General features: G+C 42.5%; 3 protein-coding genes across 4 annotated transcripts; 2 read left to right on the top strand and 1 right to left on the bottom strand.

Annotated features, from left to right (window-relative positions):
• Positions 1–5,091: 5,091 nt before the first annotated feature.
• LOC112252118 (ubiquitin-60S ribosomal protein L40) lies at positions 5,092–6,685 on the bottom strand. Its single transcript, XM_024423081.2, has 5 exons — positions 6,566–6,685; positions 6,000–6,111; positions 5,775–5,861; positions 5,551–5,653; positions 5,092–5,249 (listed from the first exon to the last, which is right to left on the bottom strand). The coding sequence occupies exons 2-5, from the start codon at positions 6,100–6,102 to the stop codon at positions 5,156–5,158; spliced, it is 387 nt and encodes a 128-aa protein (XP_024278849.1). The 5' UTR covers positions 6,103–6,111; positions 6,566–6,685; the 3' UTR covers positions 5,092–5,155.
• Positions 6,686–7,668: 983 nt separating this feature from the next.
• LOC112253267 (testis-expressed protein 45) lies at positions 7,669–20,632 on the top strand. Its single transcript, XM_024425280.1, has 9 exons — positions 7,669–8,341; positions 8,679–8,785; positions 9,101–9,195; positions 9,359–9,459; positions 9,765–9,883; positions 10,092–10,281; positions 19,849–19,912; positions 20,092–20,358; positions 20,581–20,632. The coding sequence occupies exons 1-9, from the start codon at positions 7,816–7,818 to the stop codon at positions 20,630–20,632; spliced, it is 1,521 nt and encodes a 506-aa protein (XP_024281048.1). The 5' UTR covers positions 7,669–7,815.
• Positions 20,633–25,414: 4,782 nt separating this feature from the next.
• On the top strand, positions 25,415–35,342 carry LOC112252117 (arrestin domain-containing protein 2). Of its 2 annotated transcripts, XM_024423080.1 has the most exons (8): positions 25,415–25,575; positions 25,772–26,032; positions 32,214–32,283; positions 32,469–32,719; positions 32,827–33,083; positions 33,267–33,429; positions 33,550–33,704; positions 33,990–35,342. In XM_024423080.1, the coding sequence occupies exons 2-8, from the start codon at positions 25,774–25,776 to the stop codon at positions 34,041–34,043; spliced, it is 1,209 nt and encodes a 402-aa protein (XP_024278848.1). In that variant the 5' UTR covers positions 25,415–25,575; positions 25,772–25,773; the 3' UTR covers positions 34,044–35,342. The 2 variants fall into 2 exon arrangements, with proteins under 2 accessions (XP_024278848.1, XP_024278847.1); XM_024423079.2 differs by lacking the exons at positions 25,415–25,575; positions 25,772–26,032 and adding an exon at positions 30,449–30,981.
• Positions 35,343–61,713: the final 26,371 nt, after the last annotated feature.

Below are 61,713 nucleotides of genomic sequence, written 5' to 3'. Positions count from 1 at the left end.
TGATCTTTTGAGGCGGTAATGGTGTTGTGAGCCATGACCAGCCTTTCAAAAGCACTTCCTGGCTCCAGATGTGAGTGCTACAGGTCAGTAGTCATTTAGGCAGGTTACTCTTGGGCAGAGAGACTATGGTGGTTTTCTCGAAACATGTTGGTATTACAGACTCGTCAGGGACAGGTTGAAAATGTCAGTGAAGACACTTGCCAGTTGGTCAACGCATGCTCGTAGTACACGTCCTGGTAATCCGTCTGACCCTGCGGCCTTGTGAATGTTGACCTGTTTAAAGGTCTTACTCACATCGGCTACGGAGACAGTGATCACACAGTTGTCCAGAACAGCTGATGCTCTCATGCATGCTTCAGTGTTGCTTTCCTCGAGGCGAGCATAGAAGTAATTTAGCTCATCTGGTATGCTCGTGACACTGGGCAGCTCGTGGCAGTGCTTCCCTTTGTAGTCCGTAATAGTTTGCAAGCCCTGCCACATCCAACAAGGGTAGGAGCCGGTGTGGTACAATTCAATCTTAGTCCTGTATTGACGCTTTGCCTGTTTGATGGTTCGTCGGACAGCATAGCGGGATTTCTTATAAGCTTCCGGGTTAGAAAGCGGCAGCTCTACCCTTTAGCTCAGTGCAGATGTTGCCTGTACTCCATGGCTTTTGGTTTGGGTATGTATGTACTGTTGGGACGACGTCATCGATGCACTTATTGATGAAGCCATTGATTGATGTGGTGTACACCTCAATGCAATCAGAAGAATCCCGGAACATTTTCCAGTCTGTGCTAGCAAAACAGTCCTGTAGTTTAGCATCTGCGTCATCTGACCACCACCGTATTGAGCGAGTCACTGGTACTTCCTGCTTTAGTTTTTGCTTGTAAACAGGAATCAGGAATATAGAGTTATGGTCAGATTTGCCAATTGGAGGGTGAGGGAGATCTTTGTACACGTCTCTATGTGTGGAGTAAAGGTGGTCGAGAGATTTTTTCCCCCATCTGGTTGCACATGTAACAGGCTGGTAGAAATGGAGTAAAACGGATTTAAGTTTCCCTGCATTAAAGTCACCGGCCACTAGGAGTGCCTCTTCTGGAGCATTTTCTTGTTTGATTTGGCCTTATATAGCTCGTTGAGTGCCGTCTTAGTGCCAGCATTGGGTTTGTGGTGGTTAATAGACAGCTACGAAAAATATAGATTTAAACTCTCATGGTAAATAGTGTGCTCTTCAGCTAATCATGAGACACTCTACCTCAGGCGAGTAAAACCTTGAGACTTCACTTCCTTAATATTATATTTTGTGCACCAGCTGTTATTTGCAAATGGAGACAGACCGCCACCCCAGGCACCGAAAACCAAGCCAGCTGTATGTTATCCATGTCGTCCATCCACGACTCGTTGAATCCTAAGTTATTACAGTTTTTAATGTCCCGTTGGTAGGATAGTCTTGATTGTAGCCCATCCGTCTTATTATCCAATGATTGCACTTTGGCTAATAGGATTGACGGTAGAGGTGGATTATGCACTCGCCATCGGATCCTTACAAGGCATCCCGACCTACGAAGCGGCGTATACTTAGGCTACCGGATTTAAGACTTGCCTAAAGAAAGAAAAAATGGTGTGCACGAACAGCCAAAAACCCCTGCCAAAGTCCAAATAGTCAATTTCATCATAATATACCTGCGAACCGTATTGACTGACAATTTATGCTTGCTACGGAATGATTTCATGTGTTTTTGATGTCTTCACTATTATTCTACAATGTAGAAAATAGTACAAATAAAGAAAAACCCTTGAACGAGTAAGTGTTCAAACTTTTGACTGGTACTGTATAGCCATTGATTCTTGAAGAATATAACTTATAAATGCCTCATGAGCTTAGTTCAACAGTCACACTCCATGAGAACCCAAATTATAAACTTGTTTTCTCTGTTTGTAAACAAACACTGTATAGCCTCATAACATGGTTAAAACAATTTTGATATCATGGATGGTCAGTCCTTGTATCCATAGCTGTTTATTAATCTGAGAGTGGTTACATTTCTCCAGGCCCATCCCTCAGCTTTTTACCAAAACAGGCGAGGTGTCTGTTTTGTTATTGTTTCATCTGTAGATTTGCCCTTTAAACATCTGCATATTATCAAGATATCAAAGTGTCAACAACAAAAAGGTAAACAATAGGCCTATAGCAAATCCGGCATATGGTATTATTTTTCACATGTAAATAGCACTTCAGTAGTACTCAAAGCATGCCATTCCATAATCGCAGCATTTATTTCTCAACTCTAATCAATGGACCCCAATCAGTCGTCCATGACAACAAAATCATAAACAGCGGGCAATTTTTATTTATTTCACCTTTATTCAACCAGGTAGGCCAGTTGAGAACAAGTTCTCATTTACAACTGCAACCTGGCCAAGATGGAGCAAAGCAGTGCGACACAACACAGAGTTACACATGGGATAAACAAACGTACATTTGTCAACACAATAGAAAAGTCTATATTGCATGTGCAAATCTAATAATTTATGCTCAGGGTAGCCTAGTGGTTAGAGCGTTGGACTAGTAACGGGAAGGTTGCAAGTTCAAACCCCTGAGCTGACAAGGTACAAATCTGTCGTTCTGCCCCTGAACAGGCAGTTAACCCACTGTTCCTAGGCCGTCATTGAAAGTGAGAATTTGTTCTTAACTGACTTGCCTAGTTAAATAGAGGTGTAAAAAAAAACAATTTGGCTAATCTATATTTCCAAGTCCTATAACATATTGGAATGACTGAAATTCTGATAGACACATTTTTAATGTGTAGTAGAAAGCGATTCGTTAGAAGAAGTCTACATAACCAACCCATAAAATGTTACCTCCATATATGTCAACTTTAACATTGATTTATCCAGAAATAGATGCTCAATTGGTAACATACATGTGTCTAATGCCTATTAAGGGGTTAAGTAATCTAAAAGTAACAATGTAATCAGATTACGTTACTGAGTTTGGGTAATCCAAATGTTAAGTTACTGATTACAATTTTGGCCAGGTAACTAGGAACTAACAGATTACATTTAGAAAGTAACCTACCCAACCCTGCAGGTGTGGCATATTAAGAAGCTGATTAAACAGCATGATCATTACACAGGTGAACCCTGTGCTGGGGACATTAAAAGGCCACTCTAAAATGTGCAGTTTTGTCACATAACACAATGCCACAGATGTCTCAAGTTTGGAGGGAGCATGCAAAAGGCAGGCTGACTGCAGGAATGTCCACCAGAGCTGTTGCCAGAGAAGTGAATGTTAATTTCTCTACCATAAGCCACCTCCGTTGTTTTAGTGAATTTGGCAGTACGTCCAAACAGCCTCACAACTACAGACCACGTGTAACCACGCCAGCCCAGGACCTCCATAACAAGCTTGTTCACCAGTGGGATCGTTGGAGACCAGCCACCCGATAAAACTGTGGGTCTGCACAACCTGTCAGATACTGACTCAGGGAAGCTCATCTGCGTGCTTGTCGTCCTCACCAGGGTCTTGACTGGACTGCAGTTTGGCATTGTAACCGACATCAGTGGGCAAATGCTCACCTTCAATGGCCACTGTCACGCTGGAGAAGTGTGTGTCCTTCACGGATGAATCCCGGTTTCAACTGCTAGAAATTTGCTGATGTATGTCAACATTGTGAACAGAGTGACCGACCCATGGTGGCAGTGGGGTTCTGGTATGGGCAGCCATAAGCTACTGACAACAAACAAAATAGCATTTTATTGATGGCAATTTAAATGCACAGGGATACCGTGACTTGATCCTGAGGTCCATTGTTGTGCCATTCATCCGCAGCCATCACTTCATGTTTCCGCACGATAACGCATGGCCCCATGTCTCAAGGATCTGTACACAATTCCTGGAAGCTGAAAATGTCTGTTCTTCCACGGCCTGTCACTTATTGAGCATGTTTGGCATGCTCTGGACCGATTTGTACGACATCATGTTCCAGTTCCTGCCAAAGAGGAGTGGGACAACATTCCACTGGCCACAACAGCCTGATCAACTATGCAAAAGATGTCGCGCTCTATGAGGCAAATGGTGGTTACACCAGATACTGACTGGCTTTCTGATCCATGGCCTTTTCTTTTTAGTATCTGTATTCCCAGTCATGTGAAATCCATAGATTAGGGCCTAATGAGCATTTCAACTGACTGATTTCCTTATGAACTGTAACTCTTTAAAATGGTACTTTTGACTACTAGATTTCTGTATGCTACCAGTTTATACAAATGGGAGTTAACATTTAGCACTGTCTAAATCTGAAAAGGACAACTTCTAAATGGTTTGCAGTGATTTTAGTAACCAAATTCTGGGCCTGTTACATGACAAATATCAGATTTGTTGAATGTGCACCAATCCAGCAACCTATCCCACTGTGCTTTCCATCGATCTCTTTACCACATCTATCCCCATTACCTCCCCAGGAGTTCATTCATTTTAAGTGCCTACACAAAGACGTTTTTTTATGAACTTGTTCCGATAGCCTTTTGTCACGGAAGTGATGTACCGCCCCCACCTACCGTACCATTGTCAATGCTGAGCTATACGGAGGGCTCCATATTGTTACAAAATTGGGGAGGCGCACTGCGATGCAGAATGGAGCTCGATTTGGCCTCTGAGCTCTTCACACCCTCCCTCCGGACTGCATTGCTGGATCAAGTATAAAGTGGCTTTTACACCACGGAAATCCACAAGCTAGTGTTACCTTATTGCAGACACTGCCATTGGATGCAACAAAACCAGACCTGACTATATCCAGCAAAATCACATGCAGCTGCATTTCAAGTTCAAACACTCAAATTAGACTGATGCATGTTCATTTTGATCAAGGGATTTATGCCTATCAGTGTTCTGACATCGATAGAGCCTACACTATCTAGTGCCATTTAACGTCTTACGCAGTAAGGATAATAGGAGTAGTTTGACGCACAAGAGGAGCTGCTCAGTTACACCTCAAACATCTGCAATGTAGATGCTGGTTAATGCTCGATCTGATTGGATCCAGGCCCTAATCTTTAAATGGTTTTTAAAACAATTTGGATTATCAAGACAAATAAGGCCAGCCAAAGTACATTTTGGTATGTTTATTTAACAGTTGTGCTTATGTTCCACAAAAAGCACCGAGCCAACTGTTTACTTCAGCTTCTTCTTGGGGCGCAGGTTGTTTGTGTGTCCACACTTCTTCTTGCGGCAGTTGACAGCACGAGGATGGAGGCGAGCGTAGCACCTGCAACACAAGTTCAGAACTGTGCAAAATGTATGGCCAAGACTGGTCCAGTGGTCTAAGCCACTGCCCTAGCACACTTTCCTTCCTCGCTATCCGGTCTACTAAAAATAGTTTTCCAACTGCAGCAACATTACTGCAGTTGCTCTGAAAGATGTTGCATTTGTCACCTCAATCACAAATGTGGATTAATATTTTTTTACTGGAGAAGGGATACTTAAGTGTAAAGATAGGCTTTAACCTTAATTGTAAAAACAGTTCATTACCACCATTAATGCAACTGTACGTACTTAACTCTACTTACTTGCGGCAGATCATTTTGTCACAGTTGTACTTCTGGGCCAGCTGTCTCAAAGATGGCTCGATAATGCCTCCACGAAGACGCAGCACAAGATGAAGGGTGGACTCTGGATGGGAACATCATCATAGTGGATAGATGCAAAGTTCACAGGTATGTTTTCACACAGGGCTGATGCTTAACTAATGAGCAGCATTACATGCGCCCACTGTCAACTCGTAATCGCCTACCTTTCTGGATGTTGTAGTCTGACAAGGTGCGACCATCCTCAAGTTGTTTGCCAGCGAAGATCAGACGCTGTTGATCAGGAGGAATGCCTGAGAATAAAAAGCATATTGATTTAATGAAATCACTACAGCACAAACCTAGTATCAGTGCAAAAGCAACCTACCCTAAGTATTTAAAACAGCCCATTTTGTCATACTATATTACGGATCAAATTAAACTTAGAACACCTTCCTTATCCTGGATCTTGGCCTTGACATTTTCAATAGTATCGCTGGGCTCAACCTCAAGGGTGATTGTTTTCCCCGTCAACGTCTTCACGAAGATCTGCATGTTGGCAGGCTGTTGGGATAAAATATGGTGCGAGTTGATGGCAGTAGCTAGATACACATCTATTTTATCTACTTAGCATACTAGTTAGCTAGCCAAGTCAGCCAATCCCCGGCACAACTAAAAAAAAAAAAAAAGCTCATTAAGTATTAGAAGAATAGTTAGCTATCCCATTGGCATTTAGAATGAGCGGCCAACAATCTTGCTAACGTTAGCTGTGCCAAGCTAACTAACTAGCCAACAGCTGCGGTCAAGCGGGTGCTTCCAACAAGGCGTCTTTGCCACATGCTGGAGCTCGTTATATTTCAATACTCATATTTAGACTTTACATGTCTCACATATGATAACCAAATGGATATTTAGACAGCTTTTTTAGCGGAGGGACACTGGTGTATTTCTATTACGCAATAAATGCGTCTTGTAGTCAATTTCGCAAAAATTGTTACGGACAAATATATACACCCACCGGGCCGATAGCTGAGCCTTAACGAAAAGAGACTGTACAAGGCGGAAGTTATGATTCATCATATCCTGCATCATTTTTTTTCTTGCACAAATCTGTTTCATCAATCCTGACTCTACTAACAGTCGCAAAATGTGGGCAAAATTAAATGTAAGATTATAGAAAGTTGCAATATACTACTTACTGTATTTACTCAATTATATTCTCAAACGAACACAATCGATCACTAACTTGGACCAGGCGTTTAGATCATTTAATTTTACTGCCACCTGCTGGTGTGACTGAGTTAACTGTTCTGATGAGGTCATTTCTATTACCATACCTGTCTCAGGTGTGCACTATTTTAGAATGTATTTATAAGAACAATCTATCGTCAATGTCTGTTTTGTATCTTTTCTGCTAGAAATACTGCGAGTGATAGCCTATGGCTAAATGCATGAATGTATCAGTGGAGGTAGAAATGGGGAGGACAGGTTCACTGTAATGGCTGAAAATATGCCACAGTGAAACATTAACACCATTAAATGTTCTCCCCCAGCAAATATTTGCTTGTGATTTTGGCACCATGGTGATAAGTTTAAAAACAAAATCTTACTAATTGCATGCATTGCCATGCAAACAGTGTTTATACATGAACGTGAGACATGGCAAATTGATATTGTAAGATTATCCACCAAAATGCTAAATTATGCATAAAAGACACTTGATGCAGGGAAATGTGCAGCTACCACTATTCAGGTGATGCTCTTCACTTTGGAATGGGTAAGTCACTCTCATTGCCTAATTAAAGCTTCACTTTGCTATAGACAAATAAACACATAGTAGCAGGTAACGAACATTCTAATTCCTGTTCATTGTCATTTCTGTTCATTCAGATCTTAATTTCATTCTTAATTAACAGAAAATTTTACATTTGTCACTCAGGGCTGTCATAATGCATGCACAGTGATAGGTGAATAGGTGAATGTCAAGGTATGTATGTGATTGGCTACATAGGACAGATATTCATATTATCCACACAAAAAAAGTTTCTAGAATAGATAGAATGATAAAGAAAAGAATGGGGAATTTTGCTCTCAGTTCTCATTGTATTGTGACATCTTCATTACTTGTGCTATCTTGGTTTCCATGGTGAGACCACTGCATTTTCTTTCCACAGTTCTAAAAAAAGAGAGAGAATCATTTCAGGAAAGGCACATTGATGTAAGGAAAAAGACAACACAGGAAGAAGTAATAACAGTCCAAGAAGTGCTATGGCTGTAAGCACATTGATTCAAGCCACCTTGATGGGAAAGGACTTCCTTCAGTCCTCACACATTCCATTTTGGGGCGGTGACAGTTGCAATGGCCTTGACGAGGCATTTAAGACCACCTTCCAGACGGACTTCAACTCTCTTGCCACCCTTCCCAAGAGATTCGCCATCTCTCGCCCCATCCCTGCCCAGGTCGAGCACAAAGACCTGCGTCGGATCAAGGAGTATCTGACCGAAGCGGTCAAGTCATATCCCCATCACTCACAGATCCCCCTCTGCCGCACACCTGCTTGGGCTAAGCTGTGCACTAACTTCCAGATGCATAAAGACCCCAGGCAGGTCAACTTCCTCACCACTCAGGCAGAGGGCTTCCAGCACCTGGCCTCAACCCACACCAAACCCATCCGGCCAGTCATGGCCATTAAGAAGAAACAGCTGGAGGAGAAGCTTCCTGTGACCACTCATAAAGCTTCATTCACCCCATACAATGTGTCGCCCATTGTCAAGGCCAAGGTCAAACACCTAGGTCAGTGGCTCTTTCAAATCTAGGTTATTGTCTAAAAGTAGATGCATGTATACTATATCTGTGATGTCATTCTCTGTTTGGATTAGTGAAATAGGTAAGGCCTATGTATGCCTTTGTAGGCTATCTACAATATTTGTCATTCACTGCCTGGCATATGGAAGCCTGGCAAAAAGCTTTGCAGAACGGTGTCACACACTTGTTTTGGATGAACCTTTATGCCGGGTGTGGTGCTTCAGTAAACCATTACACTGACTGTATGTTTAAAAGAGTAGCTCTGTTTTTGTAAATGTGTAACCTTGAGTCAGATTGTGACATTGTCAATGCCTTTGTGATTCAGGGCGAGAACCCACCTTTAAATGGGACAGGGATGGCCAACATTTTGACTCCCACCACAACAATGTATTCCAGGGACAATGGCACAGCCCACCTCAACCTGTGGAGAAGGTATCGATTGCCATTGATATCCTGGAATAGTTAGGCTACTGGGAAATTCTGTGTTTTCTGTACAATAGCTGTATGTGAAAAATGGAATCATGTGAATATTTTCTATGAATGGTCATTAAATAGACTAGCTATGAGCGCTAAACTGGCCTTTGATAATTATCTTACTTACTATTCTTTGCTCCCTGCGGATTACAAAGCCACAACATACCCACACCATGTCTTTGAGAAGGCCTTTGATAAGATGTTAATGAAATTTAGTTGAGGGTGTACTTGACTTTTCTGAGGGTGTACTGTACTTTTCCTTCTCCGGTTCAGCAAATCCACTCATCAGTGGCAATGGGAGACCCACAGAAGATTCTGGAAACTAAAACCACCCAGGATGTGTCCTTTAGACACCCTGGCAATCCTAGGTATGTGATTTACTGGTATGCATGCCAAAATTCACATCACCTCCGTCATCTTGTAGTTAGAAAACGTGTCCCGTTTTCCTGTTATAAAAGCAAATGCCTGTCCAAATCCTAATAATCAAAGTTTTTAGGATTTGTCTAATATATCAACCTTTCACTGACCCAGTCCAGTCAATGTGAAGGAACGTTTGAAGGTCAATCTTGGCGATTTCTCTGAAAACAAATGGACATCTACAATGGCTGACGCGTTTCGCGAGGCCAAGTCAGGTGTGTAAGCCAAGGTTATTAATTAATACTCTGTTCATCAATGATATAACATACTGCACTGTTAACCCTATGGATTTGATTGATTATCTATTTTTACTTCTATAGCTAACTATTGCTGATATAATTTATTCATATATTCTATTGCAAAACAAATTGCGGGATTGGATTTTTTCTTTTAGATTGCAATTACTATTAAAAAAGCCCACAGACATAAAAATGTATTGCTTAGCTTATGAAATAGCTTATGAAATCAGTGTTCTGATTCTCCTGCTTAGCTAACTCCCAGTATTGGGTCTGTTTCCCAGCCCCTGTTCTACTGATGCAAATGAACAAGACTCTCAGCTCAGTCCCCAGAGGGGACACTGATCCTGGGCGCAACCGACTGAGGATGATGTCCACAACCAACAGCTTTTTCTTCTCTGAGGTGAAACCCAAATTCTCCAATTTACCCATCCACAGGCCGGATTTGAGCAAAGTGTGTATCACTGGCTTCCAGGCCTTTAAATGGATCGAGGACATTCGTGTAGCACCTTGCCATGCAGGAATGTTATGATGCAAAAGAGCACAGGTTTTACGAGAATCTGGCTACTGTCTTCCTAATCGGCCTGGTTGGATTTCCCTCCCCTCCGCAGCAGAACCACAGAGAGCGGCCGGTGCATTTCAGTGGAGCCAACGTGAGGACCAGGAGCAATGTGGAGTTCGGCAGACCCATTCTGGGAGGCCTGTTCTACAGCACCGCAGCCCAGGAAGACTACCCCAAGAGGGACATAAATCGAGCTAGGCCGCATACCCATCCCTCTGGCCATGTGCTGACTGGCCAAGGTGAGAGAGAAACCAAAACATTCTCAGATGTCCCAGTCAGTTGGGTTCCATTCCATATTAATTGAGTTTTTTTGTCAATGAGATTTATGGTATACTCCCCAGAGCCTGGAACAGCCTCGACTACTGTTCAAAGGGACTACCTCCCAGTAAACTCCAGGAGACAGGAACTTAGTCCAAAACAACTTCAACAGGTAGTTAAATAACTTAAGTAACAGTCAGCTGCCGAGTGGCACAACGGTCTAAGACACTGCATCTCAGTGCTAGAGGCGTCAGTACAGACCCTGGTTAATTTCCAGGCTGTATCACAACAGCTAAGTTTCTAGTCAATTAGGTTTGTACAAATGAACGCTAGATGGCAGTATTGTTAATTATGCACATGTACATTTAATTCATTTTTCCAACAAGTTTTGAGGGTCAAACTGACCTTACTTCAGGCTTATTATGTTCACATTTCACTTTATGTTCCCTAGACACACATGGCATAATGTCTAATGTGTCATCTTTTTTACAATCTGCCTGGAGATTTGTTGCCGCTATCAGTGCTCAAACAATACAAATATCTCAGAATACCTAATACGTCCTCAGAGAACCTGTTGTTGCCAAGAAACTGGTTCATGTACACACACAAGCTCTTTGCCCCTTTTGTGTGCACCAATCAGCAAGTTGTTCTATCCCAGTGTCTTTTAATCTTCTCTTTCCCTTTCTATCACTCTCTCTCTCTCTCACTGTCTGTAGATTAAATTCAGCCACATCACCGCTCCCTACAATGAGCAACACTTCACCACGACCCATAAGGAAGCTTTTGGGCCCAAGCCTCTCTCCAGGACCTGCCCGGACAACCCACCTAGACAACACATTAGCCACATGCCTTTCTAAAGAGACCAAAGAGCTGCCTTATCAAAACTTGCTTTCACAAATAAAGCATTTACTCTATATATTTAAGGGACATTTTGGGGATATGCAAGGGAAAAGCTCTGGTGCAAAACAATTGCTAACTTTTTTTTTTGAAGAGATAGGCCTACTCCTCTGAAATGTATGCTTTATTCAATGCTCTGTTTGTTTATTGAGCAAATGGCCAGGTGATATGGAGCAACTGCTTACCTCTATTGACTAAACATGTTCATTTGACTGCCTACACATGATCCAATAAATGTGGAAATAAAAGCCCATGGGTCACTTTTGGTAACTTGTTCCCAGATCTGTCATATCATACAAGTCTTAGGCATGACAGCAACAATAGGAGTTGGCTATACACAGTACTTATACCTGGGACCTACTCCTCTTGTATACCGGGACAGGGCTAATCTTTTGGTGTGTTGGCTGTGATGTCACCTAAAGTGACTTGCATGTCTCGAGAGGAAGTGTGCAAGAAGCCTGATCATTTCACTGACACAATAAGATAAAGACATTGACCCACTCAGGTCCAATGTGAAACATCAAAGCACAGGGCCTTACACAGTCCTTTCAGGGAAATCTGGTCTCAGAGCATTTCATATTATTCTTTATGTAAATCCGAGACACTCTATTCATTATGATATGTTACTTTTGGTATGGTTACATAAGGCAGTTGGTTACTTAAGGGGAAAATTAAAGGAGGGTGATTGGTCAGGGTGGATAGGTGGGTGTATAATGCGAACATCTAGCCATCCAAAGGGTGTGTGTTCAAATCCCATCATGGACAACTTTAGCATTTTAGCTAATTAGCAACTACTTACTACTTCTTCTTCAACCTCTTCTTGTTGATCACCTCCTCCTCCTCTGGAGTCAGCTTGGCTCCTATGTTGGTAAGCTAACCCTTCCCCTTCCCCTAACCATTTTAGCTAACCCTTCATCTAACCCTAACCTTAACCCTAACCCCTAGCCTAGCTATAATTAGACATATAGAAGGACCAGTTTCTTTGTTAACCGCTCAACACAGAATTGCTGCATGTGCGCACTTCCTTTCAAATCATTTGGAGTAAATATCCTTTCTATTTTATTAAGCTATGTTCAATTGATTTCTTCATACTATGAAATAAAGCCACACAATTCTAAGCAAATCTAAATGAACTAGTGTAGCCCACAACCATATGGCATAGCCATATCAGGCCAAAAATAACTCAGATTATGCTATTCTGTTCTTCTGAAATAGACTACATTTTCTTCATATCATGTTTCTTTAGACAATGTCTAAAATAGATCATGGATTTATTGTGATGGTGTAGGCAATATTAGATTGATTTATTAGACTTTTTCAAATGTTGATGTTCCAAAAGGTTTGCATCAGTGGCTTGTAGGCTATGCATGGAAGCCAGAAGATGCTTAACCTGTTTATGCTAATTACCGGGTCAACTACCATGAGACCAGCAGTAATTTGCTCGACATTCACCGGCTGACAAAATCTCATTACCACCACAGCCCAACACCAAACACATACTTAGTTTGAAGTGTTTGTAAAATGCACAATGTGAAAAAGCGATTACAACCATTTCTGTGTTTGATCCATAGTTTTATGTGTGTTTTACCTACATTTTATGGGTATTATGACCCACTGTGCCTGATTATACTACCGTTATAAGGGGGTCAGGACATGCTCAGTCTTACAATGTTTTATACATTTACCCTTACCAACAGCCACAGTTTCCAATGTAGACAAAGTAGAATTGTGAGTAACATTACATGGAATTAGAATAATTAGTGTGAGTAGTCCTATTAAGGTGAGTAGGCCTATTAAGGTGAGTAGGCCTATTAAGGTGAGTAGGCCTATTAGCGTGAGTAGGCCTATTAAGGTGAGTATGCCTATTAGCGTGAGTAGTCCTATTAAGGTGAGTAGGCCTATTAGCTTGAGTAGGCCTATTATGGTTGGAAAACCTATTAGAGTGAGTAGGCCTATTAAGGTGAGTAGGCCTATTAGAGTGAGTAGGCCTATTAGCGTGAGCAGGCCTATTATGGTTGGAAAACCTATTAGAGTGAGTAGGCCTATTAAGGTGAGTAGGCCTATTAGCGTGAGTAGGCCTATTATGGTGAGTAGGCCTATTAAGGTGAGTAGGCCTATTAAGGTGAGTAGGCCTATTATGGTGAGTAGGCCTATTATGGTGAGTAGGCCTATTATGGTGAGTAGGCCTATTATGGTGAGTAGGCCTATTAAGGTGAGTAGGCCTATTATGGTGAGTAGGCCTATTATGGTGAGTAGGCCTATTATGGTGAGTAGGCCTATTAAGGTGAGTAGGCCTATTAAGGTGAGTAGGCCTATTAGCGTGAGTAGGCCTATTAGCGTGAGTAGGCCTATTATGGTTGGAAAACCTATTAGAGTGAGTAGGCCTATTAAGGTGAGTAGGCCTATTAGCGTGAGTAGGCCTATTAGCGTGAGTAGGCCTATTATGGTTGGAAAACCTATTAGAGTGAGTAGGCCTATTAAGGTGAGTAGGCCTATTAGAGTGAGTAGGCCTATTAGCGTGAGCAGGCCTATGGCAAAAGCAAAACACATTCTTCCTTTACCAATCAAATTGAGAACCTCTGTTGAGGAATGTGATTGTTTTTCTTGAGGGTGCCTGTAATTTTCTATTATCTGGTATTTTATATTTATATTTTGTAAAATATGTGAAATTGTCAAATGCAGGGTTCCCTTGTGAAAGATACCTTGGTCACAATGGGACTCCCTGTGGAAATAAAGGTAACCATTTTTTGTATTTTTCTTTACTCGCAGCAATCTGTAGCTGGCTTACATTATCCAGATGCCTTATACAGGCCCTGGTTTGTGTTTAACCACCTATATGCGAAAGTTAGTCTGACATACTGCTTCGACAGACACGTGCACAGACAGGGATCTACCTGTGCAGAGCACATGCCCCTTTGCACTAACAGTCTCCAAAGTGCCCTTTTGGGTGGTGGTATAAATTCCCCCCAATTGAAATGTATACATTTTTTGTCATTGTTGTTCGGATCCCACTGGCCGCATGTCTTCGTCAACTTCACAAACTTCGCTACCCCACACCCCTTGCACTGGTTGTGCCTGTGATATTCCATGTACGGACCTTGCGAGACCGGTTGTGTCTTTTTTCCCAGTCTGCCCTATAGACCCCATGGTGGAGGTGTCGTAATACTCATAAAATCTAGCGGTCAAACAGGGAAATGGTTCCAATAGTTTTCCACCATTCATTTTTCCCATAGGGGATTTTAGAAACACTTAAAATAAGGGCTGTGTTTCGTGTAGATTTACCCTAGCACGACGTTTTGATAACCATGTAAATCTCATTCGAACATCGTGACCTATCAACACGGTATCCAATAATTTTGAGCACCTGCCCCCTAAACAACCTGGTATCTGAGGATTTTGTATTATTCTGTAGATCAATTCAAGACACCCTATTTAGTATGATATTGTAAGTTTCATATGGTATTGTAGCGACCTGCACAGACAGCTGTGTGTTATGTATTAGGCAGAGAGCAGGTTGATTGGCATGCCGGACCTCACTTCTGACACCAGTGTAATGAAACAGCAGGGAGCAGATCTCAAACCCTAGACCTTCGAGCCCAAGGCCAGGCACGCTATCGACTGTGCCGCAAAAGCATGCTCAAACGGCAGAGTCGATTTCTGTGCTTATAAACCCAGGGTCGTTACACTATGTATTAATTTGTGAATGTCCATCACCCATTTCTTATGATATGTTACGGATTAGAATTCGTATTTATGTTACGAATTTGAAAAACGCATGATATGTTACAAACTGTAGCTAGGTGGCTAACTTTAGTTAGCTCACTAACGTTAGTTATTTATGCAACTTTAGTTGTGATGCAAACGTCGTTGGGCTATATGTTTTGATGTTTAATACATTCTATGGCTACATGATGGGACTCGATGATTTGAAAAAGGTCACAAGCTGCACACACTTCATTGGTCTCTCATTCACAAATTTTACAAGCACTTGGTAATATTCTCACCAGGCATCAAATTTCCCGGTGGCATCGCCCTTGTGTGGCCGTAATGCCCCCTAAAAATCCATGCCTTTTGTGGCCAAAGTGGCCGTTGTGCTCTTGGGCTGAATATAACAAGGTGAATTATAATTCCCTTCTCCCGGCTGCAGCGCTCTGAAGCACTTCTGCCTTTCATGTGATCAGGTCCATCTCACAGGCATTTCCGCTAAGAAATAGGCTAATAAGTGAATGAGAACTGCATGCATCTCTCTTATCGAATTCAGAGGCGCATATTGAAGATGTTAGAACTGTCCACATTTAGCCAGTGGTGTAAAATACTTAAGTAAAAATGCTTTAAAGTGCAACTTAAGTAGTTTTTTGGGGTAACTGTACTTTACTATTCATATTTTTGACAACATTTACTTTTACTTCACTACATTCCTAAATAAAATGATGTATGTTTTACTCCATACATTTTCCCTGACACCCAAAGGTACTCTGAACATTTTGAATGCTTAGTAGGACAGGAAAATGGTCCAATTCACGCTGTCACACCCTGATCTGTTCACCTGTTCTTGTTATTTTCTCCACCCCCTCCAGATGTTGCTTGTTTTCCCCAGTGTATTTATCCCTGTGTTTCCTGTCTCTCTGTGCTAGTTCGTCTTGTATGTTCCCAAGTCAACCAGCAGTTTTTCCCATTTTCCTGCCTTTGCTATTCTCCTTTTTTAATCTTCCCGGTTTTGACCCTTGCCTGTTTCTGGACTCTGTACCTGCCTGCCTGACCATTCTGCCTGCCATGACCTCGAGCCTGTCTGCCACTCTGTACCTCCTGGACTCTGAACTGGTTTTGGCCTTTTGCCTGTCCACGACCATTCTCTTGCCTACTCCTTTTGCATTATTAAACATCTTAAACTCCAACCATCTGCTTCCTGTGTCTGCGTCTAGGTCTCGCCTTGTGTCATGATAGTACGAACTAGCCATGACAGACCCAGCAGACTTGGACCAGCTTCGCCATACTGTCTCCCTGCAGGGAGCCACCATTGGGAGACATGAGGAGCTGTTACAGGACCTTCTGGAAGTGCTTCGTTCTCTGACAGAGCGCCACGACCAATGGTTTAAGGCTACTATGGAGCTTATTAAGGAGTTAACTCATAGACTGTCTGCCATCCCTGAGAGACCCCAACCTCTCAGAATTTTTTTTCCTTTGTGGTGAGTTGGTACAGCCTAACCCGGTTCCCCGAGAACCCCGCTTACCACCTCCGGAGCGATATTCTGGAGATCCTGGTACCTGTCACGATTTTCTTTCTCAGTGCTCGCTTATTTTTGAGCTACAGCCATCTTCGTTCCCTTCAGACCGATCGAAGATGGCGTATATTATTACGCTAATGTCGGGAAGGGCGCTCTTCTGGGCCATTGCTGTTCGGGAGAAACAATCCACCCTTCGTTGTCATCTGGAGGAATTATTGGCGGAGGTGAGGAATGTATTTGAGTCTCTGGTATCCGGGAGAGAGGCGGCCAGTAAACTTCTTGATTTATGTCAAAACTGACTAGAACCAAAAAATGTGATCATATTACTCCAGTGCTAGCCTCTCTACACTGGCTTCCTGTCAAAGCAAGGGCTGATTTCAAGGTTTTACTGCTAACCTACAAAGCATTACATGGGCTTGCTCCTACCTATCTCTCTGATTTGGTCCTGCCGTACATACCTACACGTAAACTACGGTCACAAGACGCAGGCCTCCTAATTGTCCCTAGAATTTCTAAGCAAACAGCTGGAGGCAGGGCTTTCTCCTATAGAGCTCCATTTTTATGGAACAGTCTGCCTACCCATGTCAGAGACGCAAACTCGGTCTCAACCTTTAAGTCTTTACTGAAGACTCATCTCTTCAGTGGGTCATATGATTGAGTGTAGTCTGGCCCAGGAGTGGGAAGGTGAACGGAAAGGCTCTGGAGCAACGAACCGCCCTTGCTGTCTCTGCCTGGCCGGTTCCCCTCTTTCCACTGGGATTCTCTGCCTCTAACCCTATTACAGGGGCTGAGTCACTGGCTTACTGGGGCTCTCTCATGCCGTCCCTGGAAGGGGTGCGTCACCTGAGTGGGTTGATTCACTGATGTGGTCATCCTGTCTGGGTTGGCGCCCCCCTTGGGTTGTGCCGTGGCGGAGATCTTTGTGGGCTATACTCAGCCTTGTCTCAGGATGGTAAGTTGATGGTTGAAGATATCCCTCTAGTGGTGTGGGGGCTGTGCTTTGGCAAAGTGGGTGGGGTTATATCCTTCCTGTTTGGCCCTGTCCAGGGGTGTCCTCGGATGGGGCCACAGTGTCTCCTGACCCTTCCTGTCTCAGCCTCCAGTATTTATGCTGCAGTAGTTTATGTGTCGGGGGGCTAGGGTTAGTTTGTTATATCTGGAGTACCTCTCCTGTCCTATTCGGTGTCCTGTGTGAATCTAAGTGTGCATTCTCTAATTCTCTCTTTCTCTCTCTCTCTCTCACGGAGGACCTGAGCCCTAGGACCATGCCCCAGGACTACCTGACATGATGACTCCTTGCTGTCCCCAGTCCACCTGGCCGTGCTGCTGCTCCAGTTTCAACTGACCTGAGCCCTAGGACCATGCCCCAGGACTACCTGACATGATGACTCCTTGCTGTCCCCAGTCCACCTGACCGTGCTGCTGCTCCAGTTTCAACTGTTCTGCCTTATTATTATACGACCATGCTGGTCATTTATGAACATTAGAACATCTTGGCCATGTTCTGTTATAATCTCCACCCGGCACAGCCAGAAGAGGACTGGCCACCCCACATAGCCTGGTTCCTCTCTAGGTTTCTTCCTAGGTTTTGGCCTTTCTAGGGAGTTTTTCCTAGCCACCGTGCTTCTACACCTGCATTGCTTGCTGTTTGGGGTTTTAGGCTGGGTTTCTGTACAGCACTTTGAGATATCAGCTGATGTACGAAGGGCTATTTAAATAAATTTGATTTGATTAAAGAAAAAAAAAATGTTTTGATTTGAACTCCCTTAGTGCTGCAGACTATGCGGTTGATTTTTGCACATTGGCCGCCGAGAGTGCCTGGAATCCGGAGTCTCTCTTCGATACCTTCCTTCACGGATTATCCGAGGTGGTGAAGGATGAGCTAGCTGCTTGGGAATTGCCGGTGGATCTCGACTCCCTCATCACCTTACCATTAAAATTGATGGACGCTTAAGGGAACGCAGGAGTGAGAGGAGGTCTGGCTTTGGGCACACTCGTTCACCCTCTATGGCTCGCCCACCCTTGAAAGAATCCGGACGTTCCCGAAGGCAGTTTTCCCGAGAGGATCCAAAGCCACCCGAGCTCCCACGTGAATTATCTACGACTGGTGAATTGGATTCTCCTGAGCCTATGCAATTGGGAAGAGCTAGGTTATCAGTTGGGAAATGCTCACGTAGGCTGAATTCCAACTGTTGTCTGTACTGTGGAGGGGCAGGACATTACATATCTACCTGCCCTGTTAGGAAACCTTTGTCTCTGGTGGGTACAAGTACTTTAGTGAGACAGACTGGGAGTTCCCTAATTCCCATCACCCGCACACCTTTTGTGCTTGTGCTGTGGGGAGACCAATCAAGTCTCTCTGAGTGCTTATTGACTCTGGGACGGATTAAAGTTTTATGGATGCTACAATTGCTTCTGAGCTAGGTATTCCCATTCAACCTCTCTCGGTTGCCATGGATGCTAGAGCACTGGACGGCCACTCAATAGGTGTACTGTGCCCATTCAAATACAGATTTCCGGTAACCACAGTGAGACCATACAGTTCCTCCTCATTGCATCGCCCCATGTTCCTGTTGTCTTGGGGTTTTCTTTGTGGAGAAGAAGGACAAGACCCTGCGTCCGTGCATTGACTACCGGGGACTGAATGACATTACTGTAAAAAAATTGTTACCCACTACCACTCCTCTCTTCGGCTTTTGAACCTCTCCAGGGGGCCACCATTTTTTCCAAGTTGGACCTTCAGAATGCCTACCACCTGGTTCGGGTACATGAAGGGGATGAATGGAAGACAGCCTTCAACACAGCCAGCGGACATTATGAGTATCAGGTCATGCCATTTTGACTCACCAACGCCCCCACTGTCTTTCAGGACATGCTCAACTGTTTTGTGTTCGTCTACCTTGATGACATCCTGTTTTTCCCCCGTCTGCCCAAGAACATGTTCTTCACATCAGGCAGGTCCTTCAGCGCCTCCGGGAGAACCAACTGTTCGTGAAAGCCACAGCTCTACTATCGCTTTCCTGGGATATGTCATTGCTGAGGGTAATATCCAGATGGATCCTGGAAAGGTGAAAGCAGTGGTGGATTGGCCTCAACCTACGTCCAGAGTGCAGTTGCAACGTTTCCTAGGATTTGCAGACGTCTACCACCATTTCATTTGGGGTTACAGCACCCTGGCAGCCCCCCCCTCGGCACTCACTTCTCTCAAAGTACCATTCAAATGGTCTCCTGCTGTCAAAGCCTTTGTGGACCTAAAGCATTGGTTCACAACAGCACCCATCCTCATCCATTCGGACACATCGCGTCAATTTGTGGTTGAGGTGGAGGCATCTGATGTTGGAGTGGGGGCCATCCTGTCCCAGCGATCTGCCCAGGACCAAAAGCTTTATCCCTGTGCCTTCCTGTCCCATCGTCTCAATTCTGTAGAGAGGAACTACGACGTAAGCAACCAAGAACTCCTGGCGGTCAAGATAGCGTTGGAAGAGTGGAGGCACTGGCTGGAAGGAGCAGAACAGCCCTTCCTGGTCTGGACCGACCATAAAAATCTGGAATATCTCTGTACAGCCAGGCAGGCCCAGGGGGCTCTGCTTACCAGATTCCACTTCACCATTTCCTACCGCCCAGGGTCCAAAAACGTGAAGCCTGACTCTTTCTCTCTCGCCTATACAGTTCCTCTGCCACACCCTCGGTCACCGAGAACCTTTTCCCTACCTCATGCCTAGCAGCCACTGTGGATTGGGGTATTGAGACCCTGGTTCGCAAGGCACAACGCTCCCAGCCTGGACCTGAAGAGGGCCTGGCTAACTGGATGTTTGTCCCTAACTCAGTCCGGTGTACCCTCGGCCCAGATGTTTGTCCTCCATTGTCGACGTACCTGGAGAAGAGCCAGGGCGGCTATTCTCAAGAGCAACTCCAGGTATTGTCGACAGGTGGACCGTAACCGCTACCATATTGTGCAGAGGGTATGGCTTTCCACTTGGGATCTGCCCCTTCCGGTAGAGTCCCGAAAGCTGTCTCCCTGTTTCATTTCCCAACTCCAGAGTACTGAGTTCCACTGCTGTCCGTCTTGTGTTACCCTGTACCCTCCATATTCACCCTACCTTCCATGTGTCTAAGATTAAGCCCGTGTCTCACAGTCCTTTTGTCTTCTGTTTCCAGGCCCATCTCTTCCTCCCCCGGGTCATCGATGGCCAGACAGCATATACAGTGAGAAGCCTCCTGAGGGTTAGACCACGGGGCAGGGGTTTCCAGTACCTGGTTGATTGGGAGGGTTATGGCCCGGAGGAGAGGTGCTGGGTCCCTGCTAAAGACATCTTGGACATAGGCTAGTGCTTCAGCCTTTTTTTCCCCCACCGCCGACACACCGGTCAGCCAGGTAGGACGCCAGGTGGCGCCCCTAGGGGGAGGGGGGGCACTGTCACACCCTGATCTGTTTCATTTGTTATTGTCTCCACCCCTCCAGGTGTCCAGGTGTCGCTTGTTTTCCTCAGTGTATTTATCCCTATGTTCCCAAGTCAACCAGCGGCTTTTCCCGGTCGCCTGCCTTTGCTATTCTCCTTTTTCTAGTCCTCCCGGTTTTGACCCTCGCCTCTTTCTGGACTCTGTACCTGCCTGCCTTAACCTCAAGCCTGTCTGCCACTCTGTACCTCCTGGACTCTGAATTGGTTTTGACCTTTTGCCTGTCCACAACCATTCTCTTGCCTACTCCTTTTGGATTATTAAACATCTTAAACTCCAACCATCTGCCTCCTGTGTCTGCATCTGGGCCTCGCCTTGTGTCATGATACACATTTATCAAGAGAACATCCCTGGTCATCCCTACTGCCTCTGATCTGGCAGACTCACTAAACATAAAAGCTTTGCTTGTAAATTGTCTGCATGTTGTAGTGGGACCCTGGCTATCCTTACATAAAAAAAAATTGTGCAGTCTATTAAGCAAACCATAAGCAATTTGAAATTAATATTTTTTACTTTTGATACTTAAGTATATTTAAACCAAATACTTTTAGACTTACTCAAGTAGTATTTTACTGAGCGACTTTCACTTTTACTTGAGTCACCTTAATAAAAATTCTTTACTTTTACTCAAGTATGGCAATTGGGTACTTTTTCCACCACTGCATTTAGCCTACTTTGTCAGCCAACAAGATGAGTTAGTCAGCCCAAAAAATGAGTAGGCGTAGCGAATAGCAAAAGCACTAGCCTATGTCAAACAACTATCCCCATAGTATATCTATTTTTGACCTATTCTATTGGTCAATTTGTCCTTCTGTGCAATAAATAAATATTCCAAACATACTCTGGAACAGTTGTGGGATGCGATTAGATTCCAAATGAATACAACCCCTCACAACTTTTTTTAAAGCAATGAGGCTGATCGTTAAGCTTACATTTTTGATAAACTATTAGGCAATGCTTTCACTTTATAAGCGCAGCAATGCGCACACAGCAGTAGTCTGTAAGTGCGAATGTTCCAAAATGCAATCAATTAGCGGGAAAAAAAACTGTTCTTGAAAGTGACAGCAAATGTGATTATACATGTAATGCTTTATTTTGAAGATGCATTTTTTTTACGGTGAAAATTATCTTCCCCAAACTTGAAACTCACTTGCAGCCTATGTATGCCAGTTAGGCTCTACACCAGTTATATAGCGGATTAATGTTCTACATTTTAAGAAGTTGTTTGGCTATTTTAGTTGGGATACAAACCTTATCAAAACACATAGGCCTATGGGCTAGGCTACATGAGATGTGACTATTATTTGAAAAAGTATACGCTATTTCTTGCCTTAATGCACAAGCTGGGCATCATTCACACATGATAATACATCATTTACAAGTGAAAGGCTAATATTGTCATGAATCAGACTATTCTTAATTTAAATGTCTTTACATACACTAAATAATATTAGTTGATGTTAGTGATATTCGTTTTTATTTAGAATGGACCATTATCATGCACCTGTATCGGAACAGGGGCATGGGGAAAAAAATAGATTTCAATGCACTTAAATAAACCAATGGAGAACGCTTTTCCCATGGTTAATTTTCATGCCAGCCAGGTAGACTATACTCCTTTTGTAAAGCAAAGCAATGTGCTTAATATTAAGAAAGTTGATAAATAATTATAGTAGGTGTTACGAATCCCTTTTGGCCCGACAGTCTAGGGGGGATGGTAATGAGACCCGTAACATAACTCATGCAAATTATTATTGTGACAAAGTAAAAGTGTGAACGAAATAACCACGACAACAGAAATCTACCGTCAAACTCCAGGTTTATTTATAAACACACGGTAATGGGGGGGAGCAGGAAAAGGGGCTGAGCTGGACCCAAGGAAAGAAACAATAAATATACAAAAACACCCCTAAGCTAGACTAGCCTACTTTAACAACAGCAAACTAACTAACCAAAAATACAGTGGGTGGCCCGCCCAGTTCTAACTAGTGTATTTAACAAAGTTCACCTACGGGTAGTGTATGCCCATGGGCGACTTGTCTTGGTTTCCCCCTTTTCCCACCAGCAACAAACACCATAACCAAAAACAATACTTACAGGTGATGACAAAGTGCTATGGAGACGCTCAAACAAAAGAGAGGTTAAGACACAAAGCGAGAGTGAGACACAGAGACCTACAGCCATGGCATTTACAGATAGAATTGAGCTCTAGAGCAAACAAATTATGGGGTTTTTAAACCATGGGGAAGGAACTGTGATAGGGTAGGAAATAGGAGGAGGTGTGTCTTCTGATTGATGATTGATTGTTGACTGATTGGGGAGTGATGATTTTCACCTGTGAGGGGAGAAGGAGAGAAAAGAAACACACACACACACAGGATAACTGTATCCGTAACAGTAGGTCTAGCCTATAGAAAGCTGATCCTCCTCTTTTTAATAGAGGCCATCAACTTTATCACGCAATTGCATAGCCTATAGAAATGTTGCGCAACATGTTTGATTAGATTTGATACATTTTCATTGATGTCAGAGTGGTTTGGACAATAGAGTTGCTGAGTACCAGGCAGATAGCTATTTGGTAGGCTACTAATGACCATCAGCAGCATCAGAGCTGGGAGAACCCTAATTACCCTGACTAAATGGTCATATGGAATTTGACTGCCATCAAAACTGGTGACCGCCAGTGTATAAGTGTATAATAAGGTTACCTTAACAGCCCTAGTTTGGTGTATGCTTACCTTGTTGTGATGTTTTGATATAATTGTAATAATTATTTGAGAAACTTTTATTATCGACCAAATACTTATTTTCCACCATAATTTTAAATAAATTCATTAAAAATCCTACAATGTGATTTTCTGGATTTTTTTTGCTCATTTTCTCTGTCATAGTTGAAGTGTACCTATGATGAAAATTACAGGCCTCTCATCTTTTTAAGTGGGAGAACTTGCACAATTGGTGGCTGACTAAATACTTTTTTGCCCCACTGTAGTTCTAAAATCCCCTACAGAAAAATGTATGGTGGAAAAAAGGATTGGAACCATTTCCGAGTTTTACCGCGAGGTTTTATGGATATTATGAGACATGATGTGGTATTCAATAAGTGTGTTGCTAAGGTTAGTGTCTGTTTGGGCAATGACAGGTTTAGTTCTTGGATTTACTCCCTTTTTTTTTACACACCTGACTAAGTATGATATGTGTAAAAACAAATAGGAGAATGACGAAACAGCAACATAACCTTGAACCCAAGCTGCTGATTGCCATGTTTGGGAGCTGCTTTGTTGAGCAAAACCGTGAGTGGGTGGTTAGACTTAAATATGTCAAACCTGATTTCACACACCTGAAAGGACAATGACCCAGTTATCATGAAGGGAAACATAGCCAAGTTCATTAATTCATCAACACATATCAGATGTTATCAATTTAAATGTATTTTTTAAGGTGGACATTTATATAGCAAATGTTTTGCACTAGTCAGAAAAATCTACAAGTAACAGGTATATATATGGCCGATGTGAAATGGCTAGCTAGTTAGCGGTGGTGCGCGCTAATAGTGTTTCAGTGCTCTGAGACCTAGAAGTAGTTGTTCACCTTGCTCTGCTTCGTGAGTGACTGTGGTTGATGTGTGCAGAGGGTCCTTGGCTCGAGCCCAGATTGGGGTGAGGAGAGAGACGCTGCGGAAAAAGGAGCGGAAAAAGGAGGAGGTCAAAAGGGGTTGAGTGTGGCCGATGTGAAATATGGGAGAATATTCTTCCATTTTAATCTATATTTTCATAAATTGATACCTAAACCTATTACATATGAATATTTGATTTGATTTATTCCATGCATTGATATCTTATGCATCCAATGCATTCTCTATTTTCTTATACGGTTGATGCGTATTGCATATGTATGTAGACATGAGACATACATTTGTGCACTCATGTATGAGGGAGGGAAGGATTGGACAGCAATCTATGAGCGAATCATCTCGTAAACCAATTACATTTCAAGCACGTACTGAAAAAAGTAGTCAGATACTTTTAAGGAGATAGGAAACTCCATTTGAATGGTTGTACCTCTCATTGTGTACGTTGCCCGTGCTTTCGTGCGTTGTCAATGGGGCGTACGGTGCATTTGTGGGACAAGAAGAGCTCTCCTTCATGGATTGAATGGAAGTCAATTGGGCCCGAGCTCAAAAACAACAACATTAGCATGAATTTCGTAAACAAGAAGTACACCATTGCACATCCGAGATGTGAGATAATTAACTTGTTCTCTAATATCGTATAACATTGGAATCGTGATATTACGTACTTTTGACGAAAATAGGCATGTTTCTCGACTCATACCCTGACTTTGAGAAAGGGTTGCGTGACGATTAACTTATCAACTGCGTGACGCAACATGACAACGTGAACGCGATTGGTTGACTGTCTGCTGATGAGGAATTTTTCGTTGTTCCATCCATTGCCAATGGGATTCCTATCTCATCCTTTCTCTAATATCTCTGCAGTTGTCGCTTTCTGTCCACGCTCGTCTCCAAGAATGGGCGACGTGACTCAAATGTGCTTTATTCTAATTGGCGTGTAAACGGAACCTGCCCTATCTGTGCGTCGAAATTATGTGGTAGAAACATTGTACAATATTAATATAACAGTCAGCGAAGACAGCCTGACACCTCGAATTCACCATCTCCCATTTTTTTTGAAGGTAGGTTTGGTTTGCGTTCTTTGACAGACTTTTGATCAGCTGGTGTGAAAGATTTTATTTAAAAACAGCGTAATTTAATTTAGTGTATATATATTGAGTTTTAGAATCGTGTGATTGACGATTCTCAGCTCCTTCAGTTATTTATGTCTCAGGCTACATTTTCTTGTGGTAAAAAATCTTTATTTTCCCCTCCAAGGAATGACTTTCAATACTATCAAAAGTTTTAAGCTGGAGTTCGACGGACCGGGCGATGCTGTGTATGCCAGCAGCGAGATACTGTCCGGAAAGGTCGTTTTGGAGCTCAACAGGGATACGAAAGTGGACTCCATGAAGGTCCTTGGAAGAGGGGTTGCCACTGCCCACTGGCTTGAGAATCGCAGTGGAGGCATGAATGCCGTTTACAACGACTACACCTCCAAGATCAGTTACTTCAGGAAGAGGCAACATCTCATCCGAGGTAAGTAGTCTTCTCATGGGAAAAGCACTCTGGTCATTGTTCAACTGTTTTGTTATTTCTCAACAATGTTAAACTATTTCTAAGGTGTAGCATATATTGATTTCCTTTTCATTTTGAGCCAATGAATGGGACTAATTGTTTGCGTGTTTTAAAAAGCTATCTCTAAAAGTAGCCTAGTGCATCTTGGATTTCACCAAGCCTACTGTAGGACACAGTAAAGACACATGCCCTACTTATGGCCCTCGGGGGAAAAATGCACACCTATTAGAAAATTACATTCTTAGAGGCACAAAACTCTGGAGAATATTTTACAGCATGAACTTAATATTTTAAATTTGGTTGTGTGTGAATGAAGCTCACATGTAGCACCAACATGCTTATAGGAATTGGATTTACTCTTAGAAAAAATGGTTCCAAAAGGGTTCTTCGGCTGTCTCCATAGTGTTCTACCCTGAACCAAAAAGGGTACTTCAAAGGGTTATCCTATGGACAGCTGAAAAACCCTTGTAGGTTCTATATAGCACTTTTCCCCCCTTTTTTCTCTCTGAGTGTAGGACATCAGCCTGCAGGGTAAATACATAGAGCTGTCCTGTTACTGGGAAGTCATGGCAATTTACAGTCTTGATTTAGGGGTTTTATATGTTCTTTCATTATGACTGATAGACAACTGTGAATAGTGCTTTTGGAAAGAATAAACTTCTGTAAAAGGAAGTACGAGTGGAGACGCCCAATAAGAGGCAGAGGCAGTTGCTTGTCTGAAAAGGGCTGGGGGTTTAAAAAAAATAGTGCCTCTGTCTCTCAGGCAACAGGGAAAACAACACGTGGGAGCTTGAGGGACAGGACACCCCCCAACCCTTCATCTTCACTATACTGCACATTAATTACGTTTCTTTACATGCAAACTTGTCAAGCAAGGTTTTTGTTATTCCAGAGAACCTCCAAAAGTACTCAAGATTTAATTTGTAGGTAAGTTAAATTATTACTGACTTTGATTAGGCTTTGTTTGTTATTTCAAATCAAGAAGATCTCCATGAATAGAAAAACTATTAACTGATATATTGTATCAGGAGTCCTAGCTAGGTAAACAGCCTCTACAGAAATCTGTTGAAATACACCCCCTAAAAATCATTTACCTGACTAATACAGTGCATTTGGAATGTATTCAGACCCCTTCCCCTTTTCCACATTTTGTCAGCCTTATGCTAAAATGGATTAAATAAAAAATGCTTAAATCTACACACAATACCTCAATGACAAAGTGAAAACAGGTTTTTAGAAATGTATAAAAAAACCCAGATACCTTTATTTACATAGGTATTCAGACCCTTTGCTATGAGACTCGAAATTGAGCTGCGGTGCAGCCTGTTTCCATTGATCATCCTTGATGTTTCTACAACTGTGGTAAATTCAATTGATTGGATATGATTTGGAAAGGCACACACTTGTCTATATAAGGTCCCACAGTTGACAGTGCATGTTAGAACAAAAACCATGCCATGAGGTCCAGGACCTATATACTAGGCAGTGTCAGAGAAAAGCCCAAAAAATTGTCAGACTCCAGTCACCCAAGTCATAGACTGTTCTCTCGGGTACCGCACGACAAGTGGTACCAGAGCGCCAAGTCTAGGACCAGAAGGCTCCTTAACAGCTTTTACCCCTCCAAGACATAAGACCTCTGAACAATTAATGGCCACCCAGACTATTTGCATTTACCTCCCCCTCCCCCTTTTGATTTTACACTGCCACTACTTGCTGTTTATTATCTATTTATAGTCACTTTACCCCTACCTACATGTAGAAATTACCTCGACTAACCTGTACCCCCGCACATTGACTCGGTACCAGTACCCCCTGTATAGCCTCATTGTTATTTTATTGTTTAATTTTTTTTTTAATGTAGTTTATTTAGTAAATATTTTCTTAACTGCATTGTTGGTTAAGGGCTTGTAAGTAAGCATTTCAGGGTAAAGTATTCAGCGCATGTGACAAATAACATTAGATTTGAAGGAATAGTCTGTAGAGTTCCAACAAAGGATTGTGTCGAGGCACAGATCTGGAAAAGGGTAACAAAAAATATATGCAGCATTGAAGGTCCCCATGAACACAGTGGCCTCCATCATTCTTAATGGCACATGACTGCCTGCTTGCAGTTTGCCAAAAGGCACCTAAAGGACTCTCAAAAGCATGGTGGTGGCATCATCATGCTGTGGGGATGTTTTTCAGCGCCATGGACTGGGAGACTGGTCAGGATCAAGGGAAAGATGAACAGAGCAAAGTACAGAGATCCTTGATGAAAACCTGCACCATAGCACTCAGGACCTCAGACTGGGAAGGTGGTTCACCTTCCAACAGGGCAAAGAACCTAAGCATACAGACAAGACAACACAGGAGTGGCTTCGGGATGAGTTTCTGAATGTCCTTGAGTGGCCCAGCCAGAGCCTGAATTTGAACCTGCTCGAACATCTCTGGAGAGACCTGAAAATAGCTGTGCAGCGACACTCCCCATCCAACCTGACAGAGCTTGAGAGGATCTGCAGAGAAGAATGGGAGAAACTCCTCAAATACAGGTGTGCCAAGCTTGTAGCTTCATACCCAAGAAGACTCGAGGCTGTAATCGCTGCCAAAGGTGCTTCAACAAAGTACTGAGTAAAGGGTCTGAATACTTATGTCAATCTGATATTTCAGGTAATTTTAAAAATAAATTTGCAAAAATTTCCAAATCTGTTTTTTTTTGTTGCTTTGTTATGGGGGGGATGTTTTAATCCATTTTTTAAATCCATTTTAGAACAATGCTGTAATGTAATAAAGTGGAAAAGGTCAAGGAGTCTGAATACTTTCCATATACACTGTAGTTGGACTTCAGTGTTCAGACATGTATAAAAGTAGACTTCAATCATGCTAAATCTATTGGTAAAATAGCTTATGAAGTGATATTTCATTAGGAATGAATTTGTTTATATTTTAATGGTATGGCCATTTTATAACCTTCAAAGGACTAAAACTTTCCAGGGCAAACATTCTGTGGACCTACTGTATTATTTCATATATCATAAACTCTGACTTAATTTGCTAAATATTAAGTCCTGCTGTTTGCACCTTTATATATTTAGAAATTCAAGCCAGACTGTTGAACATGTAGCTATGGCCTTCTGTACAATCTGAACACAAATATTTACACTGCATTAAACTTGTTAGTTTGTCTGCATACCATTGATTATTTGATACTACGTGGCTGTATAAATCCAAAATCATGCTTGTGTATGTGTTTTTATCTCATCTGCCCAGCCACTATAGGAAGTCTATGGTCAGAGCTGACTAAAGATGATTAGAGACAGTGAGGCCTACGTGACTGACAACAACAAAAAAACTCATAGCCACCAGGAGGCGGGGGTATCATAAAGTTGTACTGTACAGGTCCTGAGTGCACGTTTTGGTTTTTGCCCTAGCATTACACATCTGATTCTAATAACCATCTCAACATCAAGGTTTGATTATTTGAATCAGTTGTGTAGCCCTAGGGCAAGAACCAAAACATGCACCCAGGGGGACCCCAGGACTGAGTTTGGGAAACCCTGCTGTTTCATGTGTGGCAGGGTAGCCTAGTGGTTAGAGTATTGGACTAGTAACTGGAAGGTTGCAAGTTCAAATCCCCGAGCTGACAAGGTACAAATCTGTCGTTCTGCCCCTGAACAGGCAGTTAACCCACTGTTCCTAGGCCGTCATTGAAAATAAGAATTTGTTCTTAACCGACTTGCCTAGTTAAATCAAGGTTTTTTAAAAGTGTCACGTTCACACCACAAGGTGGCAGTATATAACCCTGCATGCTTTCGGTAAACAACTGTTTTTTTGGGGACAAGATGTTACCCGATTTTGCAATCTAGAGGTCATGTAACTAATTGTTCTTCAATATATGTTCTGTGTATGTGTATAAAATATTTGTTTAAAATGTACCATTCATCTTCATGCACTTTCCCCTTATTCTTACTGTTTCTTGAAGTGGTAAACTATATGAAATGGCAAAAAATTTAATGTTATGACCAAATCAAATGTTTTCGTCACATACCAAGTTTACAGCTAGTATAAAAGGTACAGCAAAATGCTTGTGTGCATTTTGCTGCACCCTAACAATGCAGTGCATTAATGAATAATAACAATGAAAATATAATTCATTATAGGAATTTACAGACTTTAAAAATATGTATTTGGCAAGTTGCGCATGTTCCCTTTCTAGAAATGAATGCATAGACCACATGTACAGAATACCAAAAAATGGGCATAAGCAAAAGCTGAAATACCCTTTTTACTATTATGCAATGTGAAAATATTTTGTCAAATGGGAGGATCTTTGCAGCCTTCGGGCATGCTCAGTAAGCCTGTTTTCGTCTAAGAACCTGTAACCATCAATCACCAGGCACGGTTTTCCCCGTTTGCTCGAGCGCTCCACACCCAGGAAAGATGTTTATTAGCCCGTTACCCTCTATGCGGCCTTACATAATATATTAGGACAGCCCACATCGTGCAAAAGGGAGCTGTGGCCGCGACTACTTAATCAGTTTTGTTTTGCAAGTGTAGCGACAATAATATTAACATAGTACCGAAACGTTATTTGAAAACTTGAACAAGGAACAATAACATTTTAACATAACTATACTGTTTGGAACAAACAACCCTCACGATGATTTTCGACAAATTGAAAAAGTTGTACATCGTCTTCGACTCTCCAGAAATCGATTCCCCTCCAGTTTTCAGCAGTGGGGACGTGGTGTCTGGAAAAGTTGTTTTGAACCTTTCAGGTGAAAGTAAAGTGCAGTCGTTGAAGTTGCACGCAGAGGGTTTTGCGAAAGTGCATTGGACCGAATCTCGTTCGGCTGGGTCCAGTACTGCCTATACTCAAAACTACAGCGACGAAGTGGAGTATCTCAACAGGAGAGAAGTTCTTCTGCAAGCAGGTTAGTCATTCACTCTCTATCGGTGAATGAAAGCAATGAAGTGTTCCATGCTATGCAACTCATTGGGCAAAACCACTTGGGCAAATTTTACTCGAGAAAAGTATTTTCATTGTACATAACTGGGTTTTGTGTAGGGTTTCTCTCATAGGAAGGTATTTTGTTTTTTTCTTAGTTGTTCTGTAATTTTCATATTCGGGTGTTCTCAATGGTAAATTCTCAACTGGCCTACCTGGTTAAAGGTGAAATATACACGTTTTATTTTTAACGTTTAAATTTGCAGCATGGAAAAATAATTGTTTTCATTAAAATTTAAGCACTCAGTGGTGGAAAAAGCACAAAATGCTCATACTTGAGAGTAGAAGTAAAGATACCTTTTAATAGAAAATGACTCCAGTAACAGTCACCCAGTAAAATATTACTTGAGTAACAGTCTTGAAGTATTTGGTTTTAAATATTTTTAAGTATCAAAAGTAAAAGTATGAATCATTCAAAATATCCTTATATTAAGCAAACCAGACTGCACAATTTATTTTCTAATTATTATTATTATTATTTTTATTTAAAAGGTATTTACGGATAGCCATGGTCACTAAACACTCAGACATCATTTACTGTCAAAGCATTCGTATTTAGTGAATCTGCCAGATCAGAGGCAGTAGGGATGACCAGGGATGTTCTCTTAATAAGCGTGTGAATTGGACCCTTTTCCTGTCCTGCTAAGCATTCAAAATGTAACTAGTACTTTTGGGTGTCAGGAAAAATGTATGGAGTAAAAAGTACATATTTTTTAGGAATGTAGTGAAGTAAAAAAATAAATTAAATAAAAACGCTACTTAAGTAAAAGTAAAGTACTTAACCCCACTGAATGCACTTGACCCTGTCAAAGGATTTGAAAGTATTATGCATATTAGATTGAGTTTGGATTCACTCTAAAAATGTACTCTGTCTGAATGCAGCCCTACATTTTATAATATATAGAAAAACAAGGGACTGCAAATCCCCATTCAAGAGCACCCAGCAGTATAGAGGGCATGTGATGGTGCTTTTGTGTTTAAGGAGAAAAGGGAAAACTGCATTTGCAGTTCATTGTAATAAATAAACTCAGTGATTTCTCCTGTATGTATTTTAGTTAGTACAATGCTTTTGGAAAGCAAAAGGCCCTCATTCAGTAATCAATGTGGATCAGAAGTGGTTTCAAATAATGAATGCTTATTTTATTCATTTTTCTTCAGATAATGGCGAGCACACCCTCCTCTCTGCTGGAAGACATGAATTCCCATTTAGTTTCCAGTTGCCTGAAGAGTAAGTATCCCTTTCTGGAATTAATGGTTTTAGAATTATTATACAGTAATACACTGGAGGCAAATGTTAATTTGCATTTGATTTGGACCTATGAAATCCTTGCATCTTATTAAAGAACAACTAATGTCTAATCAATCTGTGTTTATTTATTTAAACTCTTCTCTTTTTTTTTTTTTCGTCAACAGGACACTGGTGACATCCTTCGAAGGCAAGCATGGCAGCATCCGCTACTGGGTGAAAGTGAAGCTGCATAGGCCCTGGGCTACAGTGAGGAAGATCAAGAAGGAGTTCACAGTCATCGAGCCCATTGACATTAACACACCAGCCTTATTGGCTCCCCAAGCTGGCACAAAAGACAAAATGGCACGGGTGTGGTACCGCAATTTTGGACAGGTGTCAATAACCGCTAAGATCGATCGTAAAGGTTACACACCAGGTAAGAACCAATCATACCTTTTAATCCTAGTGGCCCTGAAAACTGAACATTAAGGCATTTTAACTGAACCAAATCTCACCTCACAGCCTCTATTCTTCATCTTCCAGGTGAGGTGATTCCTGTATTTGCTGAGTTTGACAATGCAACCTCACGCTCTGTGGTGCCCAAGGCCTACATCACACAGACGCAGACGTTCATCGCCCGGGGCACCATGAAGCAGAAGCAAGCGGTGGTGGCCACGCTTAGTGGTGATGTGGTGGGCGCCCAGCGCAGGGAGACCTGGCATGGCCGCGCCATCAAGATCCCTCCTGTCGGGCCCTCCATCCTGCAGTGCCGCATCATCAAAGTGGAATACATGCTCAGGGTGAGTTCAAGCCATAGACAGAATTAAAAGTACATCATTCACATTCATTAGATTTTCCTTGTTGAGGATATGCCTCCGATTGATAATGAAAAGCTAATTAGAGATCAGTCGGTAGTAGTTTTACCCCTACTGACGTGTCGGTTACTGTAGTTCTAAAAGCTTTCTTCCCTCTCCACCACCTAGGTGTGTGTGGATGTTCCTGGGACCTCCAAGCTGTGCCTAGAGCTGCCCCTGGTCATGGGCACCATCCCCCTCCATCCCTTTGGTAGCCGCACCTCCAGCGTCAGCAGCCAGTACAGTGTTAACCTGGAATGGCTCCGCATGGCCATCCCCGAGCAGCCTGAGCGTAAGTGTCTGTCTCATTGTAATACAAGACTTAGCGGTGTCAATGCCAGGTCCCCCTGAAAATCTTCTACCTTATGAAAAATGGTTTACTCATCTGTACCCTCTTTCCCTCCCCACACAGCTCCTCCTGACTACAGCTCTGTGGTGACGGATGAGGAGGCTGAGCGGAACATTACGGCCCCCCATCCTGAGGAGGACCTCACTGGGATTATGGAGCACCCTCTCAGGGCCTTTGTCCAGGAGTTCCGCTTCCGACCTCCTCCGGTGTACTGCGAGGTGAGCTAGCACCCCTTGGAATACTCTTGTGACAATAGGGATGCACTTCTTTGATTACACTTCTATCACTCAATTGACATTTTAGTCATTAATCAAGCGCTCTTATCCAGAGTGATTTACAGAAGCAGTTAGCCTTGCTCAAGGACACATCGACAGATACATTTTTTAAAAATTCCCCCTCGTCAGCTTGGGGATTTGAATCAGCGACCTTTTGGTTACTGGCCCAATGCTCTTAACCGCTAGGCTACTTATTGAATCTTAAACCTTTGTGTTTTGCTCCTGCAGATCGACCCAAATCCTCAGCCCCTCAACATGAGACGTCGCTGCATGACGTGTTGAACCATAAGCGCCACTTGAGCGTCACACGATGACCCTATTTAATTAAACGAAGCGAAGAGATTTGTCTTCCCCTGGATTACTCTCCGAAACTGGTGACTCAGTCCAAAGATGTGGCTTCTGTTGTTGGAAGGGACTTAGAGTACCACTGAGAGGCTGGAAAAGAAGATGGAGGCGACAGGACCTGCTTGTGGATGAAGTCCTTTTTAAAAAAAGAAAGGGGGACATGTTAAGTTCAACAAGAAAAGGAAATAACTTCTCCCATGGTTCCTGTCCTCTCAAGTGATTCTGACTCAGGATGACGAAATCGAGTCACCCCTCCTGCCAATCAATGAACCCCCACACAATAAATGTTTTGTGTTTGGGGAAATATTGGGGGAGGATCACTTGATTTTTGTGAGGGAGAGTTGGAGTTGCAGATGATAACTAGGCCTCAAAGAATGCAATGGTATATCTTCAGTTAACATCTGCAAATTATCAGCTGGCTTGGTGTTAAGAGGCACCTGTAACTCATCTTTTAATACCCAACTCCCCCTTGCCTGGTGACATGTAGTATGACTCAATCATGATGAATAATTCTACTGTTATTCAAGTAAGCACTTATCTGAGACTGTTTGGTGAGGAGGAGTTGAGTCGGCAGGTTTCGGCATTTAGCCGGGTAATACTATGCAAAAGGGAACTTGAATCCTGTAGTATCTGAAAATGTACTGAAATGATTCCATGAGAGATTCTGATATAGCAGCTGTCCTCTGTATGGGGATGTTCAATGTATTCTGAATCTTAATTTGACAGTAATGGATGAAAACTAAACGGTTGAGTTTTTTGCATGTGGAAGAATTCAAGAGAAAAGTTAGTGTTGTGTAAAAGCTCGCGCTATAGCACAAACCTGGGCATAACGTTTTCTCAGAAAATAGTCTAGGACTGATTTAGAAACAGTGACACGAGGAAGAAAAGTGTGTTTGTAGCTGCTGCAAGCTCAAATGATTAGCTTTAGAAACGGCTCAGGAGGAAATATCAGAGCCATGTGGTTTTATGTGTTTGATTCAATCCAGATGCCTTGTTTTCCAACCGTCTGTAAACGTCTGCAGAAAGTTTGTTCAGCGTTACATTAAGCCTTAAGTTGGAGATGTCACTTTGAAGTGTACTAAAGAACTGACTTCAGGTCAGCAATGCAGCTTACGTGTCATGCGCAGTGCAGCACACACCTGAAATTGAATGTATTTTATACAAACGCCGCTGTTGATTCACAGAACTTGCCAAAGTTTTTGTAATTCCCTTTTCTAATAAAAACACTGAAACAGATATTTGTGTTTTCGGTCAAGGAATTGTGATCTCTGTGACATGTGGTCATCTATCTTGAAGGACAAATAGGAAAGAGAACCTTCCCACTGGGCACAGATGTTAAACCAACGTGGAATAGACAATTTCAATAAAATGTTATGTGGAAACAACGTTGATTCAACCAGTGTCCCCACGGTTGCTTGCTGAACATATCTTAATTTGTCTCCTACACTACATGCCCAAAAGTATATGGGCACCTGCTCGGTTCATTCTACAATCATGGCTTTAATATGGAGTTGGTCCCCACCCTTTTTTGCTGCTATAACAGCCTCCACTCTTCTGGGAAGGCTTTCTGCTAGATGTTGGAACATTGCTGCGGGGACTTTCTTCCATTCAGCCATGAGCATTAGTGAGGTCAGGCACTGATGTTGGGCGATTCCAATTAATGTCAAAGGTGTTTGATGGGGTTGAGCTCAGGGCTATGTCGAGGCCAGTCATGTTCTTCCACCGATTTTTGACAAACCATTTATTTACCTCGCTTTGTGCATGCGGGCATTGTCATGATGGAACAGGAAAAGTTGGAAGCCCACAGCCATCTATATTGTTATTGTATGCTGTAGCGTTAAGATTTCCACTGTTCCAGAGTCCAATGGCGGTGAGCTTTACAAATCAAATCATAATTTGTTGGTCACATACACATATTTAGCGAAATGCTTGTTTTTCTGGCTCCAACACTGCAGTATCTAACAATTCTACGTATATAGGGTTGCAGCCTCCAAGGTGCAAGCTTGAGTAGCTGGCTAATGATGGCTATTTAACAGTCTGATGGCCTTGAGATAGAAGCTGTTTTTCAGTCTCTCGGTCCCAGTTTTGATGCACCTGTACTGACCTCGCCTTCTGAATGATAGTAGGGTCAACAGGCCGTGGCTCGGTTGGTTGATGTCCTTGATGATATTTTTGGCCTTCCTGTGACATCGGTGCTGTAGGTGTCCTGGAGGGCATGTACTGTGCCCCCAGTCATTCCAACCAACGCTTGGAATTGCGCATGGTGATCTTAGGCTTGTGTGCGGCTGCTTAGCCATAGAAACCCATTTCATGAAGCTCCCGAAGAAGAGTTCTTGTTCGCTACGCAGTTCAGCCCTTGGCAGTCCCATTATGTGAGCTTGTGTGGCCTACCGCTTTGCGGCTGAGCTCCTAGACATTTCCACTTCACAATAACAGCTCTTACAGTTGACCAGGGCAGAAAACTGACTTGTTGGGAAGGTGGCTGGCATCCTATGACTTTGCCATGTTGAAAGTCACTGCGCTCTTCAGTATGGGCCATTCTACTGCCAATGTTTGTCAATAGAGATTGGATGGCTGTGTGCTCAGTTTTATACACCTCTCAGCAATGGGTGTGGCTGGAATAGTCAAATCCACTCATTTGAAGGAGTGTTCACATACTTTTGTAGTGTATGTCCCAGAAAGTTGCATTGGTTAGAATTAACTAGAGAGAGTGAATATAACTTGTTCTCCTCAAATAGACCATCCCAAAGAAGAGGAAATTACCTGCATAATACACTAGGTTTTCTGGAAAAGCACCCTTTTCAAAACCTACTCTATGACATGCTTTTGAGTGAAGCATTGTGTCATGTTCAGTTTAGGTCTAAACTGAAGAAACATGACTGGGCAGGGGAATTCTGGTGAAAAGTCATTCAGTCACATTAGTCAGAAGACCGTGGACATAGTCAACGCCAAATTTGACAGTTTCAATTTTTGAACATATTTGAACCATAATGGGAATTGAATTTATGTGACCAAACTGAAAGGTTCAGGTAACCTGATACCTGAAAAATATTGTTATGGTACTGACTTGTTTTGGAACATTATGTATAGCTGCTTGAATGTGTGCCCAGGCAGCACTGCCCACGGCATGGTTAATCTACATAACACTTCTATTACTCAGAGGCAGCAGGCAGTGAAAACACTCATTACAAAACATTTTACACATACAAGAACAGGATAGAAGGATAACAATGACAAGCTACAGTGTTTCTGACTTATTTCCATGTCGTTTTTTTATCTCATCAAAACTCCATCTGGGACTAGTTTATGAGACCAAACCTCCAATGCCTTGTTCACGTGAGTGAGGTGGCTGTGTGGTAGAGGCATTATAAGCTCCTTCACTAGAAACGTCTGTAGCCTAGTAGGCACTGCTGTCTGTAGTGAAAGAGGAAACAGAATACCAGGGTGGTATTATTGATTTGACAGGCCATCGAGGATAACACATTCATACAAAACTGTCAGTTCAAACTACCAACATTTTCAAAACATGACCAAAATAGACTTTTCCATCTCTCACCAAACCTCCCGGGGCAGGGCCTGGCTTGGTAGCTTGGCACATACAGTATGTGTCTTGACACATTGCAATAGGTGATTATGGCACATATCACAAACAGGGCATTGACTTCTCTTACTGTCTGTCTGAGAAGGGCCTCATTGGGATTTCGGAAATTCAATGGAGGTCCGCACAGATGTTTTTGGTACCGATTTGTTTGTCCTAAATCAACGACAAATCAATGACAAGCAGACAGACAAACAAACATCATGGTCAAGGTTCTGGTCTAAATTAACAACACCTTTTAGCCCGCAACAGGCCTAGCGTGAGCCTACGATATGACACCATAACTCAGGTGACCCAGTCGGGTCCAGTTATTCCCAAACAAGCGTGGTGGTGCTTCTTGGCTGCTTCTACAATCTCAAGATGAACATCTCCAGTTCAGATTGATTTATGCTCTTGTGTATCTCCCATTAAAAGCATCCTATAAAAATCCAGCCAGGGGCTTCATTACAGAAGTACTGGCTGACCAGAAGGTCATCTTGTGCCTCTGCCTCTGAGTCACATGCACGGTCACATGTAACAAAGAAAACTAAAACATGATGATGCTGCAAAGGAATTAGTGTTGGTTTCATAAAAACTGAGAATGAATGGGGAAGTGTCTGTTTTGACAGTCAGTTAGGATGACACTCAGTGGTGGATGGCTTCCTGAGGGTGATGTCAGAGCTTAACCTGATGTTCTTAATGATAAGAAAGGACCCTATATCCCCATGCAGCACGCATTGGGTGGGCCCAGTGCCTCTGGGCAAAAGCCTAGAAGCTCCATACAAGGCCAGAGGAGGGGTCTTTCTGGGTCATATAAAATTGTGATAATCTCACTTGAACGCATAGTTGTAAGGTGTGAGAAATAGGGCATCCACAGTCATTGGCATTCAACTGGGATGCTTGTGGGTGGTGGAACTCTCACCAAAACGGGTTGCTTTTCATGGTAATTTCCAATAGAAATCTATTGAATGCTAGTACATCCCACCTATGGTGAACTCCCTAACCTAACCCATGGGCATCCAATGTAGCATTGAGTTTCAACGCTGTAGCATCAAAACAAAGTAACAAAACAATGTAATAAATAAATAAATACGTGTTATTACTTTACCTCTGTCTCTAGCTGCTCTAAACGAGACAGGAAGCCAACAGGGACAATCAGGAGACTTAGCAAATTGACACGTACACACGAGGAGACGTCGCCAAGCCAGGTTGTCGAGGTTGCTTGGAGGAAGTTGCTGTCCTCTTGTATTTTTACACTTTCTTGGCTAGTATCCAAGCGATCACAACAACATCTCAGAACGGTATACTGTGCCAGGCTGCAAAACAATTGGCTCTGGAAGCTCCACAGTGGCATTAGAAGACATATCATCGCCTTTGTTGTTGTCATTGTATCTCGTTGGGAATGCCGGGCTCTGTGTGCAGATGGAACCGCCCGCGTTAGCAAAATGTTTTGTCTCGAGCCACAGAGCATGATATTCCTTCCCAACACTTGGGGATCTGGTCTGTGTTTGTGTGTCTGTGTATTTGTGTGTTTGTGTGTCTGTGTATGTGTGTCTGTGTGTTTGTTTGTCTGTGTTTCTGTGTGCATGTCAAAATTTGCCTTGCGTGCAACAGAGCAATATGCAACCTACTGGATACAAGATGCATTCTCACTGGGCACAGACGTCAATTCAACGTCTATCCCACGTTGGTTCAACGTCATTGAAATGAGTGGAAACAACATTGATTCAACCAGTGTGTGCCCAGTGGGTTGTGTCTTAAAAAAGTGAATGGCTTTTCTATTTAAAGGTGCCCTGGGGCTGTTCAGCAGACGTGCCAAGACAGTATGTTGTAGCAATGATGTTCTCAATTGTAATCACACACAGGTTGACATATACTGAACAAAAATATAAACGCAACATGCACATATTTTTTTACAGTTCATAGGAGGAAATCAGTCAATTGAAATTCATTCATTAGGCCCTAATCTATCGATTTCACATGACACAATGCCTTTAAAAAAAGGTAGGGGCGTGGATCAGAAAACCAGTCAATATCTCATTTGCATGGAGTTAATCAGGCTTTTGATTGTGGCTTGTGGAATGTTGTCCCACTCCTCTTCAATTGCTGTGTGAAGTTGCTGGATATTGTCAGGAACTGGAACAAGCTGTCGTACTCGTCAATCCAGAGCATCCCAAACATGCTCAAAGGGTGGCATGTCTGGTTAGTATGCAGGCCATGGAAGAACTGGGACATTTTTATCATCCAGAAATTGTGCACAGATCCTTGCAACACGGGTCTGTGATTTATCATGCTGAAACATGACGTGATGGCGGTGGATGAATGACACCACAATGTGCCTCGGGATCTCGTCACTGTATCTCTGTGCATTCAAATTTCCATCGATAAAATGCAATTGTGTTCCTTGTCCATGGAGCACTCTGTTCACAACATTGACATCAGCAAACCGCTGTTGTGAGGCCGGTTGGACGTACTGCCAAAGTACTGCCAAATTACGTTGGAGGCAACTTATGGTAGATAAATTAACATTAAATTCTCTGGCAACAGCTCTGGTAGACATTCCTGCAGTCAGCATGCCAATTGCTCTGTGCTGGGGTCAATAAAAGGGCACTCTAAAATGTGCAATTTTGTCACACAACACATGGTGCACCTGTGTCATGCTGTTTAATCAACTTCTTGATATGCCTTACCTGTCAGGTGGATGGATTATCTTTTTAATAAAAAATAAATAAATATATATATATATATATATATATATATATTTTTTTTAATTATTTGTTTATTTTAATTTTAGGGGTGGATCAGCTTAATATTGCGGAAAGAATGTTGCTTCCATCAATGTAATTGTCTGCATAATTTCCAATCCCCCATATATTTTGGGGGTAAATAGTAGTAGTAGTAGTAGTAGTTTTTGCAGTGCCTTGCGAAAGTATTCGGCCCCCTTGAACTTTGCGACCTTTTGCCACATTTCGGGCTTCAAACATAAAGAAATAAAACTGTATTTTTTTGTGAAGAATCAACAACAAGTGGGACACAATCATGAAGTGGAACGACATTTATTGGATATTTCAAACTTTTTTAACAAATCAAAAACTGAAAAATTGGGCGTGCAAAATTATTCAGCCCCCTTAAGTTAATACTTTGTAGCGCCACCTTTTGATGCGATTACAGCTGTAAGTCGCTTGGGGTATGTCTCTATCAGTTTTGCACATCGAGAGACTGACATTTTTTCCCATTCCTCCTTGAAAAACAGCTTGAGCTCTGTGAGGTTGGATGGAGAGCATTTGTGAACAGCAGTTTTCAGTTCTTTCCACAGATTCTCGATTGGATTCAGGTCTGGACTTTGACTTGGCCATTCTAACACCTGGATATGTTTATTTTTGAACCATTCCATTGTAGATTTTGCTTTATGTTTTGGATCATTGTCTTGTTGGAAGACAAATCTCCGTCCCAGTCTCAGGTCTTTTGCAGACTCCATCAGGTTTTCTTCCAGAATGGTCCTGTATTTGGCTCCATCCATCTTCCCATCAATTTTAACCATCTTCCCTGTCCCTGCTGAAGAAAAGCAGGCCCAAACCATGATGCTGCCACCACCATGTTTGACAGTGGGGATGGTGTGTTCAGGGTGATGAGCTGTGTTGCTTTTACGCCAAACATAACGTTTTGCATTGTTGCCAAAAAGTTCAATTTTGGTTTCATCTGACCAGAGCACCTTCTTCCACATGTTTGGTGTGTCTCCCAGGTGGCTTGTGGCAAACTTTAAACGACACTTTTTATGGATATCTTTAAGAAATGGCTTTCTTCTTGCCACTCTTCCATAAAGGCCAGATTTGTGCAATATACGACTGATTGTTGTCCTATGGACAGAGTCTCCCACCTCAGCTGTAGATCTCTGCAGTTCATCCAGAGTGATCATGGGCCTCTTGGCTGCATCTCTGATCAGTCTTCTCCTTGCATGAGCTGAAAGTTTAGAGGGACGGCCAGGTCTTGGTAGATTTGCAGTGGTCTGATACTCCTTCCATTTCAATATTATCGCTTGCACAGTGCTCCTTGGGATGTTTAAAGCTTGGGAAATCTTTTTGTATCCAAATCCGGCTTTAAACTTCTTCACAACAGTATCTCGGACCTGCCTGGTGTGTTCCTTGTTCTTCATAATGCTCTCTGCGCTTTTAACGGACCTCTGAGACTATCACAGTGCAGGTGCATTTATACGGAGACTTGATTACACACAGGTGGATTGTATTTATCATCATTAGTCATTTAGGTCAACATTGGATCATTCAGAGATCCTCACTGAACTTCTGGAGAGAGTTTGCTGCACTGAAAGTAAAGGGGCTGAATAATTTTGCACGCCCAATTTTTCAGTTTTTGATTTGTTAAAAAAGTGTGAAATATCCAATAAATGTCGTTCCACTTCATGATTGTGTCCCACTTGTTGTTGATTCTTCACAAAAAATACAGTTTCATATCTTTATGTTTGAAGCCTGAAATGTGGCAAAAGGTCGCAAAGTTCAAGGGGGCCGAATACTTTCGCAAGGCACTGTATATATATCCATATATATCCATATACATATGTGGGATCTTTTATTTCAGCTCATGAAACACTTTACATGTTGTTCAGTGTACATAGCAGACTAGATGTCTGCATTAGACTTACATAAGGCAGTAATGGAGACTTATTCAGTATTGTAGCAAAGAAAAAACGCTGTAGAAAGACTTTCAGTTGGACTATAGATTCACCAGATAGAGAACCAACAATATCATAATATCGAGCCTTTCATTTGCTCAATGTTTGCTCAATATACTTTTACTGTAAGTCAAGGTTGAGGAACAAGATAAATGAATAGTGGTAGGCCCATAGAATGCTGTAATGTAGAGAAGTGCTGTCTTAGCTACTCTCATACTGATGACTAAGATTCCAAAAATCCGGAAACTTACAATAAATGACCTGGTTTTCCAGAGATTCTGTATTTCTTGCTTATTTCCTTCTGATTCTGGGAATCCTCCAACTGGGATTTCAGTACAACCAGGGAATGTATTGAAAATTCCTGGAATTGTGCAACCTTAATCATGACTGCCATATACTCCGCCAGCCCAGACAGGTTTTTTAGCAGCTCCTTGATATCACGCTGTATGACAGCGGTGCCACTCGGGTTTTGCTCAGCAGAGGCGGCGTGACGTTGGAAGACGAGGGGCGTGGAGCGTGTAAGTGCCTTGTTGACTCCACCGACGATGGGATCAGCTTGCGGGCAAACCAAGCCCCCAAACGGCTTCATGGAAATCAGTGTAACTTCAGAGGAGGGTGTGTCCAAAACAGTCCATTATAGCTGCAGTGCTGCTGTGTCCTGTGCCCAACTTGTTGAACTTTCCCTGGGGGTATAGCAAAACAACATTCAGGACCACCTTTAGGACCCTTGTTTATGCCAATATTTGCTCTCTTCCCTTAGCGTATTTTGAAGGGGGAATCTCTTCCCCCACAAATGTGAGTGCTTTGGCTCAGATTAGGCTTGTTGTTTATTGCCCCTGTCTTTCATTGTTTCCTGTGACTGTGGTGCTCTTTGTTCACAGCTCGTGCGCATGACACTGAAAGGGCCACACAGCCTCCAAACAGAATGATGATGTCAGATGATGAATTCTAATTTCTAACAGCAGCTGAAGAATATGGATAAGAGCATTACATGCTACATAATGCCATTGTTAGATGGTTTTGCAATGCTTATTTCATTCATTAAATATGATATAATTGTAAGCCTACTTTGAGTCAATGGTTCAATGTATCGTAGCCATGTCAATGAGCTAAGGCTTAGTCACAAACATAGCGTGAAGTTGGTGGGGTGAAGACGCAGAGCGGACACATCTAAATAGTGCAAATGTATTCCCTTCATGTTATATTCGTCAAGGCATATTCAAATGATTTCCCCTCCCTCCCGTGTGCCGGTGAGGCATGCACGTGGCCGTGTTATTTTTCCCTGGCTGGCTGCAGGCCAGGTCTAGAGGGGAAGTTATACCTACATAATGTGACCAACACATGAAAAGAGTGCAGAGAGGAATGTTTTCTTCGAATGAAAGGTAGATTAGCACATAGTTTTCCAACCTGAGAAAACTAAAATAATGGCGGGTAAGCTGATGAGACAAGTTAGTTTGACTTAAACGTAGGCTATTGCTCAATTGACATGCTTTCCAGTGGAAAAGGAACACAATGTCCCATGAAAACAAGGCAGAGGAAAACCATAACGTCAAACCATAGCCTATTGTGTACTGCACCATAGCATATTCTAAAATGTAATGTAGTTGAAATGTAAGTAAAGGGAATTTCTATTAGATTACAGGAATTTCAAAAGTATGCCTGCGGTGATGAATACATCCTTTGACATTTGTTCTCAATTGCTGCATGTTGACATCAGCACACCATATATAGAATAAAATAAATGATGTCAAATAGAGCAAATTCACATCATAAATATCTGCAGGGTTAAGCAAGCTGGCCTCCACCCAAGCAAATATAGGCTTGCCTAATGAATGATCAGTGGAGAATATCCATTCAAGCAAATATATTGAATGGTCAGTGCTACTATCACATACGTCAGTCGATAAACATGCAATAAACCCAAACAGCCTTGTGCTCTCATTATTGTGTCAGACTGGGGACCCGATGTAATCTGATCCCTTGGCTGGCTGCTACCCTCCTGTGCAACAGACGCCTTGTTTGTGTCGGCCTCTGGATAAGTGATTCCATCTCTGACCGTTGTGAGGTGTAGCGTTCCCCAGGGAAGCGGCTCAGGATTCCAACAGATGTTAGACCTGCACATTCAACCACAGTTAAATCACTAGAGTCTACTGTAGGCCATTTATGTAAAAGCAACAGCCTCTTGGCATTCCAATTGGTTAAGTTTGACAATCAACAAAGCTCTTTGGACCTATCTGGACTATGCCTTGTTTTTCAGTGGGGTGTGGTGTTATTATCCCGGAGTTCTAAGCTAGTCAATATGGTATTATTAGACCATAAGAAATAGGATACTTGCCAAAACTCCAGTGTAAAAAATAATAATTAAAAAAAGGGTAATCAGACCTTCATTTTCAGCCAAGAGGCTCCAGTTGAAAAATTATTTTGGGATTCTTGTCATTCAGCTCAACACTCACAAAAAATATATTTTGGGATTCTTGTCATTCAGCTCAACACTCACAAAAAAATATATTTTGGGATTCTTGTCATTCAGCTCAACACTCACAAAAAAATATATTTTTTGTCTTTGCATATGTAGCAATTAATTACAGCCATTCTAATTCAGTCCAGAATTGGTATGTCTGTCACACGTTGTTTTTGTGATGTTATTTTTAGTGTAACAATTTAGTGGCACTGTTAGAACTATGAGTTATGAATGAACTGTCACAAAGGGGACACCTGTTGACACCAAACATTCACATGTACTGTATCAATATGATACAATTTAGAACCACTGATTAGTGCCTTCACATGTGTTTGACGTGACTGCTTGTGCATAAGTGTAACAGCACCACCGCCTTGGCCCTTGTTTCCTTTGACTGGATTTCAATTCAAGTGTATTGGCAAGTGAATTGACATAGAAGAAACTGAAAAGGGATTTGTGAATATAAAAAGAGACATGAAGCTAAATGGAGATGTGAATCAAAACGGTAATTTGACCTATTCCATTGAACCACGCACTCTGTCTGCTGCTGTCTCACACGGTCACTGAAAAATCAGAAATATCTGTCACATCATCTTTGACAATCAGAGTCACTAGCGTATCTCACAAGGTTCAGTATGGGGTGAACTATCTTTTGCTGTTGTCCGAGAAAGGGAACAAAACCGTCAATAAAGCATGTCTGTGGCTTTCCTCCTTTATAACTCTGAAACTTTTATTGTCGTCCCCGGGGAGGAAGGGTTGTCCCGCTCTCTGACGTCAGTCTGTATGGGTAAGTAAACAAAGACAAGCCGAGGGAAGAGCCCGGTGTAAACAAGGCTGTTGTCAATGTCAACAAGATTTAGAGAATTGACAAGATCGTGGGCGAGGTCAAGCAGGCTGTATGAATGGAAAAAGCCAGAGTTGAAGTTGGATGAGAGGGGTTATAGGATACAGTAGTCATGGGACCGAAGTTTCAGGCTATCAGGGTGGGCTTCTCCTCAGATTTAGATTCCCCCCCCCTTACAAAAAATATTTCAGTTTTGAAACTGCAGTAAAAGTGCAGTAACTGCAGTCGACTGTGGTATTTTGGACACAGTAAGTGCACTCTAACTGCAGTTACCCTGCAGTAAAAAAAAACTGTTGTTTTGGATGCAGTATTTGCATCATACGACAATTATAATGCACTCTGACTGCAATCTTTTTTCGTAAGGGCCCTCTGTCACCCTCTGCTACACCAATGGATGGTATAACACCACCTCAGGTGAATAACACTACCTCAGGATAATAACACCACCTCAGGATAATAACACCACCTCAGGCTAATAACACCACCTCAGGCTAATAACACCACCTCAGGTGAATAATACAAGCTCAGGCTAAATGAAGAAGGAGAAATTCCAGCGAATAACACTACCTTAGGCTAAATGATGAAAGGTGCACAATCTCCATTTGGGAGAGGCAGACAAATGGGGGAGTAAGGGTGAGTGTGTGTTTGGGGGGAGGGGGGGGGGCACTAAAGAGGAAGGGGAGGGGCATATCTGGGTCAGTGCGTTCTCTACATGCTACGATCGTTCAACTCACCGCTGACCTTTCTATCATCATTTGACAGACATGTTGTGGCCCAAGAGACTCCACACACCAGCCCTCACACCTTCTCTCATATCGTCTCTCACAGAAGCTCAAACAGCTGTATTTTCCTTACCATGTGCTATTTCAAATCTCTTTAGAAATACGGTCTGGACTCAGTTATTGAGAAGGGAACTCGCTGGCTGACATGATAAGACTGACTATCCTCTGACAAACGAGATGGAGGAGAGGTTGTAAATGCATCAGGAAGTAGCTGTGTTATCTGTGCAGGGCTGATAAGTGATATGCACTGCACTGGAGCCTGCTGCACCATCTGAACTCTCTCTGACTGACGCAGCAACAGATCCTCTCACTTACACATTCTAATCTCTACTTACTCTCATTGGACATTAGGAAAAGTGTTTATCATTTTTCTAACCAGAGCTTGCAAACAATGACCGGACTTACTGTAGACAGATCTGCTCTGAGCTGGATACACCGGCCCAGATGGATCGAATTTCACTTTTAATAAAAACGAATGATATTGGGTTTCCGTGGACATGATTTCTCAATCAATATGCCAAAGTACTTAACACCAAAACCTACAGGATCAGCTGGGTACCTCAGAGACTTTAACTGACTCAGGCTCTCTTACAGTCATCCTGTGCACATGGTTGCGTGTGTAGTTTTCGCAGACCCATATGTTAAAATCAGACCACAATAACTTTTTATTTTATAAAATGATATTTAAATTTGATTTAACCAGGGAAAACCTATTGAGACCAGGGTTTAATTTACAAGGGTGCTTTGTGAACAATAAATCAACATACAGTTACAATACATGAGAACAAATCAAATCCAAAAGTGATAGATAAGATTACACATCAATCAAAACACTGCAGTTCTCCTTCACCACATTCCTCATCAAAGTTCCAAACGGACCCTTCAAGACCATGGATATCTGACCGTTTACATGAGATACAAAGCCTTTAGAGAGCACCTACACTTAGAAAAAGGGTTCCAAAAGGGTTCTTCAGTTGTCCCCATAGGAGAAGCCTTTTGGGTTCCATGTAGAACCCTCTGTGGAAAGGGTTCTACATTGAACCCAAAATGGTTATACCTGGAACCAAAAGGATTCTAGCTGGAACCAAAAAGGGTTCTTCAAAGGGTTCTCCTACGGGGACAGCCCAAGAACCCTTTCAGGTTCTAGATAGCACCTTTTTTTCTAAGAGTGTATGGTTCAGTATGGTAATAGTAGGGCATAGTTGTGGATGGCTACTACAGTGTGCAGCCTGTTAACCCTGACATAGCTAATCTCTCATGGTCAATAAATCACAGATCAATGGGTTGTCTGTTGATCCATCATCATGGCTTGTCTGCTCCTGTTATGTGTAAAATAGATTTTTACTTGCATATTAATGGATCATCTTTAGATACAAATAGCTTAGATGTCAGATATATAGCCTAAAGATAATGATGGCCTTTATATTTCACTCTTCATCATATCTCAAACAGCTGTGTAGTACATTATACAACAGAAGTATTTGCTGACCATATCCTTAAGTTTCACATTAACTTTACCTCAGTTACTCCTCACTCCTTGAGGGCATAATTTTCAACAGAGACACCGTGGAAGAATAGAGTCAGTCGATTGTGAGATGAAATAACTGAGAGCTTCACCTCAGACAGTTCAGAAATCAGTCTACACACCCTGCGGGAAAATGTGGTCTCATCTCAAACCACAGCTTCTATTTGTCACCAGGATGAACACAAAACCAGACTGTGTCTCTTCACTCTCATTGGCTCTAATATCATGTGAGCAGACGGGACAAATACTTGTTTCTGTCCATTACGTTCCAGTCAGATGGAGGGTCAGGTTTAAACACTGGTTTTGTACTTCTGACTTTTACACAGCCTCTGGATTCTGATAGGGACAGCTAGAGGAAGTGGAAGGGCAGCTAGAGGAAGTGTATATGTGCTGTACCTTATCACAAACAGTGCCAAAACGAAACAGAAAGTGACAGCAGCACCATGATCTTGTATCTAACTCAGAGAGCATGTTGTAAAGCTGTATTAGTCTGCCATACTAGTATAATCAGAACTTGTGTCATATAGTCCTGTGGCAAACACTCAGTCCTGATAACTTTGGTAGCATAACTATCATAATAAGGATGATAATAAGTGATACTTACAATTTCAAATTGCAGTTAAATATGACATCTTTTCACATAAAAAAAATATCCTGAGCTGCACATGGTCCGCTAAAACAGGAGTTGTAAAGGCCCAGCGCACTCCTTTGTGATTTTATTTATTTATTTAATTTAATTAATAGTTATAGATTTTTCAGGGGGTTCTGCAGAACCCTCAGCACCCCTACTTCCCGTGGCTATGTCTCTTCACCTATTGAACATTTAGGAAGTGTGCATCACCCCCCGCCCCTCTTTTCAAGGGCCTACTGGCATGTTTTGATTATATGCACTGTGCATGGATAACATTTTAGGGTACATTATGACTAATGTTCAAAGTCAGTTCCTCTAGCTCCAAAAGTAATCATGCTTGACAGCATTTGGACCCGCTAAATGCTCATCTGAACAGAATAGCAAGCTTCTGTTTGGCAGACAAAGAAATTGAGCACTTTTGTCCAAATGTGCAACAAAGGCATGGGTTGGAAGACATATTGTTAAAAGTGAAGAAGAAGAAAGGATGTTCTTTCAACTTCTAGTGGTCAAAATGGTTGACAGATGCGGATAGCGTGAATACAGAAATACGAATTTTATGACTGTTACATCAGTGTAGAGTCTCAAGATCTCGTATGTTCATCACACAGAATATATGCACGAAATTTGACCCAGATGATATATTTCCCAACACACTGTTTTTTAAGTCTACCCATATGTGATATGTTATGTTGGCCGGCTTTCAGCATGGGACGAAAGGAAAATGATTCAAGGAAAATAGAGGGGTGGGCAGATATTCTTTAGCCCTGAAAGAATAAGTCAACCGGAACAACTGATCGTGGAATGGAAAGATTTTGTTTTCAGCTGAGGCAACAGGTTGTTTTTCCAAGCCCTGGACACAATCCTAGCTACAATGATGTATCCAGCATTAAAGCGATTGGTGTTTGCTGATCTCATCGTCTAGGAATGACACAAGTGAGAAGTCAGTCCACAGGCAGAAGTGTGGGAGGAGTCAAACCAAGCTGGCAACAGAATTACAGTTCACTAAGTTCACATACTGTACATCACTGATAAACCAGACTATTAATGTTCCACTTTTATCATAGATACGTGCATCACTTGGCATCAACTCATCTCTCTATATAGCTTAACACATTTGCAGAACTTGCGACTTATTTCGAGTTGAGATTGACTGAAATAAAACATTAAAAACATCTACAATTCCAGTTTGTACTGTTGGTTTGTATCTAGTTTAGCCCACAGATGGGTAATCCAAGATTCCAGTTAGTATTAGCGTTGTTCTTAGCATTAGAACTCGTTCAGGCACCGCTGAGAGCTTCTCCTGGGGGTGAGTGAGTGAATGAGTGGGCAGCTGTGAGTCATGCTTTGGGCCCTTCTGTACACTCTCTCTGCTCAGGGCTCTGCTGTAAACAGCCAGCTCTCCACAGCCCAGCACGTATAAATTAGGCTTTTAAAAACATCCTCAGGAGCCTCTCACTATTGAGGTCATAGTGGTGTGCTCATCACATGCAACCCGTGAAAACCCAATTCCCCACTCTCCACCACACCGTACTGACTGGGAGAAGACCGGGCCGTGGTGCTCAGTTTATAACACAAAACATCAAAGGCAGTTGATCCAAAACAAAGGCTATCAGTGACATCTCTACTCCCTGTCTTCTCCCTAATCAGTCTTAGCAGGGTGTATGTATACTTAATCACCACCAGGATTCACAATGTACTGTTGTATAAGAAGTAATGACCCTCCTGTCACGTTTAAAGAATTTTCAGCCTGGTTTGCCAAACGCTCCTATAGGGATAGATACAATGTCAGCTGTTTGTTTCAGGGGCAGGCTGTTTTTTAAGCTATTGGAACATAAAAGGCACATGAGGCTGTGTGTAGCTGCAATTAATGTAGCAGTCAGTGATCTCTGAGCAAAGGGGAAAATAGACCTTAAATGCAAGGCAACATTTTATACGAAAGCAAAACAACTGAGAAAGGGGAAAGGAACATAAATCTTAACTCTGTATTGATTCATACGCATAGGTGGAAAAGAACCCCCCCCCCTCGACAAGTATACTTTGTCAATTTTAGAGGGAAGATGTGATTTAGGAGAATCAGTTACCGGGCAGAAGAGGAGGTGAGACAGAGGAGGATTGCCAAATCTCTGTCCTCTGGCTCACAGCAGACTGCTACTTCTGAGGAAGTCTGGCTGGTCTCGTGGCGAGTGGTAACAAAACAGGCACTTCTCTCTCCCCTGCTGACCCTCCACCTTTGCATATCTCCATCATGTCGCTTACTCGCTCTACTCTGTTTACCTTTAATTTGAAAAGGAAACTGAAACCTGTCAGGTTTGTTTTCACATTTTCACAGCTACGTGGCTTGTTGTTAAAGCCCAAATGCTTGTGACAAAGGAGTCATCTGTCAGAAAAACTGAAATACTTTGTTGAACCCTACTGAGGGTTAGAGCCTACTGTATTTTGACAACCTATATTTCAGGATATGGATGATTAACATGTATTTTTACCCAGACTGGCTCGGCAGTTCATTGAGCCTAGTCCCCATTCAAACAAACCTAACAGACAACAGTCCAGTATGATGGTAGCCTATGGGCTACCATCACCAGCCAGCCAAATCAGGTATGGGTTTTTCCCAGAATCCAGGCAGTGGCTCGCTAGACTCATGAATAAATAGATTACCTTACTATTGCAACATAAGGTGAAATGCACCGGAGTTTCCCTTCTATTCCCGTAGTCCTCTACACACCCAATAAATGACATGAAATAGCCTATGGCATTTCCAACTAAAACAAAAGTATAGTTGCATTTGCTATCAGCTTTGCTGTGGGGTTTACGGTTTACTCAAATTCCATGGCAAAACCTTTCACTGCTTCTGTCACGTTCTTATGGAGATAACTGGAACCAAAGCAGTATAAGACAAACGTGTGTGTAAGAGGGAGCATGGCTGTCTGTATAGCTGTCTCTATAGCTGTCTGTTTAGCTGTCTGTATAGCTGTCTGTATGGCTGAATGTTTAGCTGTCTGTATGGCTGTCTGTATGGCTGTCTGTATAGCTGTCTGTATGGCTGTCTGTTTAGCTGTCTGTTTGGCTGTCTGTTTGGCTGTCTGTATGGCTGTCTGTATGGCTGTCTGTATAGATGTCTGTATGGCTGTCTGTTTAGCTGTCTGTTTTGCTGTCTGTTTGGCTGTCTGTTTGGCTGTCTGTATGGCTGTCTGTATGGCTGTCTGTATAGTTGTCTGTATGGCTGTCTGTTTAGCTGTCTGTTTTGCTGTCTGTTTGGCTGGCTGTTTGGCTGTCTGTTTGGCTGTCTGTAACACTGTCATGTAATGTATACAAGGTGGTTTTATACAGTATCAGTCAAAAGTTTGGAAACACCTACTTATTCAAGGGTTTTTCTTTATTTTGACTATTTTCTACATTGTATAATAATAGTGAAGGCATCAAAACTATGAAATGACACATACGTAATCATGATGTAACCAAAAAAGAATTTGAGATTCTTCAAAGCATCCACCCTTTGCCTTGATGACAGTTTTGCACACTCTGTATATTCAAAGAGAAGATTATACTTTAATTTCAGTTCCAGTTTGTTTCAAATCTGGTTCCGGTCCTATCAGGGATTAGAAACAAAACCAGGCCAGCAAAGGCAAGGTCTTAGAGTCAGGTCGCCCCAGCACTGGCGGCAGGGTAGCCTAGTGGTTAGAGTGTTGGACTAGTAACCGGAAGGTTGCAAGTTCAAATCCCCAAGCTGACAAGGTACAAATCTGTCGTTCTGCCCCTGAACAGTCAGTTAACTCACTGTTCCTAGGCCGTCATTGAACATAAGAATTTGTTCTTAACTGACTTGTCTAGTTAAATAGAGGTTATAAAAATAAAAAGACAGACGCTGATGTTCGTCATGCTCGTCTGCGGTCCGCCCCCGGGCCACCACGTCCCTCTGAGGACAGCACAGAGGTCAAGACACTATAGCCCCACCTCACTGCCCCATCCCCCTCTCCCCTTCTCTTCCCTATATCACAAACGTGGCTGGAGGGGTTATAGAGGCCTAGATGAAGCTGGAGCGTTGGCTCTGGCTAAATCCTAAACACAAGGATGGGTAAGCTAAGTTTATTTTGTACAGTACAGTCTATAATCTTGTGTTGACTGCATAATGCTTGAATGGTATCATGTGGACTTATTGCTGTGGCAATCATTCATTAAGAGAATGTGGAAAACAAATTATAGGTGGGTTATCCTTAGACGTTTGTCAAAGTATTTCTTTATGACATCCTCCATTACCTTTCCAAAATATAATATCAAGAACCCGCTGAAAACAAAGCCCCGCTTTCATGCCATTACATAACAAACCCGACTCAACAGTCATGCAGCACTTTATCATTATGAGCCGATATCTGACCAAAATAATGGTGCAACGCTGCATACACACTATCTCACCCCACTTGTTATGGTGGTCTCAAGGACAGAGCCACAGAGATAAAGGAAAAAGAGAGATTTGATTGTTAATCGCTGCAGCGCCTATCGCTGTCCAGATAACAGAAGCTGGCATGGGGAGATAAGCAATAGAGTCTGGGATCAGATAATCAGGGAGGGTTGGTGAGAGAGGCCAGGTAAAGCCAGGACTGGGGTTATGTAGGGAGAGGGCATGGTGTACCTAGAGCCAGAGGGCTCTGGAATGCCTTACTCACACAGGCCTCATTGTGTGGCTTATCTGCCTGTCATCAGTATCTGTGAAGGCAACATCAGGAGTCTATCTGAGACCGGGCGGCTGACTGACGGATGGACGGCCGGATGGACTGGCGGACAGATGGCCTTGCTGACCCAGCGCACAACTTGACAAGCTCTGTAGGAACAAAGGATCGCCATTCCAAGGGCAGCTGTTTTGAACATACTCTCACATGCACACTTCCTAAATGTTCAATAGGTGAAGAGACATAGCCATGGGAAGTAGGGGTGCTGAGGGTGATGCAGCACCCCTTGAAAAATATGTAAAGAGAGAGAGAGAGAGAGACATTATTAGCCATTGTCTTTTGGTTTTAGGTTTAGAGACAACAACAAGGGAATCAAAACCAAAACCTCTGTGAGCATGAGGGCAGACACTGTATGTTCTGAGAACACTCAACGTGACTGGGAACAACAGGCGCGGCTTTGTGGTTTTACAGGAAACAGCTCTCTGTGTCAGAACACCACAGAAGCCCCACCCACGGCCCGCTGCCATTGGCTCAGCTGTTGTCAGGCTCAGCTCAGGAGAGAACAAAGCCTGCACCAGCCAATCAGAGCAGAGTAAGAAGTTTCCTGTTTTACCAACATCTCATCTTAGGCTGAAGTAGAGCGTGTTGGCGTGACATCATGGGGCTTTAAAACTGAAAACCACAATAATTTAAAAGGCCCAGTGAATGATGACATACTACCCCAAACTAACCTGTTGCTGCTACATGGTGTGAAGCAGTTCACTGGTTGAGTGACAACTGACCTAGTTTAGGGCCTTTTAGAAGTAAACAACAACAGAGCAATTATTTCTCAGAACACCTATATTCTGCCAACTGAGAAAATCTACGAGGTATGCTATGTTAGCCTTATCCCTTTAAGTGGATATTTTAAGTATTTGATTACTTTGATGAGTTGAAATGACTATTCAATTACGTAGACCCCACTTTTCATTTCCAAAAATCCACCAAAAGATTTTGGGAGGAGGAAGACTGAGGAAGTGGTTAGCTTTCCCCGGGTGGTCTTTCACCTTGCAGGCATCATCGTCAGGCTCAGGCTGAGGCACAATCAGTGATGCTTTATTGATATAGATCAGGCATGGGCAACTTTGATGGGGGTGGGGACCACAAACAATTTGAACTTATCATGAGGGCCGGTCTGTAATCCGACCATGCTTACTACAAGTGTAGATATCTGGCTACTTGACAACATTTCCAATCAAAATTTGTTTAGCTGAAATGAGTTAATTGAGTGACTGCTGATGCACAACCAAATTTAGAAAATGCACCTTGTGTATTCTATGATTCTAACTCTCAAGAGTAAGTTCAGACCCCGAATGAATTTCCCCCTCCCCCATTTGTATTATTTTGTATTATTATAATATTTTTTTGTATTGGTCCGCGGGCCTACAAAAGGGCCGCCAGTTGGCCATCCCTAATGGATATCCATGCCTATGTCCAATAATGCATCCCATCCTGAAATTGAAGAAATCATTCTGTCTAAAATGTTGTTTCTGAAGCTGAAAAAAAGTTAATTACTTAACATATTGTGAATGTTCAACTAATTAGATTACGAGGACACTGAACATTGAGAATGTTCATCTTATTAAACAGGTGTTTACGAGGACACTGGTGAGTGAACAACATGGCTAAGAAGTGCTTGTCAGGGATGGGTGGGGAACACCATAAACTCACCCCCCTCAGCTGAATACAACTGTCAGGCCAATACTAATAAAGTCTTAAAATAGTGTCTCTTACACCAGCACACATCTGTTAAACCCAGTTCCCTTAGCAAATGATTAATCCATATCACACTTTGAAAGTGAAGCACAATTCATTCCACAGGTGAGAAGTCAAAACTTGAAAATTATTGGAAGAATTCAAGTTGTGACAAAAGTATATTTACATTGGAGCATTTTTTGTTGTTGTTTAAAATAACAGACATTTCCACTTTCCTCCATAACTCTACCACCATATATATTGGAGTGCTCTATTGTAAATGTAATGTGAAATGTAGGTGATATTTTGATAGATGAAAATCACCATTATCAAACTAGCACTGGGCGGATAGAAGTATTCAGGTCAAGGGTAGATGGCATGCACTTGAGGCTATGATGAACTTTATGGCCCACTGGAGGACAACTCAGTAACTGGGTGAGAGTTCAGTGTTTGCCCATGTCTAAGGAAAATGAACAGGGTGGAGTTTCTGGAGTTAAGGTAATTTCCCCTGTCACTTAGCCTGCTTGTTCACCCTCAGCAACAGTTTTGAGGAGCTGAACAACTGTCCACACTGGCAATCAGTCAGGAAAGGGAGGACTGACAACTTCCCCTTGACCCCATCGTTACGCATGCACACATGCACACAACTACACACATGTGAGTGCACTATACTATGAAGCAAAGATAAATTATATAAAGAATGATAGCAAAAATCTTTGGAGCACCTTAAATGAAATTCTGGGCAAGAAGGCAAACTCAGCTCCATCATTCATTGAGTCAGATGGCTCATTCATCACAAAACCCACTGATATTGCCAAATACTTTAATGATTTTTTAATTGGTAAGATTAGCAAACTTAGGCATGACATGCCATCAACAAACACCGACACTACACATCCAAGTATAACTTACCAAATTATGAAAGAAAAGTATTGTAAATTTGAATTCCGTATATTGAGTATGGAAGAAGTGAAAAAAATATTGTTGTCAATCAACATTGACAACTTGAATGGAAAATTACTTAGGATGATAGCGGACGATATTTCCTCTCCTATTTGACATATCATCAATCTAAGCCTACTAGAAAGTGTGTGCCCTCAGGCCTAGAATGAAGCAAAAGTAATGGTGCTGGGGGGATGGCTGGCGTTTTACGGGCTCCTAACCAACTGTTCTATTTTGTTTGTTTTTTCGCGTTGTTTGGAAGTAATTTTTAAACTTATTTTGTATATAATGTTGCTGCTACAATCTCCTATGACAGAAAAGAGCTTCTGGACATCAGAACAGCGATTACTCACCTGGATCTGGACAAAGATTTTTTCTTTAACGAGTCCAACGCCAAGGATATACTGCTTTCTTGAGACCAGACCTAAATCCCTGTCTTTCACATGAAGAAAAGACGGAAAAAAAGGGGTCAGAGGTCGGGCTGCCTTCTGAGAATTCGTAGGCGAGTGAGGAAACCTCCACATCCATCTGTACTATTGGCAAACCTGCAGTCATTGGGAAATAAAATGGATGATCTACGATTGAGACTATCCTACCAACGGTACATTAAAAGGTGTAATATCTTATGTTTCACCAAGTTGTGGCTTAGCAACGACACAGATACCACAGAGCTGGCTGGGTATTCCGTGCATCGGCAGGACAGAGAAGCTACGTCTGGTAAGACGAGGGGCGGGGGTGTGTGGCTATTTGTAAATTAAAGCTGGTGCGAGATTTCTAATATTAAAGAAGTCTCAAGGTATTGCTCGCCGTAGGTAGAGTACCTCATGATAAGCTGTAGACCACACTATCTACCAAGAGAGTTCTCAACTATATTATTTGTAGCCATCTATTTACCACCACAAAACGATGCTGGCACTAAGACCACACTCAACGAGCTGTATAAGGCCGTAAGCAAACAAGAAAATCTTCACCCAGAAGCAGCGCTCCTAGTGGCGGGGGACTTTAATGCAGGCAAACTTAAATCTATTTGACCAAATTTATACCAGCATGTCACATGTGCAACTAGAGGGAAAACAACTCTAGACCATCTAGAGCTGCCGATTTCAAGGAGCGGGACTCTAACCCGGAAGCTTCTAAAAAATCCTGCTATGCCCTGCGACGAACCATCAAACAGGCAAAGCGTCAATACAGGACTAAGATCGAATCATACTACACCGGCTCTGATGCTCGTTGGATGTGGCAGGGCTTGCAAACCACTACAGACTACAAAGGGAAGCACAGCCGAGAGCTGCCCAGTGACACGAGCCTACCAGATGAGCTAAACTACTAACATGCTCGCTTCGAGGCAAATGACACTGAAACATGCATGAGAGCACCAGCTGTTCCAGAAGACTCTACACAGCGGATGTGAGTAAGACCTTTAAACAGGTCAACATTCACAAGGCCGCAGGGCCAGACGGATTACCAGGATGTGTACTTCGAGCATGCGCTGACCGACTGGCAAGTGTCTTCACTGACATTTTCAACCTCTCCCTGTTCGAGTCTGTAATACCAATATGTTTTAAGCAGACCACCATAGTGCCTGTTCCCAAGAACACTAAGGTAACCTGCCTACATGACCACCGACCCTTAGCACTCACGTATGTAGCCATGAAGTGCCTTGAAAGGCTGACATCAACACCATTATCCCAGAAACCCTAGTCCCACTCCAATTTGCATACCGCCCCAACAGATCCACAGAGGATGCAATCTCTATTGCACTCCACACTGCTCTTTCCCACCTGGACAAAAGGAACACCTATGTGAGAATGCTATTCATTGACTACAGCTCAGCGTTCAACACCACAGTGCCCTCAAAGCTCATTAATAAGCTAAGGACCCTGGGACTAAACAACTCCCTCTACAATTTGATCCTGGACTTCCTGACGGGCCGCCCCCAGGTGGTAAGGGTAGGAAACAACACATCTGCCATGCTGACCCTCAACAACCCCTCAGGGGTGCGTGCTCAGTCCACTCCTGTACTCCCCATTCACCCACGACTGCGTGGCCAAACACGACTCCAACACCATCATTAAGTTTGCTGACGATACAACAGGGGTAGGCCTAATCACTGAAAATGATGAGACAGCCTATAGGGAGGAGGTCAGAGACCTGGCAGTGTGGTGCCAGGAAAACATCCTCTTCCTCAACGTGAGCAAGACAAAGGAGCTGATTGTGGACAACAGGAAAAGGCTGGCCGAACAGGCCCCCATTAACATCAACGGGGCTGTAGTGGAGCGGGTCCTTGGTGTCCACATCAACAACAAACTATCATGGTCCAAACACACTAAGAGGGTTCGACAACACCCTTTTCCCCTCAGGAGACTGAAAATATTTGGCATGGGTCCCCAGATCCATCAAAACCATCCTGACCGGTTGCTTCACTGCCTGGTATGGCAACTGCTCGTCATCTGACCATGAGGCCCTTCAGAGGGTAGTGTGTACAGCCCAGTACATCACTGGGGCCAAGCTTCCTACCATCCAGGACCTATACACTTGGCGGGGTCAAAGGAAGGCCACAAAAATTGGCAAAGACTCCAGTCACAGACATTTCTCTCTGCTATTGCAAGCAAACCCTCCCTTTGTTTTTACATTGCTGCTTCTCGTTTATTATCTATTTATTTAACCAGGTAAGTTGACTGAGAGCACATTGTCATTTACAGCAACAACCTGGAGAATAGTTACAGGAGAGAGGAGGGATCAATGAGCCAAATTTAAACTGGGGAAGATTAAGTGGCCATGATGCTATGAAGGCCAGATTGGGAATTTAGCCAGGACACCAGGGTTAACACCCCTACTCTTACGATAAGTGCATGGGATCTTTTGTGACCACAGAGAGTCAGGACACCTGTTTAACATCCCATCCAAAAGGCAACACCCTACACAGGGCAATGTCCCCAATCACTGCCCTGGGGGATTGGGATATATAAATATATATATTTTTTAAGACATGAGGAAAGGGTGCTTCCTCCTGGCCCTCCAATACCACTTCCAGCAGCATTTGGTCTCCCATCCAAGAACTGACCAGGACCAACCCTGCTTAGCTTCAGAAGAGAACCAGCAGTGGGATACAGGGTGGTATGCTGCTGGCTATGCATAGGAAATTACCCCTACCTACATGTACAAAATAACTTGACTAACCTGTACCCCAGCACACTGACTCGGTACCAGTACCCCCTGTATATAGCTGCATTATTGTTCTTTTTATAGTGTTCCTTTTTATTTTACTATTTTTACTTTAGTTTATTTTGTATTTATTTCTTGAACTGCATTGTTGGTTAAGGGCTTGAAGGTAAGCATTTCACATAAGGTTGTTAACCTGTTGTATTTGGAGCATGTGACAAATAAAATGTGACTTCATCAGCTTTAATAAACATTTGGAAAAAATGGTGTTTGACCAGATACAATGCTATTTTACAGTAAACAAATTCACAACAGACTCAGCACAATTATAGGGAAGGGCATTCAACAACCACAGCCCTTACACAAATGACTAATGATTGGCTGAGAGAAATTGATGACAAAATAATTGTTGGGGCTGTTTTGTTAGAATTCAGTGTGGCTTTTGATATTATAGATAATTGTCTGCTGCTGGAAAAACATATGTGTTATGGCTTTACACCCCCTGCTATATTGTGGACAAAGAGTGACCTATGTAACAGAACACAGAGGGTGTTCTTCAATGGAACTTTCTCCAACATAATCCAGGTAGAATCAGGAATTCCCCTGTTGTCTAGGCCCCTTACTTATTTCAATCTTTACTAATGACGTGCCTTTGAGTAAAGCCAGTGTATCTATGTATGTAGATGACTCAACACTATAAATGTCAGCATCAACAGCAAGTTAAATTACTGCAACACTTAAATAAGAGCTGCAGTTAGTTTCTGAATGGGTGGCAAGTAATAAGTTTGTTCTATATGCTTCAAAAACTAAAAGCATTGTATTTGGGACAAATCATTCACTAAACCCTAAACTGCAACTAAATCTTGTAATGAATAATGTGGAAATTGAGTAAGTTGATGCGACTAAACTGCTTGGAGTAACCCTGGATTGTAAACTGTCATGGTCAAAACATTTTGATACAACAGTTGCTAAGATGGGGAGAAGTCTGCCAATGATAAAGCACTGCTCTGGATTTTAGCCCATTCTTCAAGACGAAACTGCGCCAGCTCCATCAAGTTGGATGGGTTCCTGCTGGTGTACAGCAATCTTTAAGTCATACCACAGATTCTCAATTGGATTGAGGTCTGGGCTTTGACTAGGCCATTCCAAGACATGTAAATGTTTCCCCTTAAACCACTCGAGTGTTGGTTTAGCAGTATGTTTAGGGTCTTTGCCCTGCTGGAAGGTGAACCTCTGTCCCAGTCTCAAATCTCTGGAAGACTGAACAGGTTTCCCTCAAGAATTTCCCTGTATTTAGCGCCATCCATCATTCCTTCAATTCTGACCAGTTTCCCAGTCCCTGCCAGTGAAAAACAACCCCACAGCATGATGATGTCACCACCATGCTTCACTGTGGAGATGGTGTTATTGGGGTGATGGGTTTGTGCCAGACATGGCATTTTCCTTGATGGCCAAAAAGCTCAATAGTAGTCTCATCTGACCAGAGTTTCTTCTTCCATATGCTTGAGGAGTCTCCCACATGCCTTTTGGCGAACACCATACATGTTTGTTTATTTATTTCTTTAAGCAATGGCTTTTTTCTGGACACTCTTCCGTAAAGCCCAGCTCTGTGGAGTGTACGGCTTAAAGTGGTCCTATGCACTGATACTCCAATCTCCGCTGTGGAGCTTTGTAGCTCCTTCAGGGTTATATTTGGTCTCTTTGTTGCCTCTCTGATTGATGCCCCCTTGCCTGGTCTATGAGTTTTGGTGGGCGGCACTCTCTTGGCAGGTTTGTTGAGGTGCCATATTCTTTCCATTTTTTAATAATGGATTTAAGGGTGCTCCTGGGGATGTTCAAAGTTTCTGATATTTTTTTATAATCCAACTCTGATCTGTACTTCTCCACAACTTTGTCCCTGACCTGTTTGGAGATCTCCTTGGTCTTCATGGTGCTGCTTGCTTGGTGGTGCCCCTTGCTTGGTGGTGCCCCTTGCTTAGTGGTGTTGCAGAATCTGGAGCCTTTCAGAACAGGTGAATATATACTGAGATCATGTGACAGATCATGTGACACTTAGATTGCACACAGGGGGACTTTATTTAATTATTTATGTGACTTCTGAAGGTAATTGATTACACCAGATCTTATTTAGGGGCTTCATAGCAAAGGGGGTTGAATACATACGCACGCACCACTTTTCCATTTCATTTTTTTTTGAATTTTTTGAAACAAGTAATCTTTTTCATTTCACTTCACCATTTTGGACTATTTTATGTATGTCCATTACATGAAATCCAAATAAAAATCTATTTAAATTACAGGTTGTAATGCAACAAAATTGGAAAAACGCCAAGGGGGGTGAATACTTTTGCAAGGCACGGTACATTTTGAATGCTTAGCAGGACAGGAAAATTGTCCAATTCCCAAACTTATCAAGAGAACATCCCTTGTCATCCCCACTGCTTCTGATCTGACGGACTCACTAAACACACATGCTTTGTTTTTAAATGATGTCTGAGTGTTGGAGTGTGCACCTGGTTATCCGTTAACAACAAAAACAAGAAAATGGTGGCGTCTGGTTTGCTTAATATAAGGAATTTTGTATTATTCTTTTACTTT

This window comes from Oncorhynchus tshawytscha, linkage group LG06 (genome assembly GCF_018296145.1).
Source record: "Oncorhynchus tshawytscha isolate Ot180627B linkage group LG06, Otsh_v2.0, whole genome shotgun sequence".
In the NCBI taxonomy this organism is placed as follows: domain Eukaryota; kingdom Metazoa; phylum Chordata; class Actinopteri; order Salmoniformes; family Salmonidae; genus Oncorhynchus; species Oncorhynchus tshawytscha.
Note: the sequence above shows the minus strand (reverse complement) of the source record. Positions and strands in the feature narration are given on the sequence as shown.

Excerpts from the sequence above, each read along its gene's own strand:
- LOC112252118 (XM_024423081.2), bottom strand. The coding sequence starts at position 6,102 with ATGCAGATCTTCGTGAAGACGTTGACGGGGAAAACAATCACCCTTGAG. Across the intron at positions 5,862-5,999 it reads CAAGATCCAGGATAAGGAAG|GCATTCCTCCTGATCAACAG; the intron begins GTGTTCTAAGTT and ends TTTTATTCTCAG. Across the intron at positions 5,250-5,550 it reads GACAAAATGATCTGCCGCAA|GTGCTACGCTCGCCTCCATC; the intron begins GTAAGTAGAGTT and ends CTTGTGTTGCAG.
- LOC112253267 (XM_024425280.1), top strand. The coding sequence starts at position 7,816 with ATGGCTGTAAGCACATTGATTCAAGCCACCTTGATGGGAAAGGACTTC. Across the intron at positions 8,342-8,678 it reads GGCCAAGGTCAAACACCTAG|GGCGAGAACCCACCTTTAAA; the intron begins GTCAGTGGCTCT and ends TTTGTGATTCAG. Across the intron at positions 9,884-10,091 it reads ACAGCTTTTTCTTCTCTGAG|CAGAACCACAGAGAGCGGCC; the intron begins GTGAAACCCAAA and ends TCCCCTCCGCAG.
- LOC112252117 (XM_024423079.2), top strand. The coding sequence starts at position 30,708 with ATGATTTTCGACAAATTGAAAAAGTTGTACATCGTCTTCGACTCTCCA. Across the intron at positions 33,084-33,266 it reads AAGTGGAATACATGCTCAGG|GTGTGTGTGGATGTTCCTGG; the intron begins GTGAGTTCAAGC and ends TCCACCACCTAG. Across the intron at positions 33,430-33,549 it reads CATCCCCGAGCAGCCTGAGC|CTCCTCCTGACTACAGCTCT; the intron begins GTAAGTGTCTGT and ends CTCCCCACACAG.